General features: G+C 29.5%; 5 protein-coding genes across 8 annotated transcripts; 2 read left to right on the forward strand and 3 right to left on the reverse strand.

Moving 5' to 3' along the window:
• Positions 1–4,649: 4,649 nt before the first annotated feature.
• LOC111033028 (Niemann-Pick C1 protein) lies at positions 4,650–22,713 on the reverse strand. Its single transcript, XM_022313585.1, has 21 exons — positions 22,654–22,713; positions 16,880–17,039; positions 11,017–11,205; positions 10,665–10,812; positions 10,086–10,209; positions 9,853–10,027; positions 9,172–9,288; positions 8,883–9,100; positions 8,722–8,820; positions 8,447–8,634; positions 7,582–7,782; positions 7,234–7,522; positions 6,824–7,126; positions 6,488–6,706; positions 6,246–6,409; positions 5,933–6,182; positions 5,670–5,848; positions 5,365–5,596; positions 5,179–5,292; positions 4,816–4,978; positions 4,650–4,741 (listed from the first exon to the last, which is right to left on the reverse strand). Exons 1-21 carry the CDS (start codon positions 22,711–22,713, stop codon positions 4,650–4,652), a joined length of 3,684 nt encoding a protein of 1,227 aa, XP_022169277.1.
• Positions 22,714–36,706: 13,993 nt separating this feature from the next.
• Positions 36,707–40,026, reverse strand: LOC111033033 (mitochondrial folate transporter/carrier). Of its 2 annotated transcripts, none has more exons than XM_022313592.1 (7): positions 39,756–40,026; positions 39,305–39,492; positions 39,083–39,233; positions 38,769–39,015; positions 38,217–38,330; positions 37,940–38,085; positions 36,707–36,876 (listed from the first exon to the last, which is right to left on the reverse strand). In XM_022313592.1, the coding sequence occupies exons 2-7, from the start codon at positions 39,459–39,461 to the stop codon at positions 36,741–36,743; spliced, it is 951 nt and encodes a 316-aa protein (XP_022169284.1). In that variant the 5' UTR covers positions 39,462–39,492; positions 39,756–40,026; the 3' UTR covers positions 36,707–36,740. The 2 variants fall into 2 exon arrangements, with proteins under 2 accessions (XP_022169284.1, XP_022169283.1); XM_022313591.1 differs by having other exon boundaries at positions 39,305–39,522.
• A 54-nt stretch (positions 40,027–40,080) lies between these two features.
• Positions 40,081–43,198, forward strand: LOC111033035 (small lysine-rich protein 1). 2 transcript variants are annotated; one of them, XM_022313593.1, is made up of 2 exons: positions 40,081–40,190; positions 42,661–43,176. In XM_022313593.1, exon 2 carries the CDS (start codon positions 42,666–42,668, stop codon positions 42,924–42,926), a length of 261 nt encoding a protein of 86 aa, XP_022169285.1. In that variant the 5' UTR covers positions 40,081–40,190; positions 42,661–42,665; the 3' UTR covers positions 42,927–43,176. The 2 variants fall into 2 exon arrangements, with proteins under 2 accessions (XP_022169285.1, XP_022169286.1); XM_022313594.1 differs by lacking the exon at positions 40,081–40,190 and adding an exon at positions 40,840–40,934 and having other exon boundaries at positions 42,661–43,198.
• Positions 43,199–43,587: 389 nt separating this feature from the next.
• Positions 43,588–60,610, reverse strand: LOC111033032 (serine/threonine-protein kinase Warts). 2 transcript variants are annotated; one of them, XR_002604361.1, is made up of 8 exons: positions 60,010–60,610; positions 57,283–57,781; positions 47,195–47,309; positions 45,379–47,101; positions 45,132–45,307; positions 44,776–45,065; positions 44,174–44,708; positions 43,588–43,716 (listed from the first exon to the last, which is right to left on the reverse strand). XR_002604361.1 is itself a non-coding variant. In XM_022313590.1 (7 exons), the coding sequence occupies exons 2-7, from the start codon at positions 57,574–57,576 to the stop codon at positions 44,277–44,279; spliced, it is 3,030 nt and encodes a 1,009-aa protein (XP_022169282.1). In that variant the 5' UTR covers positions 57,577–57,781; positions 60,010–60,610; the 3' UTR covers positions 43,588–44,276. The 2 variants fall into 2 exon arrangements, 1 of the variants encoding a protein (XP_022169282.1); XM_022313590.1 differs by having other exon boundaries at positions 43,588–44,708.
• Positions 60,611–65,616: 5,006 nt separating this feature from the next.
• LOC111033030 (exonuclease 3'-5' domain-containing protein 2) lies at positions 65,617–67,940 on the forward strand. The gene is made up of 8 exons (XM_022313587.1): positions 65,617–65,943; positions 66,007–66,163; positions 66,242–66,553; positions 66,616–66,866; positions 66,943–67,139; positions 67,213–67,358; positions 67,434–67,618; positions 67,682–67,940. Exons 1-8 carry the CDS (start codon positions 65,798–65,800, stop codon positions 67,845–67,847), a joined length of 1,560 nt encoding a protein of 519 aa, XP_022169279.1. The 5' UTR covers positions 65,617–65,797; the 3' UTR covers positions 67,848–67,940.
• The last annotated feature ends 1,315 nt before the right edge of the window (positions 67,941–69,255 follow it).

Genomic DNA, 69,255 nt, shown 5'->3' on the forward strand with positions numbered 1-69,255 from the left:
CTCAGTGTCTTAGTCCAGGGCCGGATTGGCCCGCCGAGTTACCTTGTAAGACTTGGGCTGTTAAATTTTAACAACCTTTAAAAAATGTTGTTAACTCATATAATATAATACCGTAGTATTGTACTCTTAGTTGTGTTTTTTAGGGATATCGTTTAAACTTTAAGGAGAAGATTGGTATACCTTATACAGCAAAATGCGATTAAAAAAAAAAATTTGGTCGAGGGTCAGTAATGTGCGGAAAACTCGGTGGGCGGAATTCGTCCAATCTGGCCCTGTTCAGCCCCCTACCTCCAACGGTCGTTTCTTTAAACAAGCATCCCTTTTAAAAATGTAGGATTATTTGTGATTTAAATTCTACATGAAATAAATTACAAATTTGAACATTATTCGGGGTTGAAAGTGGGATGAGTTTACATCAATCACTGTTTGTACATTACATATATAACATATATATATTATACATAGGTATAATTCAGTGGCGTAGTCGGGGGGAGGCTGAGGGGGCTGTAGCCCCCTCTCCCCTGAAATGTTAATACAATTTAAAAATGATTTAATGGTCTATGGTATTCGATCAAAAACTAAACCAACGCTGTGTAAAAAATTGATCAGCCCCTCCCCCCCCCCCCCGCTCCCGAAAAAAAATCCTGGCTACGCCACTGGTATAATTATAAATGGAAATATGGAATGCTTAAAACTATAATATGTAGATGGAGTCATGGAGACAGTACAACCTGGAATTATTTCCCACTTTAAGTCCCGAATACTCCTCTTCGTATATATGAGTAAAAGGCAATAGAAATATTAACTATTAAGTTAGTCGGGTTTTCCAATGTTCCACAATTCTATACAATTAAAAAATCATATTTTATATTTTAGTTACTACCTTAATTATAATACTTTTCCATTACTCTACTGTCCGATGCCTATTTAGGGGGAGTGGGGGGTGGGGGCGATATTTGTAAAAAAACTCTCATGCCTTGCAGAATAGTCAGATTTTGTTCATTTTTTTTTTTATTTCAATGAAGAGAATTTTAGCCTGGTCAAATCAAATCTTGAATTTTCGTTTTACTTTACTTTAAATAGTGATAAAAAAAAAAACAAATATTGTTACATATTTTCAAATGCATATTTTAGCTTCTATAATTATAATTTTGAAAATCGGGCTTTAGCCAACCCTCAATAACTCCCTTACAAGTGCGGAAGTGCGTAACATCGCAAATTTATAAGCTCCGCAGATCATTTACAGCTCCGTTAGTTCAAAAATTAGAGTGAATCAACCTATTATGAAACAGGATCATGATACTTCAGTTTTTAAGCGAGTCTTGAGTATTTTTAATTTAGGCTATTATACACGTAAAACTTGCTAAACAATTAACTATCGTAAAAAAGTCACATACAATCACAGATAATATTTGGTTTCACCATCAAATTTCATAATAGGTCGATTCACTCTAATTTTTAAACTAACGAAGTTAAACACGATCTTCTGATCGTAAATTTGCCACGTTACACACGTGTAAGACGGAGACAGCTCGATGCTGTTACCTACTTGTCCTACCTACATATTATTGTCTCATTCTCTCACAAATAGGAACTTTCATTGATATTAGTTCATAATTGGTAAATAGGTGTGGTATATGGACTATATAATATGTAGATGCATAAGGTTTAAAAAAATGTAATATAATATAATGTAAATTATAATAGATTAACCTAGATTAACCTACAGGCTTTAAGCGAATACCTACTATAATGTTATTTATGTACATACGAAAAAAATCAATTTAAAAATGACACGAACTAAAATTACATTCTTAGATAATTAAATAATTATTATGATAGTTTGTGAATAGAAAACACGTACTAATGTACTATAGTTACTTGCGTCATAGCAATAAGCTTTTTTATGATTATAGCACGATTATTAGTTATTATTTACGATGCATATAGTAATATAGACTATTTAATCAATTTTTAGGGGAGCTTCCATTAAAAAAAAAATGAAGCTTACCAACGAATTAAGTATTTTTTTTATAAAAAAATATTTATTTTAGCCCTTATTGGTTGTTTAAAATCTATAGAAAATAGTACACAGTATAACAACTACTAGCTGGAAATATTAATATGTAGGTGCATATGTATATAATATATAGTAGGTACGCGGGGCCGGGGGCAATGGGGGTATGGTGGGTCGTCACATCCCCCCCCCTGTTGAATTTTTTTTACAATTATCAGTCGGCAATTTCAGGGAGCCGTCCGTTGGAAATTATACTTTTTGAAAAAAAAAAAAAAATTTAATATAGGAACGGGTCTCGGCAGTCGGGAGTTGAGAATTTACCGATTTAGAAATCTAAATACTGCCGACTGATATTGTTGGCTAAGGAGTAAGGACCCGTATTATAATACTATAATATATATTTGTTTTTGTACGTTGTACAACGTTAAGTCCGTCGGCATATCATTGCCATCGCTAATCGGCATTCGGACATCCCTATCTCAAGTACCCGTATATAATCTATTTTGTTAAATAATATGATGTACTGCCATCTGCCGTCTGCTAAATTAAAAAAATTGTATTATTTACTTAATTTTTTGAGTTATTGACAAACACTGATTGATTTATATTCGTACACGACTTATTTTTTAGATCTTAAAATAGTTCCGACAGCCTTGTATCTTTACATCTGAATGAAATACAAGTAACAAATATTTTAACTAAGTATAAAATGGTTTAAAATGTTTTAGTTCTATATTTTGTTTTTGTTTTAACTATTTTACTTCATCTTAACACGGAAAAACCAGGAATTTTTATACTTCACGTATTTTTTTTTTAGAATTTTTGAGTCGGCATAAATTAAATTTGAGTCGGAAATACTTGATCTCTCTCCCCCCCCCCTCCCGACAAAATTGTGTAACGCCGGCCCTGTAGGTACGTATGTTTGATTTGATTTCAAATATAGCAAGAAATTACCAATTCAAAGCTCCTGTAAGATCTATAAAATCGGTTTAACATAATAAGTATAAAAAGTGAAATCTTTTAAACTAAAAACTAACTGTTTTGGGTTTCATGCACACCTGATTTTTTTAAAAATCTTTCTTCAGGTTACCCACATACGGGTCAAACCTTTTTTTTAAAGTATAAATGTGTAATTTATTCAAATCAATTTTTTAAAACCAAGAATTTTTGATTTTTTTCTTTTCAGAATGTAAATGATGCAAATAATAAAAATAAATTTAACTTTAATGCCAACTAAATGTTAAGTAAAAGTATAAATGTATAATAGTATTCAGTAGAATACTTATTCCAAAAATGTTCTTCAAACAAGGTATAACAAATTAAATTTATTATGAATAAAAACAAAACAAGCTGATTAAACATGATGCACACATTTATTTAAACTTTAATAAACATATTTAAAAAAATTATACTTTCATTATCCACATTTAATAAACAAATTGGTATGTTGTAATTGTATTAATATAATTTTAAAGCCCACAATATTAACAAAAAGATACAATAGGAACAAATTGTTACATTAAGTATTTTTACACATTTTTATAATTCAATACATCATTTTTTTTTAGTTAATACAAAAACAATTTAAATTAAACTAATAATAAATACACTTTCATTACATATAAATAATAAGCTTTCTCGAATAACTTTAGTATATAGGTATACCATTCAACCTATATAGTATTAAAACAGCCAAATAATATTTTATAATACGATACCTATATTATAATATTATGGTTAACTTACTTTAACTAACTTGTGGTTCATAGAATAAACGGCATTTTTTAAAACTAAGAAGCACCAATGTTTTTGAAATGCCTATGGCATAATTATTTTTAAAGCATCTACCAACTCGCAAGTTCTAACAAACAAATTATCCAACTATTAATTTACCTACGAGTCTACGACATTTGTCATAGCCCATAGACTAAACTGACTTTCGGCACCTCTGTTTATAGTTTATACTAGCTTCAAGATAGGTTAACTAAATCTAATCTAACCTAACTACTGCGTATGAAACACATATATTTTGATATTGTTTTTCTTGTGGTAATATTGTCTTATATTATTATAGGCATAAAGATGTTTAACAAATTATATTAATGCTAATAAAGGATTATTAGTAAAAATAATGTTATAACATTGCAGTTTATTATATTTAATTATCTGATGAGATAGCCATGATTAAAACTAAGTCAGATAATTCTATAATCATATATCTTATTACTTAGACATTTAGTAAATTCATTAATATTTTTTTTTTTTTTTAATAGCAAACTAAAAATTCCCCATTTAAAAACACAAAAAAAATAAAATTACAAATGGTAATCATTATATAGTAATTTATAACAACTAACATTTCAAGTGCTAAAATTGCATTATCCTAACATAAAAAATTATAAAAATTTATCACTGAATTGTTTTTTTTTTACTATCAGTAAATTAAAATGTTTTGATTATCTGTAAAAACATATAATTAATAGGTACTTAACATTGGTTTTCATTAATGATTAATATATAACTAAATTAAAACAACTTAGGTGTACCAACAAGTTAGAAAAAATAAAAAGAGTAGTTAATGATTTTCAGTTACATAAAATAAAAGTGATTGCATTTTGATATTTTTCTATCGTCAAAGCACATTCACTTCTAACAGTTGCAGCTTACAACTTTTAGTTTTTTTCTTAGCACTATCAGTCTTTTCTATTAGAACATAAGCTGAACCTAAGACATTATAATACATTAATTAAAATATAATTGATGATTAAATGAATAAATAAATAATTAGTTCTGAATACCTCTGTAACTCAGTAGAACTGGCAGGAACACTAAACTATGCAAAGCAGCAATAATAACAATACCCATGTACATTCTGTAGTAAAATATTTTAAACACTGGTGTGTTTGCAAAACCAAGTATGGCAAGGCCAGCAAATTTTGTCAAGGTAATGCCAGAGAACACCTATTAATCAAAAATATGCATTTATATTATATATTAATTGCCATAATATAAACCTAACGCATTCAATATTCTTATTTTTAGAACAACAAATTTTACTCGTTCAGTATACATAAATCTACATAATATGACATACCTATTTATGTACATTGTACATAATGTAGATACATTAGATATATTTTATACATAATTTGTGTATTTACCGAACTTCCAACTTCTACACAAGAATGGGTAGCTCGTTGAATTGGGCAAGAGATAATTGATTTTGCGTTATGAAAAATTATATGGCCACAAAATTCAACCATTATTCCTATAGCCTAAATAATAGAGATACATTTTAAAAATATATTAAATTAGGTTGGGTATGTTTAAGTTTTTGTACAACTCACCATTACAATGTTTACCAATGATATTGCGTTAAGAGAAATATCACAATAATACATAAATGCTAACAAGTCTATTGTTATCATTATATTAACTATAAGAAGAGTAAAAGCTGAAGATTTTTCGAAATTAGAAAACGTCCACACTACAAATGTTACCATTACAAATGACAACACAAAATGTTGAATGCATACCTGCCATATGGTTAAGTATTGTTCATAAAATACATAAAAAAAACTGCAAATACAATCACACATTAATAAATATTATAAATTGTAATTATATATATGGATGATTGGAGAAAACTCACCTGTATGGGAAAACAACAGTGGTCGTATTAGGAAATTTTCTTCTAATTGTTTCAGTCATATTATTTGCTATTGATCTAGCAGAGCGCATTGATTCATAATAATCTTTGGATGTTTTCAATACAGTGTGAAATGACATAAAATAGTTAGGTCCAGTTGAATTTTTTTTCAAAGAAATAGCCTACATGTGTGTCAAATAAATAAGTATAATATTAGCATGAAAAATGAAATAATAATTAGGTATTGTCGTATCTTTTATAATTACATCGCTATAAACTGCATGTCCAGCTTTCGAACAGTTTTTATCTGGACTATCTTGGAGGAAATATGGTAAAAACTTTGTAAAATGATGAACATTTGGTCGACCCAAATCATTTTTAGTGATATTACAGCTAGAACAATTATCATTGTGAGGACAAAAACTATCGTTCTCAGTAACTTTGCAGCAACTTGAAAGAGCAGTCCAATCAAAATAATCATCAATCCACGATGTCGAAGGCCTGTTTATGTATGTTCTAAAAATTATTTAAATTTAAATTAGATAAAATGTAATGAAATTGTTGTGTTCAATCATTTACAAATTTGCCGTTTTTGAAGCCCTGTGAATTTGATTAGCGATTGAATATTGATCGCAATGAGTACCACCACAGAGAAGATTTTGGTCATCAATATTGGTTAAATTCAACCCGTCAGTGACCACAAAATAAACAGGAGGTCCAGTCGAAAAATAACGTTTCATAAACTATTATTAACAATAAATATTTATTATTTATTTAAATTATTTATAGTGATTAATATTTTATATTGAAGAGTACTTTACTTTAAAATATTTAAGCACATAAGAATCATGGGTCATAGTTAATTCAACATCCAGACCCACATCAATTTTTGGAATAACCACAATACTGAAGCAAAGCCAAGTAGTAAATAATAATACAATCAATGGTCTAACATATTTGTTCATTAAAACTGGAACGTACAATTTTTGAAACGTGGTGTACACTAAACTTTGTTTTTTAATTTCTTGCTTAACTGTTTTCTGAATCGACATAATAAAAACACATGTCAGTATAGGTACACAAGCTTGGAAAAATATTTGATGAACAATCAATAATAAAAGTATGATAGATTATTTTAACCAAGTAGGTATACTTACTCGTTTAGCATCCAATGCTAATAAACCTATAAAACAAGACATCTGTAGCAAAAAATTGAACACTAAAGCCATCGCGGCATATAATGCGAAAGATCTAACAACAGGCATATCTGACAAACTGCCAATAAAGAAACATGTTATTTCTGCTAGGGTAGTGATAAAAATTGACGGTCCGATTTTGCTTAAAACACGACCGATGTAATCAGGAACCAATTCGTCTTCTTTCATGTCCATTTGTTGATATGTTCGAATTATCAAGAATATATTGTCAACTCCGACAGCAAGAACAATAAAAGGTATGACCTGATAAAACGAACATAATCATACTTTTTATGGAAAGTAATTATTTAAAACCGGAAGAAGTAAAATCGTAAATAACAACAATATTATGCAGTATATTATATTATTACCTCCAGTACGATCAAGGACAGTGGTATACCGATCATACCGTAGAAACCAACTGAACAAACGACAGACGATATAACGGTTACTATCCCGAAAAAACTTAGAATGATTTTATTCCATCCAAGAGTAAAAACTATGTATAAGAACATGACTAAATAACTTATAGCTATTGTAGACACATCTGAATGAGATTCTCTATCCAACTCATCTTCCACAGAACGTTCTGAATAATAAGCTACATCCATGAAAGACGGTTTTGAAACCATAGTCCAGTTCTTCATAAAATCCAAAAACCTATTGAAAACACACAAATAGTGGAAAATGTACAACATAATACAAATTGTTATAGGTACTTGTTTTCCCATTCTAGTGCATCTTTCAACAAAGGTTTGCTGTTATGGTTGTTGAGTACAAATGTTAATAACAACGATGTCGCTTTTTCATAAGGAGACATTTTAGTAATCGGTTCGCTGGAATTGGAAAAGCCTCCCAAGGCAATAGACGGATCCACTGGACCCCCGTAAGGTGCTAAACACTGTGGATGATACGGATTACTGTAAAAAATAATGATAATGATGTTTGCTTTTATTTTTAATAAATGAATAATTTATTCAGTAAGTAATTTATTCATTATTAAAGACATTTTTTGAAAAATTGTAATCAAAAATAAGTGTATTACATAATATCTAAATTATAATGTTTAACAATAAGCGTATGTGCGAACAATTATTGTTACAGTTCGTCTCGGAAGAAGAAAAATAATTGATAAGTCTGAAGTAACCTAACGGTGACACCTTTTTAAAAATTATGTTTAATTATAGTAGGTACCTCTACATTTAATGAGGGGGTAGGTATGTTCTATCGGAAATTAAAAACATATTAATTCGATGGAGTTGTTTGGATGCTGATTCTTATATTATACAGATCTGAGTATATAAAGTGAGATTTGAAACAAGGCGTGAGTTGGATAGGATTGCTAGAGGAAAAATTCTTTTAAAAAGGTTATTACATGTGATGAATTTGGTAGTGTTAATTTTTGCTTTCCACGTAGAATATTAAGTGAACAAAAATGCAATAACATAAATTCAATTTTTTTTTTGTTATAGATCTTCTAATATGACTGAACGGATAAACGATATAATAACTAATAATTAAATGTATAATGATAAATAAATTAAACTCACTACTATATTTAAATTGTAAATATTACACACTTACTGAAAGCATTTTTGTAATTTTTCAAAGTAACTATCGGGGTTAGGACGTCGATTCAGTTTGTAAGGTTTGTTTCCAAAATAGCCCCAAACACTTTGAACTAGACAATCCGAAACTTTTGGTGGACCTTTGAATTTAGATACAAGTGGTGCAAAACACACTTTGTCTAGTCCGTTATCTGGGCTGCCCAACTGTTTGCAAAAAATATATTATCATGTATTAAATTTGTATATCATAATAGAGTAATGAATTAATTTGAACATATACAAAAAACTTACGGCTTCAATTTGCTGTTGTAGTTTATGAACTTCCAGCAAGAAAGTACGGTTGAACACTGGTCCAAACGTATACGAACCTTCAGTTGTGTTATAGATTACCTAAAATATTAAATAAATGTGATTGTTTATTATTGATTAGTCAATTTTCGGAATAAATTTACATCTCGGACTCCGTTTGGCTCGATAATGATTTGTGTGGTTCGGTAAAATGGCTTAAAGTTTGTGTTGAAATATTCACGCTCTTGCCGACATTGGCTGTTCGTAGATGACCATAAATCTACTGGATCGATTGTGATTTTTATGTAGTGAATACCATGACTCAATGTGGCAATCAGACACACTGATGCAATAAGTGAAATATATGATCTACTAGCGAAATCTATAATGATTGTAATAAATATAATTAACAAACAAACAAATATAATAAATAAGGACTTTAATTTTACTTACATTTCCCAATTTTATAAAAAAAAATTTCCAACATACTTTTATGTTTTGTTTTAGTATGTTCTGTAATTATATACTTATGTTTATCATTTTTTTTCTTGCTCCTGTTCATTAGTACATCTGAAACATATAGTTAGTTCTTATACAGTAAGTAAATCAATATTAAATCTGAGCCCACGGTAGTGAGCAATCCACGTTCCTGCAATATCAGTGTATTTTTACATGAACGGCTTCAGCCGGTTTTTCTAACCTTCATATTTCTGTTTCCTCTTAAGATGGACTTTTGACATTGAAACATAGATTAAGTTTATGGATGTAAGGACATTGTACAAATTTGAGCACATAATATTAAGTCTTTTTTAAAAGGGTAGTACTATTCAATGTTTGATTTTTTGTTACTGACTGACCGATGATCAAAATTATAAGGTACTTTCCATATAGGTAGAAACGTGCAATTTGGAACGAAAGTAGGTTATAGTTCATGTAAAGGAAAATATCTAGACATTGCAATTTTCTCAAACTTAATGCCGATTTAGTCAGAGTAATTGTAATTCTAAATGCATGATAACTTGATAACTATAAAACATAGCATCGTGTTAATTTTGGCACAAAATAGTAATAGTTCATTCATATGCATTTTAGTTATTTTTTTATAGGTAATAGGTGGTTAAATTTTAAAATTACCTTTAAAACAAATGAATCCAGCAAATATTGACATAATGAAACAAAACAAAATTATCGATGACATAGTTACAATTTCAATACCCGCTACATTCAACGATTTCTGAGGTTCTTGTATCTTATCTGGCAATGGACAACTTTGTTCACAGTCCATGCAGCTACAAGCAGTAGATTTATTCTGAAAGTCGAAATGTTTAATAGCATGTTATTATGAACAATAATTATAAATTACTCACATCTACCGCTTGATGACAAGGTATTACTGGGCCTACAAATTGTTTCGGATTATCAGTTTTTACAACTGGTATGTAATTTATGATAAAACCTAGGTATGGATTGTTTCCCAAGAATCTAAACCACCTAAAAAAATATATTTAATAATTTAAAAGTCACACCACTGATCAGGAAAATATAAGTTATGCAATCATTATAATTGTACATGTAGGTATACTAATATACTATACAATCTACAGGACAGACGTGTTAATTCAGAATATTGTTTCGCTTACAATGATTTAACATTGAATTCAAATTTAACTTATTCCCATTATAATGATATCCTCGATAGCAGAGCTGTACTCGCTTGTCCACCTTTTAGATTCTTAGCAAATGTATTGGTTTTACAATTTGTGTGTCTGTCATTACCTTTTGAGACAGTAAAAATGCTTACATTTTCTACTTTACTATCTTTTCTGGTAGGAAAGTGAATCTACTAGTGGCACCTTAACTCTCAATAGTTTTTTAAAGCGCAGGGAAAAAAATGGTTTTATCTGATTTATCCAAAGTCGGGTTCCAAATATTATATTCACACTTACTTATGTGCAGAACAGCCTATTGCTCCCGAACATATCATATCCATTGCTAATTCACCAGTAGCCGGGTTTTGCACAGATTTACACGAATCGTAAACGCCTTGCATATATGAATCGGAAATATAAAAATCCAACTCCCGTATCGATGTACCTATATAGCAGATACAATATAAATTGAGTGTGGTTGTGAAACAGTACCCAATATAATATACTATTCATAATAACGGACAATGACGGATTTCCATCTCAGAATTTCAATGCAAAAATAGTATTTAACAATACTAGACATTTATACTCATGAATTAATTTGAGAAATTTCGTAATAGGATTGTAATTATCGTGAAATTGTACTGACCGTTTTGAGTTAATTTGGTGACATTCATAAATCGGCTCTGCGTCGGCGAACAAACCATTTCACAAAGAAATCTTCCAAATGTGCTCATACATGACGGACATCTGCGTAAAAAGCTTGCAGCCTGTTCAATACTTGTGCTTAATGTTGAAAGCTGATCGACTCCGCAACACGTATTAAGAGCTTGTCCGTCTAAAAACAAATTAATATAAATTGTGGTAAAAATATAATAATATGTGTAATTAGTTTAAACTCTAAAAACTTATATTTATTTTGTAACTTAGTACCTAATAGAATCAGTTCAAGATAATTATACATCAAATGCAGAAAAAAAATTCTACTTCGCCAGTGGTATGAAAGTTTATAATTGAATCAAATTAAAAATGAATATATAGACAATATATTTGGTTATTCTTATTTATTAACTATACCTATTAACTCAAGGTAATTATAATATGTATAATATAATATTAGATTCTGAGGGGAGAGATGAATGTATTGATTTTACATTCGGATTACATGTTTGGATTGTTTTTATATTTTTTTTTGCGTCTGTCATCACGATTTCTTACAGTAAAAATGCTTTGATTTTATTAAATAGTATCGTTTCTGGTAGAAAAGTGAATATAGATGGTGCATTCGGGAGGTAAAAATTTAAAATTCCCAATAGTTTTCAAAAACAACAGGAAAAACAAACAAAAAATTAAGGAAAAACGGGAATTTTTATGCTAAACCATTTTTCGAAAAAACCGATTTTGGTTTTTAGTGTAACTCTAGCAAAAATAACCGTAGATACATGAAATGTTCACTGAATATTTATGTGAGCATTTGCTAATCACCATACAATTTTCAAAATATTTGTGTTGAACTATTTATAGGCATATTAAATTTTCGATTATTATTTGTTTTTTATAAACTCAAGTCGATAAAATGTTTGCACGGTCAAAAAACTTAAAAATGTAATGCAACGTTCCTTATAAGTTGTTGTTAATGGAAATTTAAAAAAAAAAAATGAGCGATTTTGACAAAATTCGTTAACATCACGAAAATTAGCAAATTATATTTAATTAGAAATTAATAAAAAAAATTTTATTTATATCTAAAATTTAAAAATGTAATACAAGATTCCTTACAAGTTTGTCTACTTTTATCAAAAACAAAAATTTCTACCGGAAAGTCAAATTAAATTTTGATGAGGGTTTGAAGTTGAAATTGTTACAACATTGGATATTCACTCGATTTCTCTTGTAGCGATTTTCTTATTTTGCTGTAATTCAAAAACGAATTACACTGTAGACACTTGAAATTTACACCAAATGTTTATTTTATCAATTCATATACTTGATAAAATTTTCAAAATTTTCTGACTCGTTTTAGGCTATTGACGAACATTTTCGTTTTCCTTTTTTTCTATAAATGTCAATACGATTTTATTGGTTGGGTCAAAAAGCATGAAAATTTAATGAAAGATTTTTGATAACTTGTTTCAATAGCGGTTGAAAAATATCAAAAATACATAGGCACTACTTTTTAAGCATTGAAAGTTCAAATGTTGACAATGTTTATCAAGATGAAAATTGAAAATGATTTTGTAGTTAAAAATGTATAAAATGTTCAATTTTTATAGCTAGAGAATAAAAATTTAAAATAAGATTCCACTTAAGCAGTTTTTTCCATAACTAATAAATCTAAAAAATATATGAATACAGTTATTTTTTTAAAGACATTCTAAGTTCAAATTTGGAATGTAAATAGCATTTTTCTAAGGTATGTCCATTACTTAACTGAACTATATTGACTATCCAAGTGTATGGATAAAGCCGATAAGCTATTGTTTATACTATAATTTATAAATTCACAAATAGGTAGGTAGGTACACAAATTTAATCTGTGTTCATAATTGTTTCTAATCACTAAATATATTTATCGATATCGTTTTTAATTATTTAAGTTGGTTTGTAGATAATCCTTATTTGTATTTATCAAAACATCGTTGAATTAATTAATTAATTAAATGAAGTATACATTTTATACTGAAGTCAAATACAAAAATAATGAAAACAATATAATAATTGTAATTTTAAGTTTTCAAAAAAGTTATAATATTTTACTTTGATGTTAAAACGTGTTTCTCGATAATCGTTTTATTTTTTATTAAAATTAAATACAATGTGCCGAAATTCGAAATGAATTAAAATATGATGTACCGACATTTAGCCATTTGGGTATTTAAAAAAATAGTCAATCCTAAATTATATTGACAAGGGAAAAGGTACATTTACTTAGGCACTTGCCTAAATACCCTGCAACTGTACTTAAAAGGTACATAGGTACCTAATGTAAATTAGAATGTCAACTGTTAAGACATACAATTATGATGGATACAATGTTTAAAGATATAAATAAACAAGTATCCAATCAGTGGTAAAAAAATCTATCGACATTTGGCAACATGAATTATTATAATATAATCGCATATAAGTAAATATCATTTTAGTTAATACTCATTTCAATGCAAACTCTTCAAAAGATAGTAATACAATACCATAATATGCGTAGTAAAAATTTTTAAACGAATTTCTAAACTCATCATTTTTAAAACATTATATTTCTAAGAAATCATAAAAGTGTGACATCTAATTTTATTTTTCTGAAATTGCAATAACTATCTCTACTTTAGCCAGAAGATTAATTGAGTCAACATTTTAGAAATACATAGTATTTTTTTTAAATAGCGGTGTGGTTAAAATTGCATACAAAATCAAATACAGCAAAATTCTTAAATAGTTAAATATATATTAGAATTTCAAAATTCATGATTTTATTTTATTATTAGTGACATTGTTTTTGTAATAAAGTTATATACTCTTATATCCAAAAAACATATTAGTAAGGTGGTAGGAACATATTATTTTTACGACTGAATTTTCATTACTAAGTGATTCTGATACATATGTTTTAGAATGTGTTACATGCACTCCTATTTTTTATTTTATTGAACGATTGTAAGCTATATTAAGAACGTAAAATGTATTTTTATTTGGTAAACGTTACTTTTATATAATATTTGCTTTTAAAAATAATAAGTATTTATTATAAAATATTAAAATGTATTAAATGATTTAAATGTTACCCTTAAATTATGGATAGAACTCACATTGTAGAACCAATTTATTGTGTCATATGACGATATAAACGATAGCGTACTTATAAAAATATTAAATTCAATGTTAATGCGTATAGGCGTATAGCCATATTATAGGGAACAGATATAAATATTAAATTGTGTACATTATACATAATAAATGATGTATCAGTGGCGTAGCCAGAGGGGAGGCTGAGGGGGCTACAGCCCCCCCCCCCGAAATGTTAATAAAATTTAAAAATTATTTTAATGGTCTATGGTATTCGATCAAAAACTAAACCACCGCTGTGTAAAAATTGATCAGCCCCCCCCCCCCCCCAAATTCTGGCTACGCCACTGATTGGTAGTTAATATATTTTATTATATTCATTCAATTTTTATTGTTAGCCCCCCCCCCCCCCCGAAAAAAAATCCTGGCTACGCCACTGCCTACCCTATAACTTTTCTGTTAGTTAGTCTTATATGTAAAGACAGGGTTTTGCATNCCCCCCCCGAAAAAAATCCTGGCTACGCCACTGTAATGTAATGTATGCTTAAATATTTATATACTCACAATGACATCTGTACTATGTATAAATATAGTGTCCATAAATTATAATGATAAGATAAATAATCTAGACGATTTTTAAACAATACAAGACAATTTTGTTATAATAAGGTTCGACTGTTTCATTCTATGAACAACTGAATATAAACTACTAGGCATGTCTCATAAAATGTAGGTATGTTCATCATTAGATTCTGAGCTGAGCGGTGAATGTATTGATTTTTTTATAGTCATGTCTCTTTTAATTTTTAACATTTTATGTACACGACAAGTAGCTTCGAATTCCAAATACGCTCTTTTCTGGTGGAAAATGAATCTAGTATTAAAAGATCAAAATTGAAATTTCATGGAAGTGTTAAAAAGCGCTGGGAATAGAAAAATATTAAAGAAAAACGAGAATTTTGATTTAATATTATTTTTAACAAAATCGATTTTGTTTTTTGGTGTAAGTCAACCAAATACCAATAACTGTAGATACTTGAAATGTTGACTGTTTTTAAGTTATTGATGGGGATTTCGATTCTTGATAGGTTTTTTAAAATAAACACTGTCTTTTTAATGAATTTATTAAGTTCAAATTTAAACAATATTTGGTATTTAAATGGAAAATACAGATTTTAGTTATTATATTGTAGTTAATATTATAGTAATAATAATTATTATTATTATCATATAATACAACATTTTTGACTTTATTATTTATTTCAATAATAATTAGAGCGTTTTACACCTTAGTTGAATTATTCAAACATAAAAATCCTCATAATTGTATTAATTTGAACTATCGAATTATATACTGAACTATTCATACATTGCAGGGGCAACGGGCACTTAATATTAAATCCTAACATTTTAATTTATAAATACAGTTTTATGTTGTATATGAAATAAAGTCCTAACCTATCCTAGCTAATACTTACACCTATCGTATATACTATGTTAGGTTAGGTTATGGAGTTAAAAGTAAAATAAAATACACATGTTTTTATTGAAGGCTATATATTATGGTTTTTTAATTTTATTTTTAGGGCTAGCGGCTAGCCTTTAAAATAAAATATAAATTTTTGTCCTTAGGGTACGAGATGAATTTTAAACAAGTTTGAGGTAAGTATAATATAATAATTTGGATTTATGCAGAACGAAAGGTACATTGTTCAACCTGCATCAATATAACGATGATATACTTTTTATACAACATAAATATGGTATAGACTTACTTATACTTATATGTACATCTTTGATCTGTACAAGTGTACAATAAGTGTACTACTTAAAGTATGTAATGGTTAATTAAAGTCTTTTATTTACCTTCAACTTTCAATTTATTATGAAATAACTAAATTAGATACTTATGTACTTATGGTTATTCATTATAATAAAAGAGTAACTGGTTTTAAGAAAAAATGTTTAAAACTAACCTGAATATTTCATGGGTCATTTCTCAATAAGTAACACTGACATACTGTATTACTTAATTGCATAATTCACTTCACTCATTTCACTGAAATATATATAGGTACCTACATGACTACATTAAAAAAGAACACTGATATACATGAGTTTAATTTACCTATTCAATCATTTTTTTTATATAAATATAAGCTAGAGCTGACTAAAAAAATCTTCAAACGAATCAATATACCTGTTATAATATACAGATGAATACATTTTTAAATAGTATTAATTTCTTTTAAATTGTAACAATGAGCAAAATTGGTATTTAATAAATTCGTCATATACATATAATGTATTTAGAATAAAAATAAAGATAGTTCGTGGTTTATACTTCTTGTTTCAAGTTTTTATTTATAAACTGAAGTTAGGCATCTACAAGATTTTTCATCATTCACATAATATATTGCTTATCACTTCTGTTTTTTTATTATAAGAACAATTTTTTTAGTAGGTGCAATTTTAACTTTTGTCAATGTCAAGGTGTAACAATCATATTTATAACTATATAGATGTTTTCTTCGTAAAAAGTATTATTATCTATGTCGCCTATATAACTATTATCTTTTAGGTAGGTATTTACTATTCGACACATATATATTAAAATGGCAATATTATTAAAATCATATTTTATGACATAAATTATATTACAATTTTAATCATTATACTTATTCAAAAATCATATAATAAATTAAATTTAAAAATAGCAAACATCGACTTACCTTTTGAATGATTTTGTATGAAATCAGGACACCACGTTTTAAGAACAGCTAAAGATGTTGGGTCGGTCATCGGTTTTGGGGGTCCATCATAACGGCAATTAAGTACATGTAATTCGTTTACCCGTTCACATTCTCCATACCATATACATGTATCATTAGCCTAGAAAAATAAAAATTTCTTAGTGTAAATTAACAGATAAAACGTAGTACCTTCCCTACAACTACTGCGCTTGCACCTTGACAATAAGAATACAACTATCGCACGTGTGTTGTAAAGTTTAAAATTATCCGAACCTCTATTATAAATGTAGGTATCTATACTTACGAGTTATACGGCTTACCTATAGGTACATGTTATTCATGTTTTCGTAAAAACTTATTATAAATAATTATTTTTACTTATAGGTAGGGGTATCTATGCAATATGTTCAAAACAAAATGTCACACGTTTAAAACATTACTCTGCATTAGCAAATTAAAAAACAATTATTTATAACATTACAAAACATATAATTTATGTTAATAATTCTTTAGATAAATGGACCATATTATACTACCATGGTAAATAATTATCACAATACTTACCACAATAACTTAATTTTCAGATTTCCTAAACGCATGGGTTAAATGCATTTTAATATGGCAATTTCTACTTCAAAATAGTAGAGTTTAGGTAACTGATAATTTTATATTGCGTAAACATAGTATGATATATGATACGATATATTTATTCTGGTCAATTATTATAATTCAACGATTTTACATATTTTTAATTTGCTAAACTTTGATTTTGAATTTTAATGACTAGGTATATTTAATATGCATTTAATTATTTGATTCAGTGTTTTCTGTTTAAATTAAAAAAAGCGTTTTAAAAACCTAATCAAGCTTAAATAACAAAAACATTAAATTAACAAATAAGCAATAAGCTACTTGAATAAATTTTCTCTATATAGACTCTCATACGCAATATACGATCGCATCATTTGGGAGATAGAAACTATAGCTCATATATTATATTCCACGATCTATACTACTTTATTATACCTGCTGCATTCAGTTTTATAAAAAACAATATTCAAACAAAACTCACATAGGTATTAACTAGTAGCGAGGCATGAGGTTTTTGATCGGGGAGACACCGAATAAAATAGTAATAATATGTCTTGATTCCCCCTTAAATATTATATTTAAACACTTTATAAATTCCTTAAAATAATAATTAAATTAAATAACAAATTTATTATAACAAACAATATAAAACATATATTGTATACCCGCGCTCCCACGTTGCGTCGCAATGTCTATTTGATAAAATACCATATTCGGAATGACCCGTATCGAAAGTTCGTACACACAGCCGTATCGAGCCCATATATTCTATTTTAATAATTCTATAACTGTACACCGAAAACCGATTAAAAAAAATATTAGAACATAGGTACATCATATATTTTATAATATGAAGTATAAATTCAAATGTATACATATTTTATAAAACAAAATTAATATTTATTTTTCCGGTATTCTAATTTCCAAGATGATAGACGTTGTCTTATTGTCTCCTATGACGCTTCGCCACTGATATTAAAATTTCAAAATATAAAACTTATGAATTTTGATAAAACTGTAGCTATTGTAAATACTTGTAATATCTATAGGTGCATATTATATATAGTTGTAGATGCGATACGTCTATACCTACAACCAAACAAATTGTGTTTAATATACACGTGACATTGGTTGTAATTATGAAATTCTATGATATCATTAAAGTTGATGTGATATTGGCAATGACCATAACATTTAATATCGCACTCTTACAGCGTTTAAAAAAGTAGATGAAATTAAAACTATCCAATTATTGATTTAAATGAATTAAGCATTTAGATGCAACAAAATATAAACTACAATTAATAACTACAAAATATTTAAATGGTTCATAGCCATTACCCAAAGAGGTAGTTATAATGTTCTTATACTCACAAATACATATTATCATAGGTAAGTATACGTGATTATCCATTTAACGCAAGGTTAGGTTAGAGAAAATCTTGTTACAGAAAATACTAAGATTTTTGAAAATGTTTGGTTTATATAATTTTAAGTTATTGCTTATCATAATTTTTGACAAAAATTATCTTTTTATTTTTTTGAATGACAACGTGCATTTATAATCTCATATTCCGAAGAAAAATATTATTTAAAGTACCTTTTTCGATCAATAAAAATGAAATTTTGGACATTTAATTTAGAAATACCCAAGTGTATAATAAGTTATAACTTATAACAATATTTAAAGTTTAGATGAGCGGGGAAGTGGACCAATATTCTGCGAGGTACGCTGGAACAATTCCACTCCACTCATCAAAAATTAATTACCTACTTATATCATAACTTATAATTTAATACTCATACACCACTCATCCAAAATTAAATTTTTGAACAATATCGAAATACTCTAGAAAATATTCTGCTTTAGAAAATGGAATAAGAAATCAAAAATGCATTTTGTCACTATCAAAATAAATATTACAAAAAATAAAAAGATAAAAAATTGTAATAAATAAATATTTTTTAAAATTATATAGGTAGGTACTTGCAAAAATATTTTGAGAAAATAGTTTTTGAAATTATAAGTGTACAGTCTAAAACGTTAAATGCCCAGTATACTTTTAAGATTAAGTATATGTTGCATACGCATACTCAGGCGTGGACTGGCAGGGATGCTGGGATGCTACAGCATCCCTTGCCCTAAAATATATTTGCCCCTATCGGTATAAATGTGCCCACCTAAAATTAATCTGAATTTTGAAGGAGAAGGTTAAAATTCTCTGATAAAATCATAGGTAGATGTACATCTATTATTTATGTAATAACTAATAAGTAATAACTATAACAATCATAAAGAAAAAAGAATACATTTAAAGTAGGTAGCCAATAAGAAGATAGGTAAATTAGTTTGAGCAGCTTTTTATATACATTAAATATACTTTCTTAATTTATTATTAACACAATCTTTATAAGGGGAACTTAGCTCTAATTGTTATGGGATGGGGAGTTGGGGGGGGGGGGCAAAAATTAATCACAATTTACTGACCCTTAAGTTTGCCGTTGCTTAACCTTGCCTTGCTGTTGTAATTAGGCACCTATTTACATTTTTAACGTATTTACAATATTTTATTAAAACAAAAGAAAATGTTTAAATATTTTATAAATAACCTATTATTTAAAATTTGTTTTATTTGCCCTTTAAATTATGTAGCATCCCGCGCCCTTTTTTACCAGTCCGCGCCTGCGCATACTTCACAATTCCGAAGAAAAAATGAATAAAATAAGCATGAAATTATGATTTATAGGTATCAAAAACGTAGAAACAAAACACATACATAATATAGGTATACTAGGTTTTTTGTTTGAATAATGAATGTATGTTATGTGTGTATTCATAATTCACATATTAAACCATTCCGCAGAGTTAACAACACTGATTTCTTAAACATTATTATTTGTTTACAAAAAGTAATCTATACAGAATGTATATATAGTATTGTTGACAATTCACTATTCTTGGAATATTCCATTTTTTGATCAAGGTACAAACAATTTAAGTTATTCAAGAATCAACACTTTTATTCAAAATTATTTAAATGAGTTTTTTATATAACTATAAGCTATTATAGGTCTGTTATTAGAATATTTAAAATACTATAAATTGTACTTTACAATAACACAACATATTATTATACTATAGGTAGTAGGTAGATAGGTACATATAAGATATAAATAATTAATAAGATACGAATTATGAAGAAATTCAGATTGGATCAAATTTTTGATCGATATTAAACCAAGCATTTTTAAGATTTCAACATTACTTCGCGTTTTACTATCTTAAGAAGTTATTCTTATAAAAATTAAAAGTATTATCATGGCTTGGCTTGGTGTTTGACTCCTGTCAAAAACGCGTTCTAAGTGCCAGCACCGACCGCTGTCACTAGTTCTCGGATGGGTGACCACCCGAATTCTTAGTGATAAATCATTGCCATATATACTCGTGTTCCGAACCAACCGTACCCTCCTCGCAGTAAAAACCAGCGACCATGCAATTGTTGCCATAAATAATAAAAACAAAAGTAGGTATTTAAGTTATAAATGTATAATTTAATTTTAATCATTATGTAATTGCAAAGTAGCTACCTATTATCGAATGGCTAATTGTCTACAAAAATCAAATTATTTAACAATATTTACTTAAAAAGGTACCAACACATTTTTAACGATTACCTATATATATAATTGTGGCTATAAATTATAATACGATTTTAAATATATATCATTATTCTCTTCATGCCTAATTGATCGTTTTTACATAAGTCAAGACTCCTCGTTTTATGGTTTAGAATCAAATTGTAGGTATAGTAGGTTGAAAGTACCCATATTGAGTATAAAGTGTAAACGAGTAAATTAATTAAAAGGCTGGTAAATGTGGGGGTTAGGCAAAGATATACCTTTGCCTCCCCCTTAATTATTCCACTGGACATACCTGTTGTTAACCTATTTGTGTTTTAAATTAAAATTCAATAATAAAATCCAATATTATACATGTTACTGAAATATATATATTTTTTTGAAATAGGATATGATACTAACTTAGGTACATTACCATTTAGGTATAAATATAATATAAAAATTGTTATATGTATTATGCACATTGAAAAATAAATCGAAAAATCCTATAAAACAAAGAGCACGATTAAATTATAAAATTAATTATTTCAAATTTGTAAAGAAATAATTAATTTCATTCGCGGTTATCTAATATCCGATAATTTCACAGGAATTCAGTTATAATAGGCAACGGTTAGAAAAGTTATAGTTTATAGGTACCGTTTAAGATTTGCCCATTAGCATTTATATGATTAAATACAATGTATTATAGCAAGTGTGTAAGACTGAACACGCGAGTATTCCAACTAGTACGAAATACACGACAGTAAACAGGTAGGTAGTAGGTACCTACTAATTACTATTAATATTCCATACTAAAACAATTATTATACAAGTATAAATATTGAAAACATTAAAAGAGAAGAAAAATAATCTCTAACAGTATCTCGCTGTTCCTCTGGTCGAATACTCGGGTGGCTTTTTACAGAACAAGAGAATTTAGAATTAATAAGCACGAGAAAATATTATTATTATAAATATTTTGATCGACTTATCTAAATCCGGATTCTCGTAATGAAAAATATTTTGCATGTAACGGCTGCACGATCACAAACTCTTGAGATAAACCAACTATAACATAGTACTCACTATGAGTAGGTATGTACGTAGTTAACATTACCACATATTGTGTGTATATTTGTATTTGTACTTTGTAGGTAGGTACTTATTGTAATGCATACATGGCTATAATACATAGGTGGTAAAATAGAAAAACGAATAATATTGTATTATTATTTTTTACGTTAGAGGGTCACGTCATATTCATTAAATCGAAAATCAGCCGTACAACAAAATATACCTACTTGCAGCTAATCGAGCGCAGCATGAGGGAGGTGCGATGAGAGAAAACACCGCGGAAGATCTACTACTCGCATGGCTATAATATGAAAATAATGTATAACACGGGTCAGCTACCTACCTACCTCCTTCTGCACAGCCCGCAGACCAATTTTCCGATTTAAAAAGTTGGAGATTTAAAAAACTTATCATCTTAACCGATGTGTTGACTAACATCAACGATGGACGCGCTTCGCGATACTCACCCGTGACGGGAGGACGGACAAGAGAGTGAACAGGACGGCGGCGATTATTTTTGGCGACATAGTCGCGCGGACGACTGCGATGCAACGTGCGTCCTCGTGCAGTGTCTACCGGCAACGGAGAACGTAATGATGTGCCGGCACAATGAAGTATGAACGCGGAGTGCGGACTGTGGCCTGCGACGATCAACCGGTCCCACGACTGGTCGAGAGATGTTCCCGTCCACGAATGTTTACGGGTGGGCGAGAGAGTCGGGTCGTATCGCTGCTTCTTGCGCGCCATACCAAACGTCAAGTACCGCCATCTCGGGGCAACGGCGACAGGTGAGCGCCGAGAATATAATATTATATAACAATATTTTTTCAACCAAACCGATCGGAAACCTCAGTACCTGCACAGTGTAAGCATATATGTATATAACCTAACCCAATCATATGTATATACATATCACATTATATACACACAACCGACACCGACAACAATGTATAGTAATAACATACCAACCGTTCTCCCGCGGTGTAGCGACTGGCGAGACCGACAGTCGACGTAAAGACGCGTTTTTGCGTTTCACGCCCATTGTATAATATTACTCTGTACCTATACCTATACCGCGTAAAATAACGTATTGTTGCTATACTAATCAAAATATAAACGAACTGAAAATGAAAATCTCCCGCTGACCGATAATATTAATCGAGACAAAAATGAAAATACCTTTTAAATTTAAAGGGCCAGCGATGAGCCCCGGCTGCTTTATATATTATAATACTTTACGTTTACAATACTCCTTGAACGCGAAATTACGAACGAGTGAACAAGGAGAGTATAATGGAAAATAATAAGTGAAAAATAAAAAACAATGTTTATAAAAAGAAGGTTGTTTTGAATTCATAAAATGTTGAAATACGGAGTTTAATGGTGGATCTATTGTAAAAACTCGTGACTGTGTAGGAATTTTTTAAATTATCCCTTAGTGATGTAATTTTAGAAAATTACAATGAACACAATTATGAAAAGTGTAACGAAAAGTGCTTAGTAGACAAGATCAAGTTAAGTGAGGGGTTCTTTCTTCTAACCACTTCTTTCTTACGGTTTTAATTATTTTGTGTAAATCGTAATTAAATTAATAGTAAGCTTAGGGACATGACATTTTTTTGCAATGAATTTAAAATTGTCATAGAATTCAAATTTAATACATGAATCCATTATACAAACATACAATAGCCAGTGACCAACTCGATAACGACATCAACCGATACAATCGTCACTTTATTTACTACCTACAGCAGAATTATAGCAAAGCGACTTCGTCGATTTGTCTTCATTGTAAGTACTTTTTATGCGATTGCTGCCCATAGAAATCACGTTGATTTATTTATTATTATATAGTTACTGATGAAAAACATTAAACAGGTAAGTACTAAATTAAATACCCGATGAACCTTTTCAACACTTTTCTTCTTCATCTCCGTTCAATTTTCAAAATAGATTTTCTTAAAACTATATTGATACGTGTCATGATTTAAGAATTTAAGATAGTACTATCTTAAATAATTCTTGGCACAAAATTAATTTTTAGTGTCTATCTATAATGTATCTTAATAGTTTATAGGTCTGAGTAAAGCTGTAAGCTTGAAAATTTTCATATGAACGGTTTTTTCTTCATTGACATTTTCAGCAATATTAAAAATTTTCAACACTGACATTTTTCAAGTTTCCTATCCTATATTAATTTTTCAATTTTTTTCTCTTTATTTGTGCAAAAGTTAAGAACATGAATACCGGTAGAGTTAGATGTAGGCCGTAGTCAAGTTTCAAACTTCGGCGTATGTATAATAATAACATAGAAAAATCGTAGTATTACGTATTTACGTACTTAGTAATAATAACAAAAACTGTGATGATTATTATAATAACGATATTAATAATACATACAGACAATATTGTTGGAATACTAAATTGTTGGTAAGTGTCGTGTGCTTAATTAACAAATAGTCTATTATAACTAAAAAAATAAATAATTACAAAATCTATATTAAAATAAATTTTCATAGTTTTTAAAAATGTTCATGAAAATTTAGTCTTGACTCTTGATAAGATGGAAGATAATTAATTAAGCCATAGGTATAGTATTTTTATCTAGGTAATTCGCATGTGAATCCCAACGGCTAACACTGGAATTACCACAGCTAGGGCCAAGGCTACAGTACATTGTACATACAATTAAATATTTAAATAATATATAAACGATTACATAAAACTTGTTACAAAAATTATAATATGCGACACTCGGTAGACACTGACAGAAACGGATTCATAAGCGCTTTCGACACATTTTAATCCTAAAGTTAAAAAAACTAGTTGGTACCTAATTCCCTTTATCAAATGACACGACTCAATTAGACGAATCACTGTTATGTAGTATCGGCTCATCAATTATGCATTATTGTCTTCGATGATTACATCATTATTATAATATCCATATATACTGTAGTACTTATCGTCACAATAATCACAGCGTCATAATAACCACTTTAAATAACCTATAAAACTATAAAATATAGGAACCATTAAAATACGCCAATTTTATTTTGATTGGATGTACAAAAAACAAAAAATAATTTAGCTACCTAGCTGTACAAATACGAAATACCTAGGCTATTATCATATTATCATCGACGTAACTAAGGGGAAAGAATTTTCTGGTCGGACATATTTTCCGAAAAAAATTAAATCGGACTTTTTTTCAGTGTACTTTTTTTCCGAATCCCGAGGGAAGAGGGCTCAGCACCGAATTTTTTTTTGTTTTTACTTTGTAAAGCCCCTATTGAGTCCTAGTTAAAATCCAGATTATTCCGCACAAAAAACTGTTATGGGTTTAATTTGTAAAGTATTTAATAATTATATATCTTTATATTATAATAGATACCTAGTTCTTCTGTGCAGATGGATTGCCCATCTCGATTTCATTTACCCCACGGCAACGCCTGGTAATAATACTGTTAGTTTACCTACATAACTATATAATATAGGTATACTAATATTGTTGATGTTTCATGTACAAGTATATGTATGAGTTGAATTAAAAAATAATAATATTATATCAGGTCGACAATGACCTAAAACACATCTAGACATCTGAGTGACCTGACTATAGGTAGGTAGTTAATAAATATAGAAAGAAAATATTACCTAACTGATAAGATAATATCGATGATGATATTTTATAAACATTAGCATCTAAATATGGGCAATATACGTATATACTATGCAATTATAAAATGTATATCTCATATTATGTTTATTTTATTGTTTATATTTTAATTTTGAGTTAAAATGTTTAATGACGAAGGAAGCTTTTACTCTATGGCTATCTTATCTTGCACCTCGGTGCTCAGGGTACTTTAAACTTTGGTTCTTTAACTAGGTGTTAAATCTTAGTTACGCCCATAGCTACCTATAGGTGAATAAGATGTTTACAGCGTACTTGGAGAATAGAATGGATTGGTTCTTGCTTTATAAATATCAAAAGTTAGTCCGCTGTTGGGTTGGGTAAACAATCACTAAACATCATGTACAATAGTTAATAGTGAGCTGTTGGTCCCTAAAACACGATTGTGGTCCATGAATCATGATTGGTTAATAGTCAATAAAATTAATAAATTTTTTTTGCAACTTGTGAACATATTTTAAAACTGCACTTTGAAAAAAAAAAGGTACATTTATTATTTAATAACGAAAGGTTTCAGTTTTCTATGTTAATAATATTTATTGAATTACAACTTAAGTCTTGTGAAGGAAATATTGTTACGGTTCGTAAATATCCAAACTGCCGAAATTTAAACTTTAAACATTTATAAAGAATTATTCGAAATGATTATCAATATTTTTTAACTTGTGTAGGAACATATTATGAAAAACATTATATTACATTTTCAAGTTTTCTTCAACGGTATACTAAGTTATCCTTACGGTTAGAGTAAATTGTCTGCTCCAAAAAGTGATGATAGACACATTATTTAAAATAGATTAACATAAATGAATAAAACCCGGGAAGTCATTCTGATATATCATATAGGTATGTATAGTGGCTAGTAGCTAGTGTACCTCGTTATATATATTAGGTCACTGTAATAGGTGTGCTAAATTTGAAATCAATGAAAAATCATTGAAATCTTCAATATTTTAATATTATTATTATTTTAGAAATTAACCATTTATTAAAAAGTATAATACCTATATGCAAGTGCTCTGAAAACATTTTGATGTATCTACTTTCTATAAGCAAGCTTATGTTCATTGCATACCGATATCATAAGAAACGATTCTGAATTTCTGAACAGAGATGGTGTTGTCGACTTATTGTTTCAAGGGCACCTGTAGAATGAGGGAAGGGTGGCTAAAGGAGGCATTGTCCTTCTGGAATTTTGTTAATTGTATGAAATTTAACACCATGCATAATATGGTATATATAATGGTCATTACAGTGATACTCAATAACTAGAGGTCGGATTTTTATGATTTTACATATTTGTTTCTAGTCTATGCAGTTAAATGGAAGTGAGAAATTTTTACGAATCATGAAACACAGAATTCGCAGGAAAAAATTTATTTTGTATGAAAAAGCATATTTAGAGGTTAGAGAATATTTGAGAATATTTTTTTAATAGCCGGGATATCGCATATAATGAATATATTTCACGTATATTAGCACTCTGATAAATCCAATGTTCACTAAATGATTTATTTCTGAGTTATAATAAAAATTAATCTCCAGGTATTCCTTATCGATTACGAAAGCACATCGGTTATTTCGTTAGGTGTCGCGACTATACATCGAACAATATATAGTTATTACCTATATTGTTATTGTAAAATTAATTTAATTAAATACATTTAAAACCAAATTCATAAAAAAATATATTTAAACTGAATTTCTTTTTTAATATCAAAAGAATATTTTCCATATTTAAGGACATAAAACATCATATATCTGGTATTTTAAAGGAATATTAAGAGAATATATTGCTTATTTTATGTGACATAAAAACATCATATTTTAAGGATTTTAAAAGGATATAAATCCGACCTCTATCAATAACTAAAGGCATGGGTGGTACTACGGGAGGGGCAGGGTATGCAAATGCAACTGCCCCTCTTGTGGACCGTACCTTATTATTGCATCTAATATATAATTCCTTAAATTATCGATTTCCTAACTTTAAAAAAATAGATTTTTATATTGATTACCTAGTATAGTAGTGTAGTATGCTGGCACTGAGATAGATAAGAATCTTATTTTTGGACTAATAAAGTAAAATATATAAAATATAGTTTTAACTATTTTCTGCCCCCCCCCCTGCCAAGAGGGTCTAGTACCGCCTATGACTAAAGGTACACTCGACGCGATGATGTACACTATACCTAGTATATGTACCTACTACCTAGTATTTACTACCTAGGTATGTACGACAGTGTGGTAGGTCCTTTTAATTATTAAACTTATTATTATATTACCTTTTGAGTTTAGAGTTATGGTTTAGGCTATGGAGCAATTGCGCCTAAAACCAAATTTGTATTTTAGGGTCAATATACCGATTGCGCTTGTATTCAAATTTGCCTGATATTTATTGATCAATTGTTTACTAGCTAAAGTGACTGGTTTTAATATATTTTATATTTTTATAACAGTATCGGGAATTTTATGAAACATTATTATTATCACGCACATATCCCTACATATTATCCTAACCTAACCATCAAAATTGTTACTGATTATTAGTGTACCTATTCATTTATTTTATATTATTTATATTTATAATTACATTTTTTTGACGTTCTAACTTGTGACCGGTTAGTATATTTACTAATTTATTTGTAGTTATAATATATTTTTTTAAATTAGCATGTTATTATTATACCTAGTGGTGACTAAATGAATTATTTTAATATTTAATGTAATTGCTCTGTTATACTTATGATTATATTCTTCTTTCCTCGTAGTCAAAAAATATATTATTTAACATACATATTATTCTGTAAACTAACCAAATTATATTATTCTAAATTGTAATGCCATGTTCAAATTATTATTTAAAAAAATATTATTATTATTAAAGCATGCAAAATACAAACATCATGATTACCTTAAACTCAAAATTAAACCTTGTAAATCTGTATAATACATCTCACAATATATTATTCATTAATACTCGCAAAAAATCGGTTAATATGTAATAAAAACCAAAAATATGTACGTATATATATTTAATCAAATAATAAGTTTTCCTAAGGTAATGTAAAATTTTTAGAGCGCAATTGGTATATCGACCCTTAAATGTTTAGAGCGCAATTTGTATATGGACCTTAAAACGTTTAGAGCGCAATTGGTATATGAAAAGGTAATTTTAAGCGCGATTGGTGAACTCCCATGGTTTGTACTAACTTAATTAATAATAACTGTATTTATTATAATTTAAACAAACTGAGATGAATATTGATTTTCGGTGAATTTGATGTTGATGTTGATTTGTGTCAAATGGGAAATCGCCATAATATCAATAGTATGTAATTTCTGGAAAGTTATTATTAACAAGCCCCCTTCTAAAAAAATATCCAGTGTGCGCTTCTGTAATAAATAATGATATACGTAGAGATGAAAAGTTTCTAGTACCTGCCTACAGGCTACGAATAATATTCTTTTAACTGCAACCAAATAACTAAAGTTGATAGAGGATAATTAGTAAATTACAAATAAAGAGAGCAGCGTATTATGTAATACTTATGTTCCTTATACTGTATGTACTATAAAAGTGTATTACTTCAACGCAATAATGTATACATAACGTCTTAAAAAGCCATCACCATTTTGCAATACACAATTTAAATGACGAATGACTTGTATGGCTGCATATTAAAAAAAATATTTTGATAATATAATTTATGCATTTAATTCGATTTTATAAAATAACTAATATACATACTCAAATAATTTTAAAAAAAACCTGGGAGTGCTAATTATTATAGGTACCTACATTTCGAGGGCAAGAGAGTTGGAATCTAGATTTGGTAGTAGGGAGACTAAGAGAGCTAGAGAAGCTGAATCCTCCCCAAAAATACTTAACAAATAAAAGCCACATAAAAATCTTTATTAAATATGTAGGTACCAACTACCAATACATATTTAAGAGGTTAAAATTGTATAGTAAAATAATTTAATATATAATATAAATGACACTATTAATTATTATTATTATTATTTTCATTAAAAAATTCCCATGTTATAGGTTTATCAATAATAATTGAATAACTATATAGGTATGTCAAGTATTTTTTTATAGTAATTGAACAAAACATTATATGAATATAATTATGATCAAATCTCTTAAATATTTAATAAAAAGACTTATGTATAAGAGATAGGTATAGGTGCCCACTATTATATACCTGTTATTATACCTATATGTACAATACACAACTATATAATGATACCTTCTCAAAATTCTCTTATTAGATAAAAGTAAAACTAAAGCATAAATATGTAATATGTTTATCATATTGTTATTTTTGTAAAAAAAAAAAAATAGAGTCATTATATATAGGTATTACGCCATATGATGAATAAAACATATTTCTTTTATTTAGATCAGTAAATAAGTGTATTCTAATAAAAGTGATGAGATTACAGATAGAAACAATACAATTTGTTTTCTCCAGACAATTTATGACTATTACAATATTCATTTTTTATATCTATACATTGGTTTGTTTTATACGAATAACGACATGGATTTTCCAATAATTTACATAATACGATCAATGAATTATTCAGTATTATCGCATTTAAAGGTTTAAAGTCCATTTCGTTTCGTTTTCAATGTTTCATCATAAAAATAAAATGTATTTACATCCGTGCGTACCAATGACAAGTCTTTATGGCTAATGCCATAAATATCTACATCTAAGTAGATAGGTAGGTTGCATGTGATATATATTACCTCATACTTAGCCACCTAGATATATCTGTATATAATAGAATTAAAATATTTTCTACTTGTGGTCTCCACAATGAAAACAATTCACTTAAACATAACAATATATCTTTAACTGTGAGATTTCAATACTATATTTTACCAACATTTTTTGGATAAGTTTAGTTGCTCAGTGGCGCCGAACACAGGGTACAGATCGGTGGTAGGTGGTTGTTGCCGTGAACCGTGGTGTATGTGTACTAATAGTATAACAATTTTGAGAACAGGGCGTTTACCTACTCATAATATGTTATCATACTTATCAATGTTAGCATAAAATATAAACATTAAATCTATGTTCTCAAATACTTTAAATAAGATAGTATTGAATAGTTCTAAAATTGAATGGCTTTAAGCAATTTACTGATAGCAATAAACATCATACTGTATAAACAACGCCATACTAATGCATGTATTGTATACTAAATACTAATCAATGATAATATTTATAATCGTCAGCTGTCAGCAGTCTGGTTCCATTGTTAACAGCTTACTTGGAGAGCAGATGAATAATTTCAAAATACTTTTTAGTTGGTTTTAGACACGATTAAAGATATCTTTAATCGTGGTTTTAGATTTATTAATTACTTTGATAAATAAATGCACAGATAATTTAGAAGTAATGAAATATTTAGATTTTGCTTTCTATTGAAATAATCGATTAAATTTAAACATTTTAAACCAATCGGCTTTGAATATCATGCATTTAATCTTCGTTTAAATATCTAATTTCGTCCCGATTTTAACTTAAAATACCAATAAAAAAAAACTATGTCAATACAATTTTTTTAAAGATTTTTTGGTGACAGTATAAACTACTTATGAGATAGGTACCTTGTTTTAAATTTTCAATCCTTAGCTAAAAAAACCGAAAATTTATAAATTTGTAAGTATAAAATTATTTTTTAAGATTTCGTGATTATGAGATATGTAGTGAAAATTCTAACTTCAGAGGAACATAAAAAATAACTGTCGTTTCACTCCCAACATTTTTTTTATTTCACTAACAACAACTTAGATGGAACTATATATTTATTTTTCTAGTATTTTAACAGAGAGAAAAAAATTTTATTGACAATAATTAAAAAAAATTAAATATAATCCTAGGTCGTTTTGGGATTTTGTTCGAGCTCACAAGTTCAACAATGAGATTCCTCAATCTGTACGTTTTGAGAACTTACAAAGTTCGGTCACTGAGTCAGTTTGTAATTTATTTTTTCTTTATTTTAATACAGTGTATGTTCATGTTCCACCTTTGTCTATTGATCATTCTTCTCTTTTTTTGATCCATGACCTGCTTAGTACTTGCTCATTCGATACCGATGATGTTGACACTGGTTTAGATGCTCAAAAAAGTGTTAAGTCCATAAGCCCTGATGGCCTGTCTGGTATCTTCTTATACAGTATAAACTATAAAGTCTTCCTTATGTTTTCCGTTGTGGCTACTTTTCAGGCGTTCTCTCGATAGCAAAGTCTTCCCATCCATTCTCAAGATTAGTTCTGTCAATCCTATATTTAAATCGGGTTATAAGGCCAATGTCAAAAATTATAAACCTTTGTCGATTTTGAGCCACATATCTAAACTCTTCGAACAATTAGTATTGAGAAGTATTCAATCGCCTGTTAACTCAATTCTAATCGATGAGCAATATGGGTTCAGACCTAGTCGCTCAGCCACTATGAATTTGATGGCTTTTAACAATTCTGTTTTGGAGGCTGTTGAAAAGCACATCCAAGTTGATGTTATTTATACAGATTTTGCTAAGGGTCTAAGGCCTTTGATAGAGTTGACCATTTCTGCCTTATTGAGACCCTATACAAATCTAGGTTTGGTGAACCACTTCTGTCGTGTTTCAAATCCTATCTGGCAGACATGACTGGTAAAATTAGGTATTACTACTTTCTTATTCTAAATACTTACCATTATACATATATAATTATTGTTACTATTATCTGGTGAAATCCATATGTGTGAGTTATTAATTGTATTTAAACTGTAAATTCATTATGTGAAACTGTTGTATAGGGCTCTGCCCGTTAATAAATAAATATAAATATAAATAAATACTGTATATAGGAATATACACAAACAAAAATACGCCAAAGTAAAATCAATAAATTTAAGCCAACCAGTTTTTGAAAAATAGATTTTGTTTTTTTGGCGTAACTCAATAAAGTATAACAATAAAAATTGTATGGTTTTTTCAAATTCTTGTCGCTTTTTTCCGCTCCATTAAAAACCTGGACATTTAATGATAAGGCTCCTCGTAATATAGAGACTAAGAAGATGCTACTAGTGTAATTCAAAAACAAAGTAAGCGTTAATTCACAATAGTCTTATTATAAGTTAGAAAATTCATGAAAATCGTTCTTTTTTTATTAAAATTAAAAGTTTTTCTACCTATAACAAACAAACAAACATTTGACGGAAAGACAAATTAATTTTTCATGAGCGTTTGAAGTTTTTTTCAATATTGTTTTTTCAACATTATGCACCAGTACCGGCAGTAACTATTCATATTAAATTAACATTTTCACATGAAACGGATTTCTTATTTTAATAATTCAACATATTACTGAAAACGCTCAACCATAGATATTCAAAATGTTCACCAAATAGAAAAAATATATTATAATAGATTTTCTTATTTATATTTTTCTTAAAAACATCGATCAAAAAATGTTTCCTAATTCAAAAAGCTTGAAAATTTAATACAATAGGTTCCTCATAAGTATTTATGATAACAGTTTAAAAATAAAGGAGATAGAATAGATAACAATGACTTTTTTTATAACCATTTGGAATTTAAATGTTTAAAATCATCAAAATCAAGAAAACTTGAAAATTATTTTGTACGAAAAATGTATATATTTCATAGAAATTTAGATTCAAAGGGGAATGAGAGGCAAAGCCCCTGTCTGCTTGAGATTTTATAGAGGTATACAATGTATACCATACACGATGCCTTATATTTTTACATGGTTTACCCTAGTATTTTTAAGCCACTTCGGCGCCACTGTGCAGTTTGGCTAGAGAAATGGGAATGTAATAGTAGGTAGGTACGTATACATACGTAATTTTAATGTCTATAATAATTAATAACCTAATGTAAATATAACCTTGGACCAAAATATCAATAGCCGTTGACTGTCTTGCACGTAAAATGTAAATAAACTACATTCATATTCCTATATAAACTTTTTTTTTAAATCTTATCTATAAAATAAAAATGTTTATGGGAATGCGATTATCTAATTTATAATTTATTTTACTTATAGGTATATGTAGTAACGCACGGTGAGTGGACAGGTGGTACAAATACACCAACTGAGGAAATATTTTTTAATAATTTAGACTTTTCAAATAAATAATAAAATATAAAAATTCCTTTTTTGTTCATTTATTTCCATGGTCGTGGGAAAGATAGTAACATTCTGAGAGACAATATGTTAGACTTAAAATCTTAAAATAATAAATAATGAACGATATAAAAGGCTTATAGCAACTATATTATTAACACCAGAAGTATTTTACACCTAGTGGGTTAATTCTATGCGGGTGTCCGTGGGTATAACAAGTGTTAAAATGTAGTTTCTTAGGAATTGAGTTCAATTTACATAGGTAATTCATAATATAGAATATATTATTATTTATTATAAAATACAATTGTACAAACGTACCTAATAGTCATTTTAGAAGACTAGAAACTATATATATAGCTATGTCTATTGCAGTTATCAAGTAGGTATCATGGCTATAATTCCATTGAATTTTTGACCTTGATTTTTTTATATCGGCAACATTTTTTTTGAATAAATTGAAACAAAATAATCATTTTTAACATCTCATGGACCCTAAGTCATTTTCTATTCCTTATTTTGTGGCTCATGTTTTCGCAATCTAGAATAACAAAATGTTTTGTAGTTACGAGTTTTAGAATAATATATTAATACATAATACCTAATATAATATTGCCATTATAGTAGGATGTAGGTATTAGGTACCCACCAAATTATATTTTTCATTTATTTTGTACCCGTGTAGGGTGTAGATATTCGTTTTAATATATATGTACCTTACAGGGGTGGACTGGGCCGGAGGGATACCGGGAACTTTCCCGACGGGCCGCTGCAGATGCTCAAAAATAATTTGTTATTTTATACTTATAATAAATTTAAAATAATATACATAATTCTACATATAAATTATAAATATTTTGTATTTTCATATCATTGAAAAATTGGGCTAAAAGGTGTTCAAGATATATTAAATTTCGGTTCGGCTGATCGTCCACTCCCCTCGGTATCAATATTCAATGCATCATCAGAAAGAATTATTAATAACTAGGGTACGGATTTCAATACAAATTTTATTTTTTTCTGCACTTTCTTAAACATTGCTGTCCTAAAAAAAAATTCGTTTCATGTATCAATAAAACGAAGTTTTTTTTTTAAATTTTTTTTTTAAATGCGATCTATGATCTATACCACATGGCACAATAAGTAGATGTGAATGAGATTAGTTATATATATAGATAATTAAAAAAAATACATCATATCCTTAATAATATTTGTACATAATGCGTGAACAATTTTGAGGAAAGCAGCCACCCATTAGTAAAACGAAAAATAAAATTTTTATTTAGCATTTTTTTTAACTTTTTGGATTTTTAAAACATTTTTTTGTCGTTTTTAGGAAATTTATATGGCTTGACGTAGTTTTTTGTAAATTTTTTAAGAACCAATAGAATTCTCCAAAAACTTCAAAAAAATTAAACATACATTTTTTACTACTATTTCTATTTTCATTGCGTTAAGTTCGCTCTTGATCTATGACCTCAGACCTCAGTTATACAAGACAACACTTGCCAATAACTGTCGAAGGTTTTTATTTAAAAATATCAAATAACGTCTGATTGACCAGTGCTATGCTATAAAGTTCTTATTTCTTAATTCATAAAAGTAGATTTTTTACTATAGAATATAGATACCTAGTTATATTTAAGTTTTTACATTTTGTGATAACGAAATGGCCAAGGGCCGGTCAAATTATAGATTTCCCGAGCCAAATATTTTGCCCTAGTCCGTCTCTTGGTACATACACCTCTGCACAAATTTTGAGTTTGTTGACTTTTTCCGATTATAGAAGATTAAAACCCGAAAGGTTGATTAAATAATGTACGTTAACTTCCAACTAATTTCCAAGATATGTAAATCGACCATGAGACATTTTTGGATAACCCAATCCAATCAGGTAAAACCTAGTTTCTATTTCTAGTTTCTAGGTATACTATTTTACAATGTGTGTTTTTTGTTTTTTTTTTTATTTATTTTTGATTATTATATTAGTATACTATATGTAGTTATACTTCTATTTAGCATTTAGTATTGACTTTACAACATACTAGATTATAAATGGAATGTTACCTATTAATAATGCAGTAGCTGATAGGTTGAACTAATTTTATCCCAAAAACTAATGGCATAATAATATATTGTATACAGTAGCGTGCTCAAAGTGGGGGGGGGAGGTTAGGGGTTATATCCCCCCCCCCCATTGACTTTTTTTTGATGACTTCAACTTATTTAATTATTTTATATTAATTTAAATGTACTTATGCCAAAACATTTATAACACATATTACCCCCATTGAAATTTCCTGGGCACGCCACTGATTGTATACATAGGCGTGCAAAGGCATTGCTTGCAAGTGGTGCATTCCTCTTTTACTATTTACATACCTCTATTATTTTTGACATCATCCAAAATTTTTTCCTTTACAAAGTATTGTAAATATGGTTTCACATAAAATATTTTTTTTTAACAGTAACTATACCTAATTTTGTTAGTTCCTTATTTTTATGCAACAAAAAAATATGTGTTATTATTTATTATAATTCTACAACATTTACTCAAACAAATAAATGGAACAAACATTATTAAGTACTAAAGTAAGTAATAATTATTAATAACCAACTCTTAATCTTGTATACGTTAAAGTTCATAAAAAAATATCACAAAATCTATGAAAATAACTAATGACCATTTTAAAATTTAACTATGAAGGTATAATATTCAACTTAATTAAATATGAAGATAAGTTTTCATAGACTACAAATGTAATGATGGTTGCTGGTATAACTCTCAATAGATTGGGCCCAATTCCTTTATAAAATCCTCGTGTCCTTTCATACCTGAAATAAAATAAAATTATTGAAATCAATACATTTGATACATTATTAAAAATATCTTACCAATTGTTTTGTTATGTTACTGGCAGCACCGCAACACACTGTTAAATGACATGTTAAAACGAACTACAAATATATTTATCACGTGATCTATATTTATATTTTACATGTTTAGTAACAATGAACATGATATTATAAAAGAATATATTTATACAAAATATTTCTTTAACGTAAACCAAATCAATAGAAACAATAAAAATATTTTAACTTAGTTTATTTTAACTGCAATTATCAGTGTATCGCGACGACAGAACAAATATTAAAAACTAACTTTTGGAAAGTATTATTTTATCATATTACGGTATATAATTAAAATGAATTTACTTCACCACATTGATGAAATTGTACAATATATATTAAAAACAAAACAAAATACCAGTTGTAAAATAAATTTGAGTAACTAGGACTAACCGTTAAGAAATAAAAGTATTGAAAACAAAGAAATATAACATATATTACATTATTTCTATAAATACACATACAACTAAGAGGAGTATTGTCATATTATAATTCTGTCTACAAGAGAAATTATTTTGGACAGGGGTAAGTATTAGTCAAAAGGCAATAATCATGTTATATGAAAAAAAATCAAATAAATGTAGACTGATAATCTTATTTATTATTAACTTATTCATTTGTTCTTAACTTTTGTATTCAAGGGAACTTTTAACTTTGAATATTGCACAATTGATGTGTATAATATTATACACATATTTATATCATCTGATATCATATCAATATATAAATATAAGGGACAGATAATTTTATTTTTAACATAAAGAATAGAACATTTTATTAATACTAAATATAAAGAAATTAAAAATACTTGGAATCAAAAAACTAACACAGGACTGATAGGTTTTGTTATGTTTAAACTCATATTGGTGTAATAGAATATTAAGTGTTCGTAAATTTCTCATATATCAATAACACAAGACAAATATTTGGAAGCACGTGTAATAAATATGGCGATAATCCCTTATAGAATCCACCAGCACCTTCGTACCTCCATGTTTGGGTTATACAATGCCAAGTGCCTCGGTATTCACGATGTTGATCTTGCAGTCTTGCACGAATTACTTGATACGGATATGTCAAACCAGCGGCAATTAATTTTGAAAACGCTGCAAATACAATGTATTCAGATGTTTCCTGTAGTAGATAATTAAACATGATTAGTAATTATTATTTACAATTTTAATAGATAGGGTGATCGATTTAACTAAGATGCTTATAATTCAAGTGTCTTATGTTAAATCAATGACTTTATATTTATAACTCACCAGTTTAGCATCAATTGGTAATCTTCTGTATTCATTATAAAAAGTCTTCATTTCCTCGTAAGTCATGAACTGCAGGGCACCATGAGATACGCCAAACATGCCAGGAACAAAGCCCTACAATAACGTATATGACCAACTACTTTTTTTTGGGTAAGGGTATCTATTATACCCATCTATTATTTACTACTTAAGACAAAACAAAAACAATATACCCAACATCAATCAAAGCGTGTGGAATTAGATTATAAATTAAAATGTACTTTAACAGTTTAATTAAAATTTATATTTAGAAATTTAAAATAAACAGTGAGCATATGCTATACAATTTAGCTTCAATTTTTTTAATAACTGCTTTAATAATTTTTCATAGTTTTCATATTTTGTGAAATATAATTTCATTTGGTTTTTAATTTAATTTCAGACTTTTAATATAATTCATCTAATGTTACCTTTAGTTTAAATTAAATCTACAAAGGACAAATTATATAAATCTAGCCCACACAATGAATATTTTTTATTTCATTCGCCAAACTGTCAGGTATTGTAGAATACCTTGTACAGGCCTCGTACACCCTCAGCACCATAGATCTTGCGAAATGCATCCCACATTCCACTGTACGACTTGCTCGGATCATTGGGCTTATCAAATTGCAAACACAAACGAGTCTTGACTACCCATACTGGATTGGTTATCATTAATGTGAGTATGCCTGCTTCTGCTGCTGCAGTCATATGTAATGCTGGACCCAAAGGTTTTTTAGTGTTGTCACCTTGAATCCAAGCTTTTATTGAATTATAACTAAAAATACAAATTGTAAACTTTAATAGTTATATTTATTTTATTTGGTTGTACAAGATTTCCTTACAATAGGAAATAAAAACCCCATGCACTTCCTGATCCCCAAACATTTGGAGTAACTCCTTTATAAAGTCCTTTTATCCCTTCTTGTCTAAATATTGTAGTGACGGCATTTCCCAGTCCGGCATAACTTGGTATTGCATTTCTCCCATCATTAACTGTAAAACATAAATATATATTACATTAAAGTTGAAATTAAAAGAGGATGAAAATAACATCAATTACTCACCGGCAAATCGAATTTTCAACAAATCTAGGGGATGAAGTATGAGTGTAGATGCAACACCGCCTGAAAATCCAGCCACCAAATGTTCTATTTTTACATGTTGAAACATAGATTTTGTTACTGGCGGACTGTTCGTCAGCGGCTTGGTTGGTTGTCCCATATCAGGTACACGATTGACTGATGTTGCTGTTCTAGGGCCAAGAACGTTCATTGTCACACCGCTATATGGTCAATCTTTTATTACACACTCACGATTCAAGAAATTGCATGTAATAGTTGTATAATAAAGAAATTAAGAAATAAAATAAACTATACTGTGTATCAACCAAATTAAATTAAACTCTTCAAACACTTAATTAACAGAATATGTTTATGTATTTATATACATCATATATACTAATGCATAATATATATTAACAAAATAAATATATAGTGAATAATTAAATAAACTAACTTATAGATATTAGGTATTTATCACAATTGACTATCACATAGGATTTTGTTCGACGACATGTCGTGTACGTTCAAGTATAGAGGTGAAGGTATTCGATGCCTTCCACCAGTTTTAGTGTTCTACCGATCGAAAAAACTTTCTGGTTTGAATGACGTCCACATTATTGTAATCGAGATTCAGCGACGAACTTGTTAATCGAACGCGAAACTTAACGGCACAGCGAACAGACTTGAGAGGGACGTTTTAACTTTTATTAGAGGGAACAAAAGAGAAAATTGATTTCGTCAGATTATTTTTATCACAAGGCCAGGGACACCAGTGCAACCGTATCCACTAACCAAACAATGTCCTCTAATTGATCTGTTGGCAATGCCAGTCAAACATTTCGGCGGTTTCCACCACGAACGACTACATGTAGTAGTTCGTATTATAAAGGTACCTACTTAGTATTTACTATTTACTATTTTATGATCTTAGGGTAATTAGTAGTTACAGTGGTTTACACAGCTATTTTCAATGGAGGAGGTTTACACAGGGCCGTCCCGAACTACAATTCATGGCTTTGAGATGGGGGTGTAGACCTATCAAATTTCCGACTCAAACATTTTTTCTGGATTTCCTCGAACACTATTACAATATTACTAATATACACCGTATGTCCAAAAAATCAGGGGCCACTTTACTACTTATTACCATGTAAATATTTTTCAATTCTGTTTGTGGGACATTAAACTAGACTAATGGATCGTAAATTTCGATGACTCACAATGTTTTTAACTCACGTATCTTTCGCATGCGCAATAAAACTTACATTTTTTTAAATGGCAACCCGTAATTTGAATATCATATTCGGGTTTATCGATTTTTTTCAAACCATTTTGATGTATCAACTTTTGTCCTAATTCGTAAATAGTTAATTAGTTTAATAATAATAATTTTGATTGTTTGTTTCGTGGTGTTTAGAAGAAAAAAAAAGTACATACAGTTAGAACATTTTTAAATTTTTTAAATTCTACTTAGCTCTAGTTTAGTCAATTTTGGGTTTAGGACAAAAGTTGATGCATCAAAATGGTTTGAAATAAATCGATAAACCCGAATATGATATTTAAATTACGGGTTGCCATTAAAAAAAATATAAGTTTTATTGCGCATGCGAAAGATACATGAGTTAAAAACATTGTAAGTCATCGAAATTTATGATCCATTAGTCTAGTTTAATGTCCCGCAAACAGAATTGAAAAATATTTACATGGTTATGAGTGGTATAGTGGCCCCTGCTTTTTGAGGCACACGGTATATATTAGGTACATTTTAAATTATAATAATATAATAGATATTAAAATGTTTTTATTTATATTAGTGTTTAGTTTATACATAACATTATTAAGCTACCTATAATAATATATTAACGATTTATCATATTTTTACAGCACCCAAGGTGCTTTTACCAAAATTACAATTTTTTTTTGTCAAATTTCAAATTTTAGTTTAGACTCGCATACAGTCATACAAATAATAAATATATGGTGCTCAACTTTTATTATAATTTCCATTAACAACTAACTTATGAGAAACGTTCTATTCAAACTTCAAGTTCTTGACCGAATGAAAAGTTTTTTTTACCGTCGATAATTAAAAAAAAATTCGAGGTATGTCACTGGAGCCAAAATTCCCCGTACTTATTCATGAATAGTAAGTGCGTACCCAGCCCAAAGGCGGATGGTAACATCCGTAGGGGCCATCACCACTGAATTTTCTACCCTAGCTAGGTGTTCTATCTCTGTGTGAATGGGATACATGTTAACGCATTGTTTTTATTCATGCCACGTGATGTTATTATTGTTAGGAGTTGGCGTGTTGCAAAATGCTGAAATTGAGTGATGATGTTAATTTAAAATTTGTAAAATTATATCGCGATGAAGAATTTCCGTGGAAAGTCATTATTCTTCCATCTAACAAATTTAAGTCTATACGTGATTAATCACTGTATAAAGTGTTGAATTGAATACAATTGGCATAAAAATGACCATTAATGAAATTAAAAATAAAAGAAAAAATCGTTTATGTTCTTATGCAGAAAGGTTGAAAGTTAAATGGGGTTTTCACATTTTCAGTCAAAAGCAATAACCTACTATAGTTTATAGACTATAATTAGTATTTGGTATTACACTATTATAGGTGAGAATACTGAATAGGTACCTATTGTATAGGTATACATCATTTTTTTTTTTTAATGCCCGACAGACGAAGATATATTGTCATTTTCACAAGGTAGGTACGTGTTAAAACGTAAAAGGTGAAACGAGATCCATATCATCCTATGGTGAATGACGGAGTTTATATTACATTTTGTAATAATTAGTAAGGTACCTAGTTAGTACATACCCATAAACAATTTTTATGTTTTGAGAACAGAAATCTCAAGTCCCAAAATTAATGAGTCGAAAATGGCGGCATGGCATACCTATTAGGTGTAGTGCCCTAACAGAACTAAATAAAAAAAATATATAGTGTGTAAATATTATACATAGTAATCTTAGTCCTTAGAAATAGACAGTGTCATATCTTGAAGTTATTGAATCCTGATGTAAATTCATCAAGCAGTGATCTTATAAATCTAACCCTAGTTCAAAAAATGTCTTTATTTTGATACTAAATTTAGGTTATTAAAAATATTATTAGGTAAGTACATATTATGTAGGTAGGACCTCTTCATCAACTTTGTGCATGGTACCCTAAGAACCACCTGCAATACAGTTTCTATGGAACTGAAGCTATATGAAGTTTGATCAATAATTGTACAAAAGATAACAACCAACTAACAGCTCATCTAAAACGAATATTTTAACTTAAATGTATATACTCTTAAGTCTAGAGTCCAGATGTTAAACTTCGCTAATTTCAGGAAAAATGAGTAAACAAGGAAGTGAAAAGAAAAAAGAGATAAATTCTAAAGATGACAAAAAAACAAAAAAGCAGACACCAACAACAATAAAGACACGGAAGGAAGGTAAAAAGTCGAGGAACTTGGTGGATGTGTTCAATGAATGTGCTATGGACAATGCTTACCACACATGTCACAATGTACAAGATCTGCTGAAGTGCCGAGGCTTTCCATGGCCACAGGCGCAAAAGAAGAAGAAAAAGAAAGGTGCCAAAAAAGGGAAATGAGAATAAAAATGGATCGGTATAAATGCAATAGAAATATGTTATTGACTTTTTGTAATAAAAAAATATACATTACATTTATGTTTACATGTTTACATATCACTTTTCCTAAAAAAAAAAAAAAAATAGTAATAATAATAAAAATATACACTGTGACAAAAGTATGACTTTAAATCATCTTGTACAATACACATGAGTAATATAATACAATATGAATTCAATATTACTTATAAATAATAATAATAAAAAAAAACACTAAGCAGATCTGTAATAAACAAGCCTGGCGTCATTTTGGCCGAATTGTTTTTAGATTTTATTTTCTCTAAATAATCGTTTATCACAGACAAGTCAACTAAAATGACGCCGAAACATTATTGAAATGAGCAAATTCAACTAGATCATTAAAACAAACAAACAAAAATAATAAAAATAATAATAATAATAATAATAATAATAATAATTATAATAGTAGTAGTATTAATAATAATCAGAGAGAAGTAAAGAGAGCAGGTATCTTAAATTATTTTAATAATAATAATAATAATTATAATAGTAGTAGTATTAATAATAATCAGAGAGAAGTAAAGAGAGCAGGTATCTTAAATTATTTAAAATTACAAAAAAAATTAGTTATTATTATTATTCTTTTTTTTTTTAAATAAAATTTGGTAACTGCATAGAAAGATGATAATTTTGTCTGTATATATAATTTTATATATATATGTTAAATTCGTTTTTAAGCTCAGTAAGTTAATCCCTGTCATTTTGCACAGCCCATAATTGGTTCATTTTTCTAAAGTAAAAGAAAAACATTTATAAGATAATAATAATAAGACGAATGATGAAACACATTAAATCCTAAAATTAACTTAAAAATAGTTTAATTTTAAAAAAGATAAATACAACAGGAAAAAAGAGTGTTAGAATTTGGAAAGGGTACTATTCATTTATGAAGAGCAGGAAACTAAAATATTAAAATACAAAGACAATTTTGGTAACTAAATAAAGCTTATGTTCTAAGGGAGGATTAAACCTCAAACTGAGCTTTTTGCCACAAATAATTGTGTTGCAATAGAAAAGCTGAAAACAAGCTATACTCAGTACAATATGTGGCATATCTTATTTTAATGAACATTATTTTATTCTTTCATTTTTTTTTATTTATCACCTTATTCTAGATTTCATCATGATTAAAAACATTTTATTTTATACTTATGACATTTTTATAGGCGTTTAACTTCTTTACTTACACACTATGAATGCTTTATTCAAACTATTAAAATGGCTTTAATTGAGCATTCATTAATGTCTCCACATACACCAATAGTTCAACCATCACAGAATTTACAAGGATCAAACATATACAGCGCCTTGCCCATCATTATCATCCAGACTAATTCTAGTATGGAATGATGGTCCACCGCCATCATCAAAAAAACGCCTGAAGGTGAACTCAAAGAATCCATGGAACGGACGGTTACCATCCGAATCAGAACTCCTATTATCAGGATCAGAAGAATCTGAATTCTGAAGACGTTCTGGATCGATAGGATCAAAATTAGATGTGTCAGTTGAAAATTGTATGCGTGGTACATGTGGAGGATTATGACGTCTCATTCCTCTCTCAAAATCTATATCTTGGAAAAATGGATGAATCTTGACCTCATCAGCATTCTTACCCAAGCGGTTTTCTTTACAAGTGCACAACTTTAGTATAAGATCAGCACCTTCCGGGGATAGGTTAGCAGATGCTGGTATTTGTAAAGTATTTTCCCAATGTATAACCTACAAAAAATTAATTAAAATAATTGCAAAATATCACTTCGTGGTTTATAAACAATGGTTTATATACCTTGTATTGAGTCTCTGAGGGGGTGTTAGCAAGAAATGGAGGCGATCCAACCAACATCTCATAAAGGATGACTCCTACACTCCACCAATCACATAATTGTGTGTAACCAGTTCGAAGCAATACTTCAGGGGCAATATAGTTTGGCGTTCCCACTAATGAATGAGCTTCACACCTTTGATGTTCTCGCCGACGTCGCCTCTCTAAAGGTTTTAACTGGTGACATCTACATTCTGCACCATTTACACCCCATTCTTCACCACCACCCATTGAGTCTTGTCTACAGTGCTCACCTTAAATAGTAATGATTCATTAGGACTTAACTTTTTAAAATATATGAAAAATCATTGAATATTTACCATCTTGGTAATATTTAGAATTATGAGTCCATCTGAACCCAGTACACAATCCAAAGTCGGTGAGTTTAATGTGACCATCTCTATCAATCAATATATTATCTGGCTTGATGTCTCGATGGATAAAACCCATTTTATGCACACTCTCTACAGCACAAGTCAATTCAGCAATGTAAAACCTATAAACATTTTCATTATTTAGTTAATAAGTATGCAATAAATCATATTAAGTTTAAATAAAGCAACTCACCTAGCCAAATGTTCTTCAAATATTCCCAACTTGATTAGCAATGACATTAAATCTCCACCGGGTATATAATCCATAACAAAGTATAAATTATCTCTATCTTGAAACGAATAATATAGTTTAACAACCCATTCATTATCGGCTTCTGCTAGTATATCCCTTTCAGCCTTTACATGGGCAACTTGATTACGCTTAAGTACATGTGCTTTTTTCAATGTTTTCATAGCATATAAATGGTTTGTATCAATTTTTCTAACTAATGTAACCTCACCAAAAGCACCAACTCCAATCGGTTTGATTTTTGTGAACATTGATTTGTCCATTTTTGCTCGTTTAAGTCGTATGTAATTTGATTCCTTCTGCGATAACATTTTTCTCATTTGACACTGAGCTTCATCACTCAAACCTATTTTAGCCATTTCTGTTTCAAGCTGAACACGTCTAAACACTCTTTGTTTATGTGACTTGATAACATTTTCTACATGTTGTTCCATGAAGAATTTAAATGCTTGAGGAGAATAATTTTTTACTTTACACTCCCGTCTTTCTTCTTCTTTCTCTTTACTAATATGTTTGCGCTCTGGAATAGGGGACTGGTGATCAATTTTTGACTGATTATCATCTTCTTCATCATGTCCATTAGTAATGCCATTATTATTATTATTATTATTACTAAAAGGATGATGATAGTTAATACAGTTCATCATTTTGTTTTTAGCCACAGATGATGATGGAATAGGTGGTAATGGAGGAGTAGGCTTCCGATGTTGATGGTCCTCAGCATATGGTGGTGGTGGCAATGGATTAGTAATTACTCGTTGGGCAGCCAGAGCTTGCATAGTACTTGCATAGCTAGGAGGTTCAGTTGTCGGTACAACTGATGGGGGTGAAGACAATGACGCTTGTTGAGGTTGTTGGACTGCTTTTTGAGCTTGTTGCTTTTGTTGAATAGATGACGCATAAGACGGTGGTGGAACTGGGGAGGGAGAAGTAGGTACTGGAGCTTGTGGTGCAACAGCAGTTTGAAGTACAGGTTTTTGGACCAATGTACTTCGTACAGACTGCATTATAATTGGTGACTGAGTTTTAGTTTGTCTAGCTCCCCAGGCTTGTAATGGTGTAGGACGAGTTAAGGATGACATACTTCCATTTGTTGATCCCGATACAGGGCTAGATGACCCTGCATTTGAAAACACTCCAGAAGAAGGTGACTTTCGGTATTCTTGAATTGATACAGAGTATGAGGGTGGTGGTGGTGGAGCTCCAACTATTGGATAAGGTGGTGGTGGTTCAGCAGTAGTCATACTTAAGGCTTGCATCTGTTGAGATAATTGTTGCTGTGCTTGTGGACCATTCTGAACTACCATTGGTGAAGTACCTCTTTGATTGGAACTACATGAAGTTCCTGGTGTAGGTGCAGGTGGTCGTGAAGGAACAGCAGGGGCTGGTGACATGCGCTTAAGCAACTGTTGCATGTGTGTCGGTACATGAGGAGGTGGTGGTGTGCTATTGTTTCTAGGTGGGGGTGGTGGAGGAGTTTCTGAATATGCCGAAGGAGAATATTGACGAGATAAGGGTGGATGAGAGTGAATGACTAGATCAGGTTGTCTTGGACTATCTGACCTTGAGCTTCCTGCACCACTGTCTTGGCCAGGACTACTCCTTGGTCCAACTCCACTTCTTTCTAAACTTGATTTTCTGATCAATTTATTATTATTACATAATCCTGTAAAATAATAGTATAAATATTATTAGAGATTGAATACTATAAATTATAATACTGTTTATTATGATAATAAAAAAATAACAATATTATTACCAGATGAAGATTTGCTGCATCCGTTAGACAGATCACATTGCTGTTGCTTAGCTAAAAAATCTAGAGCACCTTCACACCGTCCTCCAGATACTTTAAGTGCTCTTAATGATGCTTCCTAAAAAAATAATGAATTACATTAGAATAAATGAATATAAAAGTGTATAATGTAACCAATCTAAAGTTAACAGAAATTATATATTTTTAATTCAATTTCAATGTTTATTTCTTTAGCTCAAGACTAAAAAACTAATTTAATAAACAAACTAAATTTATATCAAATAATTAATAAATATCTTAAATGGTTAACCAAACATTTAATTATTCACTATTCCGTAAACAATTAATAAAATATCACTTAAGTAGTAATCATTTAAGTCAATATGAAACACATATTCAATTGTAAGCCATTTAACATTTAAACATTATTAACCACTTTTAAAATAAATACAAGACATACTAACTAAGAACTACAATATGAAGTAATATTTCTCATAAAAATATGAAAAAAACAAAAATGATTTTTTAGAGTTTACAAAAAATTAAATAGAGAAAAAGTGAAGGAAAAAATGTTACTATTATATAAACTGTAAAGAGGCGGTCACGCGATTAGTGATAAATCCGAATAAATTGTTATCGTAAGTTGCAACAGTTGCAAAATATTGTCGTCGTGTGGACACTGGACAATATGAATGTTACTTCTTACCAAGGCCGTAGCCAGGGGAGGAGGGGTTAGGGTTCAACCCCCCCTGAAATTTTTTTTGAAATAAGATTTAATTATTTATTAAATAAAGATTAATTTAAATTATATTTTTATAGTTTCATATTTTATTATATTATGAAACATATTTATACTCTAAACCCCCCCTCCACCCTAAATATTTTTTCGGCTATGGCCTTGCTTCTTACTGTCGCGATATGGCTGAGAGGTACTACGTTTCCCCAATACAAATAATTGCTTACAGGGGATGAGTAACCTCCTTCTCGAAATTTAAGTTGTTATTGTTCGTTACAAAATAAACTATTAACTAAATTAAACTATCATGCATTCTTGATTTCAAGATAGCAGTGATGGTTAAGCGACGGGGGTGGGGGAATGGATACATCTACGTGATTTTTGTATCAATATTCATAATAACTTAGGTAGGGAAATATGTAATACATATGTATACAACGGTTACAATTCATGATCAAAATATCAAATAGGTGTATGTTAAAAATGCAGCCCCATCTCCACCCCCATTACAAAATAATTTTACAGACACTGCCCCGCACCATAGTGATAGTAATTAACTATCATTGTACATACCAACATGTTTTCTTTATACAGTGTTTCATAATCATGAGCAGAAATTATTTGGAGATAATTTTAATAAAAAAGTTTATTTTACAAAAATATCATGTTATGTTAAATATTAATGTCCTGTATTTATATTCCGATTTAAGCGAGGATTTAAGTGTGTAACAAAATGACGGGTATATGCGCGGCTTCAATGACAAGAGCAATACAGTACTTTCCTTGAGTTAATGCGTTTGAGTAATAAAATACGTTACTCCACATTAAGACGCATTATGATGAACACAATACACCAAATCTTGTAAAATGTAAACCATTAAAAATCTCAAATCGAAAGGATAATGGATAACAACAAATATTATATTAGGTGCTGCCATGAAAACAGAAAAAAATATACTAATTTAAATTCCGTCATGAAACACACCCCATACTATCGTGGTATAGTACTATAGTCTAGTTGCACGTGTCAGGCACGTACACCAAAAAAATTTCTGAGGGGGGGGATTCATAAACAAATTGTCACCGACCAGTTATTGTAGTTATCGACGATTGATATATATAAATTACACAACTTTTAATTTTCGGGAGGGGGGGGGGTCGTTCCTGCACGTTGTGTTACGTATTTGTTAGGTAATTTATCAGTTTTTCGCTTTCTAACCTTCTATCATAATTATTCACTATCTAAATCACCCATCGGACTTCGTATAACCATATTTTCATGATAACTATAGCACAAATGACAAAACTCTCGTTAACTACTGCTTCATATATGGTGATAGGAAACTATGCGCGATCAATATTTTTAATTTTTATATTGTAATTAAAGTAAAATATTATCAAAGTGTAATATTTTTGATCAAAAGAAAATGTAACTTTTTAATTTACATTGATGTGAACTTTTGAACTGATTTTATTACTAACGTTGAAAATAAAGGGAATAACAGTGAGCAATGAATAATTTAAAAAATGACATAATTATGGTAATAACTAATAGCCAATAGGTTGGTATTATCCAATAAATTTAAAACCAAATAAATAAAATACAAAAAGTTAATAAACATGACTACAAACGATATGTCATATTATAACATGTGGTGTGGTTTTCAACTTTTCAAGTCATCAAACGCATTCGCGTCGAAATTACTGAATGAAATTTTCTACCACAACCCACAGTCATCTTTTAAAATTTAAATCAATACAATTAAAATAAAAAAATTACGAGAACAAGTTAAATTGGCCTTATTTTAGCATCTAGAAGGGGTTTTGTTCATCGGGAAGACCAAGAATATTAATGAATATAATGTCTAGTGAAAGTAGCACGATAATATTGGGTTGGTTCTCTACTTGATCTAGAAAAATGTAATATCAATCTAAATCAGTATAATTTTTGACCATATTAAGGCCACATAATATGTCGCGTAATAATAATTAATAAGCAACTCTAATCTAGAACTAAAAGCCAAACATTAGACACGAACGTACCAAAATACCCAATTCCACACACACGGATAGATATAATTTTTAATCAAATGTAATTAAACTCGAAAAACATGTCTAAACTTTTGCAATTACATGGACCGGTTTTGTCTATCCTTCGATCAATCATAAGACTAACAAAGATAACATACATACTTCTACAGTTCTACAAAGTACAAATTTATGGGAACATTGAACATAATTACCTTACCGGGATTCCTCAATATACCCACATAAATATATATAAAAACCGGAACTATAATAAAATGTTTTATCTCTCTTCTTAGTTTCTTACAATAAAAATTCATGAAAACCTGTTTGGTCTTAACGGGGTTTATTCATTTACATTTTTCACAATTTGTACTGAGTTTATGTAAAACTACAATAACTATGAAGTTGGTATTTTGACAAATTATAATGAAATTTTCATTAGGTACAACGAAATATTTTGCTTTTAAAATAAATAAAATATATAATATAGTAAATATCGTGAATTGTGTTTATTGAAATGCGGCGAAGTTATAAAAAAAATATTAATATTAGGTAATACCTAATTAGATAAATTGAAAATTGATTGATGCAAGGATTAAGAAAAATATTTATTAAGATTGTGTGATACGACGATACGTTCAAATTATTTTAACGTTCGAAAGGTCTCACAGTCGGACATCACCTCAGAGGATTGGGACAAGGTCACTTACACCTTTTTATTGGATCTTACATTCCAGAGACATGTATTCATGCAATCATGCGACAGTGGTTACTAAAATTATGAAAGGATCCAAAGAACTAATATCTATTTTGAATTGGTAGATTTGGTTGGATTACTTTCTACATTCCTACATTTTTTAGTTTAAACAAACTGGAAATGTATAAAAATATATATGTGTACAATATACACTGTAGTTGGTTTTTACTTGATGAATATACCTATTGATTTTACAACGATCTTGCTTTATTTTGTGAAATTTATTAGCAGAAAAAATGCCTTCATTTTCAAATTGAATATCTTTCTTGGTACGAAATTGGATCTAGTTGATATTTGGAGAGAGGAAAGGGTCAAAGGTAAAAATTAAATTAGTAAAAAATGGGAATTTTTACGCAAATTAAGTTTCCGAAAAATCGAATTTCACATTTTGTTTAATTCAACAACAAATAACCGTTATAGGTATACTTGAATTTTTCACTAAATGTTTACATTACGGTTTTATGATTTTTATATACCTACCTAGTAAATTTGTATTATAGCTAATTCTTTTATAATCATTCGGAGTTCAAATTTTGACAAAATACGTTAAAATTACGAAAATTTGCAAATTGTTTAGTTGTTAAAATGTTCTCATTACATTAAATAGCAAAGGAATAAAAACATTTTTTATAGACATTTTTAGTTCAAATTTGGACAAAATTAGCTATTTAAACCAAGAATAAAAACTAAAATTATTTAGAAGTAATTTAAAAATCGTATCTTGTATCTTGATATATAATTTTAAAGTGCCATGTATTATGATACTTTTTACATTAGGATCATGTATCTGATTTTTCCAAAAGACACAAGATATTATGTTTATATACTTTTATTTTGAATAGAACCAACAACAAATTTTATTTCGATTCTATAACTATTTATGTATGACGTGAAGAATATATATTAGTTATAATGTGCATTGACTGACTTATTGACTTATAGTATTATTTAATATTTATGGATTTCAAAGTATTTATGTATAGACAATATGTCAGTATAGTAAATAGTTAATAAAATTCAACAAATTGGAAATATAAAATACAGAGTATAAATGTATCATGTATCTACATACACTAAATGCATTATCATAATACTTTTTTTTTGAGTATATTGCCCAACCCTGACAATTTTAATAATTAAGTAGTAATAATAAAATCCTAGCATGAAATTGTTTGTCTGAAAGCAGAATCTATGAATCATAAATTGTCATTAGAGAGAGGGTTACTATGGTAAAAATAATAAATGTTTTAAGGTTATGATCCTTACAAAATTTGGTCAGAAAAAAAAGTTGTAGCCAGGCCAAACATTTTTATGTTCACATTTATGTTGATAAATGCTGTTTCAGAAATAATTAAATCAACCTGAGGGAATAATAATAGTAAAATATACATAAAAAACATGTCATTAAATGTACTATGTAATATAGGCTATCAAACTGATCTCAGAATCGTTTTTGGTATATCATGATTTATCATTGAATTCAAATTTAACACATAAATCTCAGTGACTTACTTATTGACGAGGTACACTAGACCCCTAGTGTATACCTAATTTCTTCCATTTTATGATTGTATAGCTATTGTAGTTTGTGTTTCAAATAGTAGATATTAAAATAACAAGATAAACTTTAATAATAATAAAATATTGTAAAATTACTATTTAATCATATCTGTCATAGGTAAATACATAGGGAAATAATAACAAATAGAACTTTAAATTTATTTTCAAAATATTGGAAAATTTCTTTGATCAATCATAATGATGTTACGAGTAAGAACGGCTCACCATTTAGTCATTAATGTGCATAAAAAGTGATCTCCTCCAAAGACTATACTAGAAATATATAATTTAAGATTTTAAACATCAGAAACATTGAAAAAAACTTATGTTAACCAAGTAAACGATAACTTTGATAGTTAAAGTTGTAACAGTAATGTACCATTTCTAATTCTGTAAAATGTACCATAATTTTTAATAACTAATAAAATAATCTTACAAAACAAGCTTTTGATGTTTTTATTCAACTTTTTTTGCCTACTAAATGAGCCCTCCGGCAAAGGCTAAGCAATCCTAGTAACATGATATCCACATAAGTTGTTTTAGTACAAACACACAATATACCACATACAATCTATTTAACCCGTGTTCTTTTTAATATCAGAGCAATTGACCTAATGACCTATTATTGAAGGTAAGAATATTATCTAGGACTTAGAGTGAGTTTTTTTATACTTTAACTGTAAAGGAAGATATGAGTTAAAGCTTATTACAATTTACAATTTAAAAATGTTTATTAATTTAAAAATTAAAACTAAAAAATGTTTACACATAAATTTGATAATAGCTCAATTCACTCCAATATTAATAAAAAACAATAGTTAACTAGATTATTCTGAACATATTTTGCTGTTTCGTATGTTATATAGACTGTATTTTAGACAGTCTATATAACATGCTCTTAATATGAGAATATAAAACTAATTTGGTTCTTAAATTAAAAATTAAAAAAGCAAGTTTTTAGGAAGAGAAATTAATAAAATAGTAACTGTAATAGGTAAGTAATAACTAATAACTAATTAAAAAGTTATAATATTAAAATATGTCACAACAGCAACACTCTCATTTGAGCATTCGCCCAAAGTAGATATTTGTGTTGCTACTCCCTCTCACAATCGAATCAAAAACTGACCTTTTACCTAACCATTTTTTACAATAATTTACCAGCCCTGAACTCACTACAGAGTATTTAGATCCAAGTAAACAATTACAATATTTGCACCAAATTAACATTCATCATTCATACGTCCACTGATGTTTACATTCAAATATAATTTTAACTTATATAATAGTACAAGTGAAAAACTTTTTTGATACAAAAAGGATGAGAAAAAGTCTTGAACATGCATAAGAAAGATAAACTCAGGAAAGATTGGATGGATCATCATTATTGACCATTGAAAAGTGTATAACTTAGTAATATTAATTCAACTAAGTTAATGAAACTCCATAAACCTGTAAAGATGCAACTGAAGATTTTTCTCAAAAGAACGCCAAAAATAAGCCCACGTGAAAATATCAATTTTTAACAAAAAAAAAAATGTTTTTATATACTGAAAATTATAATTACTTTAAAATGAACGTATTGATTTTGAACTATTTTACTTGATAATACATTTGTTTTTGGCAAATTTAATCATTTTTGATTAGTTGTACTTTACTTATGCTTTGGTAGAGAAAGGTAAGCTGGTAAGCTAGTAAAAGAATGTGAGCCAGTAAGAGAATGTTCATCTTTTTTCAGCATACAAAAAGGCTTCTTACAATATTATTTAATATTTATGATATTATACGCACATTCATATGATACTCGAGCACATGATGTATTTATTTATAAATATGGTATTTGAACATTTTTTTTTCAAAAGAGCTAAGCCAGCCTAAATCTATCTCAATCTGTGAATTTAACTTAATAAAAATGTACATGGTTAGGCTGGTAAGCCCTTCCAAAAATAAGTTTAGTCTGGGTTATAATTCTATAAATCAGGTCCTGCTTACATGCAATTCTAATATTTTATATCTACTGCTAAATTTTTTAACCCTGGTAAAATTAAATCATCCTATAGTTTTTAAATCACTAGTTTTTTTTTTTTAATTCTACAATCTAAAGCTAAAAATTTCTCTAAAATTTCCTTGTATAGATAATAAATATCTTGAATGCATAAGTTATATTTATTAATACAATTTTACAACTTAGTTTGTTTTTTAAATTTTATTTATCAGGTATATATTTAATAGTTTAGATGAGATTATAAAAATAAGTCAGAATCAATATAAAATATTTATATCACATTTACTTATCTTAAATTTTTTTTTTTTAAAGATTTAATTGTTATAAGGTGGGGTCTTAGGCCCTAAACAAGGGTTTGTCATTTAAAACATGTGGAGTTATCTAACAAACCAAGTTCAAAGATGAAAAGATTGGCTATAAAAAGGGCACTTGATATGTTATAATAATTAGTTATACAAATAGAACCTATGATTTTGAATAGACTAGAAAGGTATTAAAGAGTTTTGAGTTTTGTTTGTGGATATAACATTTTGGGACGAAACAAACTACTGGATTTGGCTGGTCAGTAGCTGTGTTACTCCAAGAGCAGATGCTGTTCAAAAACTATGACTGAACTGACTGGCTGACAAGTACTTACGTGTTATCTCAACTACACAAATATTTCTAATACTACCTGTTAGAATCATCTGGGTTACCTTGACTGCCTCCATATAGGAATTTATTGATAAATGTATATTCCAGCGTTCTTGTCTGTATCATTGTAATAAACAACTTAATTTTGTTTTTAATGTACAATTTACTATTCACTGTTTTGAAATCAGAACATTTACCATTTAATATACTCCTGCCACTGAGAGTGCGCTACTCGTTCGCGCATCCAAATGACCAAACTTCACATTTTGGTACCTAATTTCTCCCTCTCTACCACCTAAACGGCAGGTTTAATGATGGGAATGAGCGAGATCAGAGGAGTTTTGGTCGCTGCCCAGTAGTGCACTCTCAGCGGCACGAGTAGAGTTAAAAATATACATAACAGTTATTGATTAGAGAGATCACCAATATCGTTTAAGACTGCCGTGCGATTTATAAATGACTGGACTTATGAAATAACAAATATTAACTGGTGTGAACAACAATTAAATTTAAGTATAAATACAGTGATTGACTAGAATAACAAATTACATGAAGAATGCGCAATGGGTATTGAAAATAAATTATAAGGAAAAATAGGCGAACCAAGGTTAATTGTAGAGATCAATGAAAGTTTATTTTTAAAAAGAAAAATTCAAGTAAAGATGGTATTTCCTGAACTGTGGATATTTGGATAAATTTGTCTAGAGAAAAAGAGTCATTTTTTATATAAGTGCCTAAAAGAAAAACAAGAATTCTGCTTATGGTGATCAAGAATAACATTTAGAAAGGTTATTTCAGAAAATAAATTTTAAAATGTTTTTTTATAGTTAGGTATATATTATTTTTACCTGATTTTTTTATTATCTACTTATTATTTAATTATTGCAAGGAATTTAAAAATGTTTTTTTTTAACTATACATTATTTTTACGACCTCAAATGTAATAAACTAATAACTCATTGTTAATTAAACCTCAATACTATAATACGAGTATATACTTTTTTATTAATTAATAAATTGCGGTAATCGAGATTGACATGGATGATCATAATAAGGTAGTCTTGGAAATATTTCACTAGTCGAGATAACCCAGTTCTGCACCTAAGGTAGTCGAGGTAACACGAGAGTACTGGCTGACAAAAAACATCAATCTTTATTTATCATAACTTGTACCTAAAAAATACCAGCCAGTAAATTCCAGTCATTGATTAGACCCTATCAAAAGTCAAAATAGAATAAATTAATTGATTAGGTATGAATATTAGTCTATTTATTTATGTCTTTTAACACAAGTAATGCAATAACTAACAATAATTATTTGATAAAAGGATGCTAAATAAAAAAATTGTTGAATTGATTAAAGACCAAAATCAAAAAACGCCTTTTGTTTAATTATTTCTATTATAGGTAGTGGGTACCTAATGTAATATTAATTAGTGTGGATTTGTTTTTTGTACTAACTAATATAACTTCTTAACAAATTAGAATTAATGTAAAAACATTTTAAAAGGTTAATTTTCAGCAAACACTAAATAGTAAGGCTCAAACTTTATTACTTTTGCAAATTTGACTTTTTTAGACATACAATGTTTAGATATTTTAATTATATAAGTAATTGTTCATAGAAATGTAGGTTTTAGGGCAATTTTATGTATTTTCAACCTATTTTTAAGATGTCTTGCTTTGTTAGAGGGTAAATGAAAAATAAGATTTTTTTGTGGCAAGCACCAACATTTGGTGGTATCTTATCTATGTGTTGTATATAATAAATAGACTTTTACGATTGACTGCACACACTTCCTCTAAGGTTGTAGTCTAGAAACTAAAATATATTTTAAACAATAGGTAGTACTATATTTTAATTTTTCAAAAATATTTATTTTTGATACTTTGAAAGAAAAATTGTTTAGACATTTCAAAATCTTTAAATTCTTGTAGAAAACTACAGTTTAACAAATTCATAAATTTTTTTAAAATGTATTTTTGTGGAATATTAAGATATTTTCAGAGGAATAATGTTAAGTTTGAGCAATATTAATTAGATTCAATATTTCAATTATGATCATATGATCATATAATCAGCGACATCAAACTAATTCAGCGGTCATGTTCTAAAATAAAAATTATTTATTAAAGACTCACTAAAATTATTAATATAGATATGCAATATAATAAATAATATACATCTATACCTTATACAAATCTTTGAATAGATTTGAATATTTTTCTTTATAATTAAATTAAATAAACTGAGCAGATTTAATATATAAATAGTTCTAGCTTATGTTATTAATTAATAGTCTCACTTTATTTCTCAGTGGTTTTAAATAAATATATTAAAGTATTAAATTAGTAATACAAATAATTCTTACTTCGGTATACCCCATTGCGATTAATTGAGAAAGTGTCTGCCGTAGTGCGTTAAGCTCTTTATCGACACAGTTGTTTGAAAGAGAACTAAGGCCAGATACAGACCCAATTCCAGAGGTGGCTGATCCTGAAGCACTTGAAATACTCGACACGCAGCTGGCAGCGCTGCTGTCGCAGCCACCAATATTTGCAAAGGGCAATAGTGAATTGCGGATCTCTGCTAATGCCTTCTGGCGGTAGCCCGAAGATGATGATCGGGTAGATGGTTTGCCCGATGCAGGCGCCGCAGAGTTCATGCTGGCGACGGCTTCCTCGGGCGGCCCATGGCTAACTGGGGGCCGAGGACACACAGACTACGCACTCACACACATTGCAATTTTGAACACAACATGTGATGGTATATGGATAAACTTAATATAGCAATCACATGGTCGATACAAGCAACTGTAGTTACTTAATTAAAAGTAAAATATCCAGGTCTTCGTGGATGAAAATAAACACCTGAAATACAAAAACAAATTATATAAAAGCCTCAAAAATATATGTGATCAAACTAAGAATACTATGTTCAAATCACTGAAAAATTAATACTACAATAATTATTTAAGTATTTTAAGACATAATAAGTACCTGGCCTACTAATAACTGTAATGTACTAGTCCATAATAATTAAAACCAGAAATAAGTCAGGATTAATATTTTAAGTATTAATACTCTTGAATGTAGGTAATTCCTTTTATTTTATATTATTACTTTTTATGTAAGTACTTACTCAATGATAGAATAATGTTTAGGTATAATAATTAGAATTTGAACATACCTTGCAGTTAAGCAAAATATTATATTTGATATAATTATTAATTAAAAAATATATTGTACTCATATAAAATTATTTTAATATGTAGGTATAGGTAGGAGTAAATTTTTTTTTTTATATTTATACAATCTATACTTCTTAGCATAATAAGTATAAGTGAAAAGAGACAGATACATAAATTGAAAAATATATATACTCGACTGTGATCAACATTTATATTTTAATATATTTTTAATTATTTAAATACATATATTGGTACACTAAATCCAGCTTTCTATGATGTAACTATACTTAAATTAAATATTTTATTTACTATTTAAATAGTAAAATAACTCAATCGAAATAGATGATATAATAATAATAAATACATATGTAACTTTAAATATACCTAGTTAGTTTATTTACTGTTTCCTTGAAGTCTTAACCTATTAATTTATTAACTTTATAATTTATAGTAAATTAATAAATATTTAAAATATAAAATTATATAAAATTATTTCCAACCAAGATTTAATTTAAATATTTTAGGTACAAAATTATAACAATAAAATAAAGAAATTAAAATATTAACCTTATAACATTTTAGTGATATAAATAATAAATATTAAGGATTTTACCACTAGATGGGTGTATCCAGGTACCTATACCTAACAGTGATTTTACACTTTTAATTTTGTACAATCAATATTATGGTAGGTAATACCTAATAGTATGTGACATACCTACACATAAGTACCTATAAGTATAAATAAATAAGTACCTAGGTAAGGTACCTAAAATAACATACTCATAACAGACTAATTATGAATTACCAAATACCTCAATGACCATATAGTTTTAAGTGACATTTGGATTAGTTTCAACAAACTATATAGTATATACTAATAAGCAGATAAAAAACAAGTTATTTGAATATAATATTATGCAGTAATATCTTAATTTAAAAACTTAAATGTGTATAACTATGACATGAATAATTTATTTTTATGATAACAACAACATATATTTGGACAAAGAACAAATAAGTTATGATAATGACTAATACCAATTGCAAGAACTACATTACTCATATATAAAAAGTTTATTTCTCCAATTTTTTAAAATGTCCTGTGAACTAAGAAATATTCCCTCTTGATAATTATAATAGATATAGTACCGGCTTATGTTATGTAACAATATTATAGTTTATTAAATTATTAAATTTAAAATTCAAAATCAACGATTATCATTTTACATAGATTAATACATTTTTTAATATCACTGAAGTATGTTTATCTGAATGATTCGGTTCATTATAATTTGTATATACTCACAAGCTAGTTGTAGTTTGTTGCATGTAGTTCATTAAAGAACTGCACTAACTGGTGGTACCTTCACTATAAAATTATAAACTTTGACATTGCATGGATATGAAAAAAACTTAGCACCAGTCGAGCAGATAATAACTTATGTATAGTTAGGTAGATTCAATAAATATAAGAAGACTTAATTTGTATATAAAAACAAAACTTAGAAAAAACCCCGGAATAAACTAAACAAATTAATTTGTGCATAAAATAACCTCCAACGCTATTTTATAATTTATATTTTATACAAAAGACCAAATCAAAAGAATATTTAATATCTTTCCTCAACAATTCATAAGAACATCCACAAATTTTGTTTGATGTCTTCAAACGAATACCATTAATACATGCGTTTGTCAACGGGCAGCTATAACTATAACATACACGAACAGACGAACGGCTAACAACTATTTATAAGCGTACTAACCGAATACCCAATAACTTGTGAGAGGTTGGATGGGACTGTGGGACTCAAGACAAAATGGGAATAGGATATATTACCATAGAGGAGCACCCGGTCATCATGTGTGGATCACCTGGGTACGGACTATCATGTGGGTACTGACCTCAGGACCGGCGGTGCATCGTTATCCAGTCTTTGGAGGGTCTCCGGTGGGTCTCCGGTGTCCGTGTTCAGTGCACGTAACCACCAACACAGCCTTTGGAAGATGAACGCAGAACTCGCGGCACTTTTCGCACATTTAGAACGAATGCGGATCGGCGTTTCCACGGGACGAAGCGCACAACGGACGCGCTCAAAGGCGACCGTCGGGCGTCGAGTTGGCGGGCGCGGACGCGGTGAAAAAAATATAAAACAATATTATCGGGAAACGAAAACAAAGAGTCTACGTTGTCGAGTGTGCCATTATCATGGCCGCCGCCATATTGCTACAACATTCCGATGTCCCCCCCACCACCGAGAGATAATTAAAACTAGTCAAAAAATAACTGCACGGTTAATTAACACAAATACACGAGAACGATCGTAAATAAATCTTCTTTCATTTTTTTCTGTCCACTTCTCACGTCACGACGTTTTCCTGTATTTTCTTTATCGTTATAAATTAATAAATTCGTATTTTATTATTATCGAAAAAAAATCTAACAACAATAATATCACACGGCGGTGTCGGCGTATCGTTCTGCGGCGGCCGAGTGAGTGTGTTGTGTGTGTGTGTGTGTGTGTGGTGTGTGTGTATGTGTGTGTGTGTGTGTGTGAGCGCCGTGTGCGTGTGCGTGTGCGTTGCCCCGTGCGGCGTGCACGTACCCGCAGCGTCGGTGTCGCCTCCAAGTCCCGGACCTCGAACGGGAGTTAGACAATTTTTGACAAGGAGACGCACACTTTGTAATTTCTTTTTCTTAAAAACCAAAACGGTAAACAGTCTTTTTTTTAAAAACCACCCACACTTAGGGGACCGGGTGGTAGAAAAATGTAAATAAAACATAAACATTGTACATATTTTTTTTTTTTTTGGTAGAGACGTGAGGTAGTAAGGTGTACGCGTAATCGTATTTTACTAACTACCTACCCGAAGACGTAATTATATTTCCAGATCTCATCTGGCCCATCTGGGCGTTTCATTCGTCTGCAGTAAAGGACGGGAACTACCTTGTACCAACCGTATTAGTATATTGCACCTAAAAGTCCTAAACCTTAAAACTTTTAACAATGAAACTAAAGACACCTCCCGGACAACCCTTTGACCCTAAATCACCGACACTCTATGGGTTGCAGGGTTTGGGTATAATACCATGTGTGTTACAAATTACGATATTTTATAATGATAATAATAGTAATATTATCATCTTATATGGAAGTATACTTCCAATGCAATACCCACCAATAATATTTCTTTCAGTTCGTCGCGCGGCTCTAAAGAACCGGATCTCGCGGCCGATCCGCTACAAGCGTGTGCGGCGTGTACCTCCACGGTATTACGATTATTATTTATTATTATTATTATTTTTATTATTATTATGCACTCGGACGGCCGATGGCTCGCTCGGATCGTCGTCGTCCGGACGTTCGTACACTATATATATATATATATTTTAAAATGTGTTGTTGCGGCGCGAGCTCCGCCTCGTATTATAATATGTATATGTATGTCGAGGAATGCTCGGAATGCCGGCGGCTGCGACGGGAATGTTGACGTGAAACCAACGTACGATATATACGAAATAATATTATTATTATTATTATATTGTGCAACCTCTCGGCTCTCGTATTATACTCGTGAGTCGTATGCATAGCTCCCGTCGCTAAGTCTGCGTTCGTACACAACGACAAAGCGATACACACGCACACCCATATACACGCACTCGTACGTATATGAACATTATACATTTCTGTATTATAAATTATAATACTGTATATACGTGTGACGTCGTGTGTGTTTAATGGGAGCGCGTGGTGAGTGCGACGAGTGGGAAAATGGGAAATATTATATGTACGGCGGACTGGAGAGAGGTATCAGAATTGTATATATTTTTGTTTTTTGAAACTAGACCGAGCGACAAGCGAAAACGTCACGTCAGTCGCCGCCGCCGCCACTGGGAATGGCGAAATTTCGGCGTGTTCTCGGCCTCCAACAGTCCAATTCATGGCGAAACGCACGTGACCGCCCGCCGCCGTCGCAATAGCGATAAGCCCTGGCGGCTGGCGCAACAGTTGAACCCATCCCGTCGTCACGGCGACGCCGGGCGGCCGAGCGCGATTCATATCGTATTATCATAATAATAATAATAATCTTACTGCGGTATAAAATAATATGTAGTACCTAATGCAAATATGCAATATATTATACTGTAATGTTGTATATTTTGTATCTTATGTATACATAATACTAAAATAGGTGGATATTAATTATTATTATCGTTATTAGTTAGGTATTAATTTATAATAATTATTATACATTTGGATAAGCGCGATAGACTAGTATTGTATGTTTGTGTACTTGAATTGCACGAAGTCACATTTTTGTATATTGTTTACCGGCTGATCCTGAGAATAAATTAAATGCCCATTGCCCGTGATTTGCTCCTTCTTAAACTTCATTAATAAACTGTAGTACTACACGTCTACACACATTTTCAACACAGGTATTTGGGTTGTTTTGATCGAATATAAAATACAGGTCTAAAATTATGTCTAATCATCTAATAACTGTTTCATTTTATTTAATCCTATAAAAACAAAAAATATTTGATTTTCGTGTGTCAACAAATCCCAGGCGACTGCTGAGACTCCTGACCCTCTATAAAATGCAAAATTTAAAACATTGGCTTTGAGTCTCGAGGTACACATCCTCTCGTGTATAGTATTACCTACGTCCAAATTTTCAGATCCCTGAGATGTATTTTTTTGCTATGGATCGTTACACACCCACGCAAACATTGTATTGTTATATTTGTATTTATATAAATAGTTGTATACACGTAGGAGGTTATAACTTGTAATTACCTAACACAAATACACGAGAACGATCTAAAAAATTATTAAATCTTCTTTAATTCTGCCATAATACAATATAAAGAAAAATAGAAAATAAATTCTTAAAAAATAAAGATACATTTACTATAGTCCATAATAGTAAAATACCTGTAGGTATTGTTCAGTCAATTTGTTTTGTGTAAACTGTAACTGTAGGTAAATTTGTGATTTTATTGAAAAATCTGTCCTAACAACTACCTACTTTAAAATTGAATTTATAAATTAAAGTATTATTTATTTATAGCATTATCTAGTATTCATACATTAATAAATTATGCACAGCAGTCTAATGTCTATAGATTAGATGCATATGTAACTATAGGTAAATAAGTACATTTCTTAATAGTTAATAGTTAAATAGTTGAAGTGGCCCAATTTTTTTTCTTACTTAACCTTTAAGCTATAGCCTATGCCTTAGCCCTATATAATCTATTCTATAGATTCTATAGGACTATAGATATACCGTATAGGAACGTATTTAATTTTTATTTGTTAGTGCATTACGATTACAATACTCTTACAGGGGGACGAGGTGACCGAGTGGTCTGACTCTTCCGCTGCGACGCAGCCGGTCGCGGTTCGATCCTCGGCCACCGGGCGGCATTTTTCTCCGGACAAGTCGCGGTGACCGGAGAGCAAGTGCTGCCATCCCCCACCCCCGGGGCATGGCAGAAACCTACGGGTGCCCCATTCGAAATTCTGCCAAAACAAACACACACGTGTTCCCCCTACCGTTCCAAAAACCTACAAACCATCAATACAAAAACCTACAGTACCTACTAATAGCTAATGGCCACAATAGCCGGGCTCAGGATCAATTAAAAAAAAAAAAAAAATACTCTTACAACATCTTAAAAATGTTTATGGTTTGGTAAACAGGTATTCAAAGACGAAAGTGTACCTAATGCAATATAATTTCGAAACACTCAATTATTATTTACTGTACGGTATACTAATAATTACTACCTAGTACCTACCTATATTTATTATTAAATATTAAATAGAAACGTATAAGAATTTAAGTACAGCATATAATTAATACCAATTAATAAGAGTATTATTTTGTTCCTGTAATATAAATAATAAAAATTCAAAATTCTTAGTGAATAATCAAAACAGTCTGAATAAATACAATACCAACAGTTGAACAATTGAATATTATAATCTCAATTTATTCATTCAACATAACTGTTTGACTAGTGGAGGAACTAAGCTATTTAGTATTTACCCTACAATGTTACGGTAAAATGTAAATACGATATCTAATCCTGTAGGCTGTAATCCATATAGCTCTTGTCTTTCTCACTTTATCGGTAGGTACGACGCCACGACAATAATTAGTAATTAAATATCTAAATTCGCCAAACTGTTTCATGCTTTCCTAGACCAGCGCGGGCTGAGAAATCCACGTTTTTCTTTGGTTCGTGTTGGTATCGCTACATGGGAATTGAACTGTTTTTACAAGACTTGATTCACACGAAGTATTGATTATTGAAATTTGAAATATGGCAGTAGAGACAAAAGTGTACACTAAAAGAAAGGTGGGTGGAAAATGTCTCGACTTACAAACCCTCACAATAGATGAACAATTAGCTTTTTGGCGCCAATCCGATGTCAGCCGACCACTTAGGCTGACCGTGCCTGATATCTTTACAAGTCGGCCTAACCGGCCGCTCTTGAATCCAGTATTAAGCTCGTCCTTCAGCACCCTACCCAACCCTCTCCTTAACTTCATCAAGTGTCATCCTTAAGTCTCCTCTATCGTTTTGTTGAAGAATCGTCGCTCTCGGTAAGATTGACACTTGACAGGTCACAGGTAGGTCCTCACCCCTCGAATACTGGCCAGCGTAAAATGTCAGGCATACCAGTCGTGGAGGACGACTCTACTCCGAGCCTCTCCCAGCAGTTAGGACAGAGGGACAGAGTGTGCTCCGCAATGTCCAACACATACAAGGGCAGCGCATGCAGCGTGGACTGTCCGCCTACCCTTGAGATGGAATGAGTGACCCACCTACTACCTAGTATTTGATCTATTAGCCAAAACTTATAGACAGGTACGTCCATCGTTCATGTAGTCATGTAAAATAGGTAGGTATATTAATGTGATTGGGTAGTAACTTTTCCGCTTCCCCCCTTGGGCTGAAAATCATAATTCACTGTCCTCTGGACAGAAAAAGGTCATTTTCCCACGCTTCAACAGGCGTCAGGCATTCAAACGTTCAGCATTGGCTACAAAAAATATATTTTGTAATATTCATGTCTTGTGACTCTTGTAAGTTGTATAAGGGCTAGCCTTAATAATGTCCACGCAATACAGATCCATACAACAATGGGGAGTACGATAAAAACCACGGCTGATGGCTGTAGATAGGATACCTACAGAAGTAACGACTACCACGACTGTCTTCCATGGTGATTGGTGATTGGAAAGGACTGGTCACTTATTGTGAGTCGTGACTACCATACTCTATAACGGTGACTCATAGATCAATAGAGTATAAGAGTATTATTAGAGTATTAAAAATTTAAAACAGAATAGATTTATTCTAGGTGGTTTTTTTTTTACATTACTCTACGTGGTGACTACATAATATTATTATGATCCACGGCCATCTATATTATGTCCGTGATATGATCATATACCTACTATCAAATCAAAAGACATGTGTATGATAACCGTTAAAAATATTGATACCTAATTGATATCGGTATTCAGATTTCAGCTTAGACTTAAATACTTAATATAATATACCTATTGCCTATAAGTCTGCTATGGATTTCAGCAATAAACAAAGCAAATCCTAAATCCTAATTCTTCAATTTTTATTAAATCAAATTTTACTGGCAATGTTACGGCAAAAATGTTATTTTCTGTATTCAAATTAATGATGATCAAAATAATTACCAAAGTGCCATTACTTAAGTCATACATGAAATTACGTGCTAAACAAATTGATATTGTAGAGACAGTTGAACAATGTGAACAAATAGCTGTGAAATTTGAAAAGTAAGTCTTATCATTACTTAACTAATTGCATTACCTATTTATTTAAAAAAATCTCCTTTTTAGATCATCCACGTACTTGCCGATTTTAGGACTAGATTGTGAGTGGGTGACACAAAATGGATTACGTCGACCTGTGGCGTTGTTACAAATTGCTGACAACAATGGAATGTGTGCTTTGATTAGATTGTCAAAGATTAAAACTATTCCTTCGTCTTTATCTGTAGGTATAATATTACACAATAAAATTAATATTCCTCGCTATACCTAATTGGACATTACTTTTGAATACTTGCTATAGGACATTTTAAGCAACTCAAATATAATTAAAGTTGGTGTTGCTATTTTGGATGATGCTCATTTACTGATGAGTGATTACAATATCAATGTATCTGGATGCATTGATTTAAGATATTTAGCTAAAGAATCTTGTTTAGAAGAAAGAAGTTTGGCAGCTCTTGCGTATAAATTGCTGGGATGTGAATTAGATAAGGATTGGCATGTTCGAGCTAGTGATTGGGAAGCTGAAGAATTAAATGATCGACAAACTGACTATGCTGCATTGGATGCTTATGTAGCTGTCAAGATTTTTGAACAACTGAGAAATAAAAAAGTAATTTATGCTGTACTATGTGTATTTAAACCAGCGAATGTATGTATGTTAATTTTAAATAGATGTCATGGTGGAACTGGTTATTTTTAACAGACAAACAAAAATGGGATAATTTCTCTGAAATATATTCAGATTATAAAGATCTTCCGTATCAGAATGTTCGAACTAATGGAAACACTAAATATAAATCAAAATCTAATGTTCGTTTATTTTCAACTTCAACAATAAAATCTGCTAAAGTGTATGATAATTGTTTGATGGAAAATGTTGATGGAACTGTAATGTCAACTTGTAGTCATAAAAAAGTCGATTGGTAAGTAAAGCAATAATTATTATTATAAGTTATTGTATACAGTAGTTATTTAAATATGTTGCTTTGTTATATGTAGGTACATATCTCAGGGTTTAGCCAAATTGGTCAATGATGATCCAAAAACTATAAGGCTCAACTTCTCTGCCGACTTAAAAAATAGAAAAGATAATTTTTCCGTTCTTCCCAGAGAAAATATATGCACAGTTTGTGGTCGCTCTGAATATTTCCGTAAGAAAAGTATCATACCAAAAGAATTTATTCGACATATGCCAAGTATGTAAAGTATTCAAATTATATTTTTAGTTTTCATATTAATCTTACATGACTGAGTAAATGTTCATTTTAGCTGTACACAAAACCCATATACCTCACGATACATTGCTATTATGTTATTGGTGTCATATCAAATCAAATGCCTTTGATTTCACAATACGTAAAAAACTATTTAATATGTGTCAAATTAAAGAGCTAAATCCTAATGAAAACCAAAAAGTAATTTTTTATTGAATCAAAAGTTGTCTTCAAATACTAAAAAATAATATTCAAAATTCAATATATTTATTTTAGATTCCAGCATATGTAAAAATCATGAGATCAAAAAGTCTTGCTAAAACGCTTTTAAAATCTCGACATTCATTGCCAGATAAAGTAGCAAATGAATTGAGACTAGAAATTGCAGAAACATATAATATGAAACCGGATCGAGTGTTTGATACATTTCTTGAAACTTTACTCACCATCAAATCCTTAAAGTAAGTTGGTCTTATAATAGTTTAATTTTTTTCATGTACTTCATTAGTTGATACTGCTTGAAGGTATGAAAATGGCTGTCAACATAACAGTGCAGCAGAAAAAGTAGTAAAACATTTTTTGGAAAAAGACGCAATAAATGAATTAAAGACAATGTGGCGACAGCATTTCCTCGACACAATGAAACCAAAACATTTACCTCTTCTATGGTCAGTTAATTATGATGGGTAAAATAATAACACAAAACTGAAAATAATGTTAATAATTAAAATGTAAAAATATTTAAAACGTATTCTTTTACATTATAATTTGTTATCCAGTTTATGTTAATATAAAATGTATTTTATATACAAGGAAAACAGAAAATATTTAAAGCTTCTTTTCATACCAACTCTTGTTTTTCCTGTGAGCTCTCCCCTCTAATATTATATGACTAATTAATTGTTTTTTATTTTTATAAAAAAAAAATTCTTGTTCACTACAAATATTGTATAATATAAGCTTAGATGAGTTTAAAACGTGACTACATAATTTGAACTACAATATTGCGTAGGTAAGTTAAAATTGAATGATAAATAGTACACTTGTATCATACACCAAATTAAATGATTTGATTATTATATTTATACCCCTTGCCCCCACTTTTTTTTTTTAATTGCCTGATCATAACATAAAAATTTACCTATCTACTTAAACAACCAAATAATTCTAGATAAGTCTTAATTTCCTTCAGTAGGACGATCCTTCATTTTATGAACCACATCTTATTTTTTCTTTGAAAGTATCACCATTGATTACATTATAATCATTGCATATGGTGTAACTCAACTTTGATTAAAAACAATATCAGATTGTTTATTAAAAATTTTAAAATTAAATTTATAATGAAGCATTATTTTTATTACACATTCTTACCATCTTTTTCAGCACAAAACATTTTTTAGGTGGTAAGGGTGTTGGGCTTATCCTAATGTGTCATGCAGTATCTTTATAATTTATATATTATTTTTACTATTTATAGCAGTTTTAATATGCATAAGGGAAAACAAAAACAAAATTAAGGGAAAACAAGAATTTTTAGGCAAAATTAGTTTTGACAAAATAGACTTTTCTTATTTTGTTGTAATTCAAAAACAAATAACCGTAAATATTATCATTTCCTACAAATGGTTATTTTCTTCAGTTTTCATCATTTTTTTCAAACTTATAAATTATATTTTTATTATCATAACAATGATATTTTAGTATCTTTTATATTCAAATAAATTACATTAAATTTAAAAATCTTTAAAAGGACGATTTGTCATTTGGATATTGTATGATGTGATGAAGGTGATGCGTCCAGACGTTGCAGGGAAACCGTACCTTAAGAGAAATTTATTGCCGCTGTTCAATTTCTTTATTTATTAGCTTATTACACATAGAATTCTCGAAGAAATATATTGCTGTAGTATCCACTACCTAGTGCTTAATATATCATCTTTGTGACTTAGTACATTTAGAGCAAACTTACACTTTTACCAAAAACATGGTATATGTATTTTTGCATATTTTTAATTATTAAATGGTATTGTGTATTTATGTTATACTAACTATGTTGTAATAAGTATACAACATTTTTAAAGATTTTCCATGTTAA

This window comes from Myzus persicae, unplaced genomic scaffold (genome assembly GCF_001856785.1).
Source record: "Myzus persicae strain clone G006 unplaced genomic scaffold, MPER_G0061.0, whole genome shotgun sequence".
Classification (NCBI taxonomy): Eukaryota; Metazoa; Arthropoda; class Insecta; order Hemiptera; family Aphididae; genus Myzus; species Myzus persicae.

Coding starts and splice junctions, on each gene's coding strand:
- LOC111033028 (XM_022313585.1), bottom strand. CDS start 22,713: ATGTCGCCAAAAATAATCGCCGCCGTCCTGTTCACTCTCTTGTCCGTC. Junction 5,597..5,669: donor ACTGTTGTTTTCCCATACAG/GTGAGTTTTCTC, acceptor TTGTATTTGCAG/TTTTTTTTATGTATTTTATG. Junction 4,742..4,815: donor AGTTCTACTGAGTTACAGAG/GTATTCAGAACT, acceptor ATAATGTCTTAG/GTTCAGCTTATGTTCTAATA.
- LOC111033033 (XM_022313591.1), bottom strand. CDS start 39,512: ATGAACGTTCTTGGCCCTAGAACAGCAACATCAGTCAATCGTGTACCT. Junction 39,234..39,304: donor GTTGAAAATTCGATTTGCCG/GTGAGTAATTGA, acceptor TATGTTTTACAG/TTAATGATGGGAGAAATGCA. Junction 39,016..39,082: donor TGGGGTTTTTATTTCCTATT/GTAAGGAAATCT, acceptor TTGTATTTTTAG/TTATAATTCAATAAAAGCTT.
- LOC111033035 (XM_022313593.1), top strand. CDS start 42,666: ATGAGTAAACAAGGAAGTGAAAAGAAAAAAGAGATAAATTCTAAAGAT.
- LOC111033032 (XM_022313590.1), bottom strand. CDS start 57,576: ATGAACTCTGCGGCGCCTGCATCGGGCAAACCATCTACCCGATCATCA. Junction 47,310..57,282: donor TCGCAATGGGGTATACCGAA/GTAAGAATTATT, acceptor TTATTTTTTTAG/GAAGCATCATTAAGAGCACT. Junction 45,066..45,131: donor TTCTAAATATTACCAAGATG/GTAAATATTCAA, acceptor TTACTATTTAAG/GTGAGCACTGTAGACAAGAC.
- LOC111033030 (XM_022313587.1), top strand. CDS start 65,798: ATGTTATTTTCTGTATTCAAATTAATGATGATCAAAATAATTACCAAA. Junction 67,359..67,433: donor ATCCTAATGAAAACCAAAAA/GTAATTTTTTAT, acceptor TATTTATTTTAG/ATTCCAGCATATGTAAAAAT. Junction 67,619..67,681: donor CTCACCATCAAATCCTTAAA/GTAAGTTGGTCT, acceptor TACTGCTTGAAG/GTATGAAAATGGCTGTCAAC.